At 41.0% G+C, this 72,089-nt stretch overlaps 1 protein-coding gene across 1 annotated transcript; it reads left to right on the top strand.

The window, feature by feature from the left end:
- Positions 1–30,127: 30,127 nt before the first annotated feature.
- Positions 30,128–71,350, top strand: LOC311270320 (inactive pancreatic lipase-related protein 1-like; the record flags this gene model as incomplete). The annotated part of the gene is made up of 12 exons (XM_084375125.1): positions 30,128–30,182; positions 31,055–31,206; positions 31,793–31,912; positions 34,372–34,506; positions 37,296–37,404; positions 37,554–37,673; positions 64,678–64,794; positions 66,667–66,785; positions 68,268–68,397; positions 69,279–69,393; positions 69,595–69,762; positions 71,266–71,350. The coding sequence occupies 12 exons, from the start codon at positions 30,128–30,130 to the stop codon at positions 71,333–71,335; spliced, it is 1,410 nt and encodes a 469-aa protein (XP_084231251.1). The 3' UTR covers positions 71,336–71,350.
- Positions 71,351–72,089: the final 739 nt, after the last annotated feature.

Raw genomic sequence — 72,089 nt, 5'->3', positions numbered from 1 at the left:
AAATAATGACGTTTTTTATTTTTCCTGTAAAGGACAACTCGGCGAACTGAGCCGGCGGCGCGGAGCGAGGGTGTGTCGGTCTGATGGTGTTGGTGTCTGATAACTGTACAGATCCTTCACTCAACAAAATAAAGATAAATGTCCCACAAAGCAACGTTACATTACCATACAACAGTAACGTAGTAACTGGTCGTGTCTTTGGCAACTTATATGAGGAAAATAATACCGCAGTTATTCGTGGAGAAATGTCTGTCAGCCTGTCAGTCCGGCCGACTCTTCATCACATCTCTGCCCGAAAAACGGCGTCTGTCCCCGGCAGAAAACTTTAACTCACCAAGTGTTTGTTGTTGGCTGACGGTCAGCCCTCCCGACTGAGACTTAATGAACTTCGTCAACTCCCCGAGTGAAATGGTCAGACAGTGTCCTGTTTACTGATGGCGATTATGTAATTATGTAAATTATAGAAAAACGTAACTTTGTCACTTTCCAGGATGTTTGGTGGGTCAGGATCTCAATCACAACACATTATAACAGCATCATAAGATTATAAACAGACAGCTGGTACATGTTTAGATTAACAGGAGGACACGGGGAAACACCTTGGAAAAAACACATACGTCATCATCATCACGTGTATCGTCACGCCTCCGCATCACTACAGACAATGGTGCTAACATTGTTGCTGCAAATTATGAATCTTGGCTGGCCACAACCTCCATCTTTATTTACTTTGGATATTTAAAATGTCTTCTTCACGTTCCAATGTTAAATATTCTTTAGAAATTAAGGTTTATTGATCTTTGAAAGGGTGTACTTACATTATTATGCCATTATCATTATATTAGTTGAAAAATGGTCTCAAAGCGACAATATTATCGTTTATCGCAATAATTTCTAGGACAATTTATCGTCCAGCAAAATTTGTTATCGTGACAGGCCTAGTTGCTACTTCCTCCTCCAGCAGCTGAAGTTTTTTTTACATGCGTACCACAAAATACAGTTGGCCTACAAATTTTTGTTGACCTTGTCCTGCACACAAGTGGCATGTGAAAGAAGCTTCTCGACACAGTTCATTAAGAGCCGTCTCAGGAGCAGAATGCAAGAGGAAAATTTGGAAGCCTTCATGTTGATGGCAACAGAGAAGGAGATCCTCATGAGACTGGACTCGGATGATGTGATTGATAGAGTGGCAGAGAAAAGCAAATTATTGCGCAACCTGCTAATGTAACTACATAAAGGTAAAACATTTATTTTTCATGTTCTGGTTAAGCTATACTATTATGTTCTGTGGCAGTGTAATGTTTATGTTTCTGTTGGTTGCAGATGACCTGAGAAGACAAACGTGGCCTCTCTCTGTCAAAATTGCCAGGGCCTCTTTTTGGTGCCAGTCCGCCACTGCTTACAGGCATTTAACAAATATTATTACACAACCAATAATTAACATTTTAAATGCTGCATTCAGTAAACCTTTGTGGCAAAGCCTGATTAAAACTAATTGTTGAAACAAATTGTTTGTGTATCTTTTTTACAGAACATTGGCCATTGCTAATGACATACACAGTAATTAATCTACAATACTTTCATTAAATAAATCAATTCAAGCTAAAATGTAAGAGTCCATAATTAGGCTATACTGAGCCTGATCTATTTATACCAGAGATTTTCTAATGAAGTTAATACCTTTTAAAAAAATGTCACCTGGAGTAAAACTCCCCCTGCTACCCTGATTTGCATGTGTATAGCTCACAGCATTTTCATTTACATGTTAAAGCCTCCCCTAGAATTAGGGGGAGGAGGGTCATGGGGGGACAACTGCCAAGCAAGGCCCACGTCAATTCACACGGCAGTTTTCGGTGTTGCCTGTAAATTGCCATGTGTACCCGTAAACCTGAACTTCCACGTCAATTTACAGTGCTGCATACTGACGAAAATCCCACTTTTCATGCAGTGAGATTAGTTTGAAATATAAAATGGCAAACTACCGCACTAAGGGCCGGATCTACTAAGATCCCAAATTGCTTGTAGTAATCTGCGTGCGCAATCTAGAAATGTGCGTGTGGGGTTGAACCGTGGTTTGTGGGCGATTTACTAAGAGTGATTGCGTTAATGACAACAGGTGAAAACGTGTTGGAGACACGCCTATTTAAATGAGGGTTTAGCGTGTTTCATGGGTTTCAGCATGGCGAGTTTGAGAGAGCGAAAGCGCAAAGTGAAATTGGACCCTTTGGAATTAGAAGTGTTGGTAGAGGAAGCGAATAAACATTTCAATGAGCTGCAGCAAAGGAATCTGACGGTCGCGCAAAGGAACGCCGTGTGGGAGAAAATCGGTGAAAAAGTTAATGCTGTTGGAAAAAACAGGCGAACAGTGGATGAAGTGAAAAGGAGATACCAAGACATCAGAAGAAGAACAAAAGAAAAATTGGCGTATAATAATAGGTCTGCAAATAAAACAGGCTTCCATTGTTTCGGCGTCTCCTTCTTGCAACAGTAACGGCAGCCATGTGTGCGCAATTACGCATACAAACCGTTTGCACCTCCCTTTGAGACGTGTTAAATATAGACACAGTTTCTATTGGCAAAATTGCTTTCAGGTTAGATAAATTACTTTGCTTGTGCTAAATTAATATATTTACATTTTCTCCACCCAGAACACGCACAATTGCGTGTAAACGCCCCATGTTGCATATTCATTGCTGCAAACGTACTAACTGGATGCAGACCACAATTTTGCACCTTTGACAGACGCAGCCCTTTTTGCGCACTGTTAGTAAATCAGTTTGTACATTTTTTTGCGTGTGCAAGGAGTTTGCACACGTTTTAATATACGCAACCTTTAGTAGATCCGGCCCTAAGCTGCAAAATATCGGATGTTGAGAGCTGAATGTCAATTCCTTCAAGTGTAAACGGAGTGATACACGCACATCTCCAAATCAAGTGAAGAAACCTAGAAGAGCAGAGGTGAATTACTGTCCAGACTATCCAACAGGACAAACCAAAGAAAGCTTAGAAGAGGAGAGGCTGGCGCTATTGTCTGTGGTGAAAAAGTGCAACAACCAGCAGGTGGTTGGGGAGAAAATGGAAAGGACATTTGCTGACAGGCGGCATGAGGTGGTCAAAGACAAGCCTTTTGATGCAGTTTTCAAGAGAAGGTGGCCAGCTCTCTTTTCTGAGCGTGAGGTCAGTCATTATACATTGTGTTGATAACTAAATCAGTATTCATGCTATTAGGGGATAACATTTTGAACATATGTTCACCCAAAATTGAAAATTGGAATTATCAACATATTCTCTTGCAAGCTGACATATCTTTCTTCATGTGATCCAGTTTGGGCAAATTTTCCACACTGTTTTTCTGGCAAAGTCTGGCTACTTGAACTTATGGTGGTCTTTGGTACTGGGCCACAGAACCATACCAGGAAATTACCTTGGTTTCAATGAAAATGATAACTTGGGCAAAACAATATTCATAAAGACTATCCTCACCAAGGACATACTGCATGGGTTTATAGTTGAGAATGACCCACACTAGCTGTTTAAGTACCAGTCTAATATAATGTTTACCTACATTTTTTTTAGGAAGTTAAAAATACCATTTCATTGTTTGGATAATTCCATTCTTGTTTTTATTAACCCATATTGTGTTGGTTTGTGAACCATGAAACATATGCCGATTTTTATGCTGTCATTGTTAAATGTTTGTAGGTGAAAGCAGAGCTTGCTCGCATCACCACTGAGATCCAAGTTCACGCAGCAGCTAGATCACCACTCCTCCCAGCTGATGAGAGTTTTCCAAAGGAAAGGAGGAGCCGCTGGCCGAAAAATAAGGAATATCATGGCATACTTGAACAGGGTGTGTATTTATTCATCAAGAATATTTTTGTTAGTTCAATTCATTTTATTTACTGTTAGTGTGCATTTGTATTACTTTTGCATGCAACAAAATATTGAAGACGTCTGGTTGATGACATTTCTATTCAGACAGACATTTAACAGACATTTATTCTTGTACTTTTGTAAGTGCATATTAATTTCTAAATGAAATAGTGAAAAAAAAAAAAATTTGCACTCTCAAGACTAGCTATGTACTGTATACCTTTCTGTGGTATGGCGTTTGGACAAACCGTTTTTGCAATGCAATTGACCTCATGTTACGCCCTGATCAGTGAGTGAATGTTTCTATGATCATTTGCATCATCTTAATAACTGTTTGCTGAATCTGACAGGACTCCCAATTTACTCTTAAGATCAATAGCCAATCCAAGGATACAGTGCACCCAGTAGGTAGCAGGTTTGTTTTTGGATCGCAGTCATTGCCACTCATTGTGCTGAAAACATGTAATGAAAACATGTATATACTGTAAATATGTTGCTTAGATTATCATTATGCTTGGTTTCCACAAACACAAATTAGGAGCCTGATATTTTTTTGTGCAGTGATGCATCTCTGGTGTTGATTGTATAATACAATAATCTTGCAACCTAGCAATCTTGCTTAAACAAAGAGCATCAAAACCTCATAAGGGAGTACTTTGTAAGTATTTTGGCCTCTTCTGTCCATAGAATTGTCCTCCGGAGACTGAAAATGTGAGCGCTGTTTTCACATTTTGAGCTGTTTGTAAACAAATTAATGTGATCAAATTTTGCAATGGACAAACATGTCAACTAGTGCAGCAGTGTCTCATTGGCTTGTTTTTAGGTTTTGGTGGTCTACAGCACAGAAGAATAGCATATCAGGCTTTGGATGCACACGCAATACTTGTTAGAAAATCAGTCCCTTGTTGGTTTGGATGCAAAAATGAGATTGACGATAAGAAAAATATAGTTTTGTCAGACATATCCATTAACACAGCCATGGTGCCCTCAGTGCAGTCAGAAAGATAATGGCCATGCTTGCATAGTAAAATTCCCTTTTCATTTACGTTATCAACAGCCTCCAATTTATGAATGCTCCTGTTTAGTTGATTGAATTAAACTGAGTAAAGCCTTTTTCATGTGCATGTTTGACAACAGATGCCAAGACAGCAGCTATTGTCAAAACTAGAAATGCAACGCCAGATTTAGGCTGGAGGGATGGTAATCTACAGGTTGGATGGATGTCACTTAAAGACAAAATGTTTTCTCATGTGTCTGTTTTGTGATGGAACTGGATGGCAGCCACCTCTCAACAAAGGCTCAGGTGCTAAAAAACAAACTGTTTGAAGGAACGATTTAGACGAAGCATGGCAAGTGGAGTGTGGAGCAGACATTTTTGTGGAACGCTGTGAAGTGGCACAGACGAAAGCTTGGAGCAGGGGTTTTTTAAATCTGCCAACAAACTAGATCTTTTTGGATCTACATGCTGAACTGATGTAATGAGTGGACTGTTCTTAGTTTCAACTGTCTGAATATGTTTTAACAGACTTTAAACTGTTCTCAAAAGGGAGAGAAAATCAAAGTAACAATTAGAAAGGTTGATGGGGAGACCAACACTGGGAATGGAAGGAGTGACAGAGATTGGTGTGAATAAGAGGGCAGGGCGAGAGGGTTGTAGCAGGAAAATGAGGGTGTGGAAAACCACATAAGTGACATACAGTGATAGTGAGAGCACAGAGCAGGAGTCATGGACACCAAATTATCAAAATCTTGGTCCACCACCAAGATGGCGCCGCGTGAGTGGCAGTCTGTCACAGCAGCTCTCGCTCACCTTTGAGCATTTTCTTCTTTTTACTTAACTTTTTGTAGTTTTTAACTTTGTTAATTTACTTCTTTTTGGAGCTCTCTCGCAGTATGGAGACCAGAGTTGTTTTTATCGCTCTGGTCACAATACTGCTTTTTTCGCTGTTTCCCGCCTATTGTTTACAGTAGGGATCAGCTGTTGGCCCTCAGTAGTGCCGTGGTGCCGTCGCTCGAGCGGCCCGATGTCCCCCGCAGAGGTTGCTGTCTTTCTGTTGGACAGGTAATTATTTGTTTTGCTTCGGGGGGATTTGTTATTTTCATGAAATGTTAGCCAACTTAGCTACTTTTGTAGCTTGTATTAGCCCAATGCTAACGGCTCTCCTCTGCCCTGCTGACAGACTGTCTGATGCGCGTTCAAGTTTGTGGGGGCGGGGCTTTGGACGGAGCACTGACGGGAGGGGGAGAAGGGGATGGAGCTTAGACGAGGTGCCACTTTCAAATCTTGCTAGTTCTCCAACATTACCAACTATACCTTTAATCGTGACATAAAGGCGGGGTCAAACTAGCAGTAGCAGCTACAGGTAAACAAGCCGGCTGTCGCGGGTGCGCGCGCAACTCAGAGATGACATCTTCCAGGTCAGAGGTAGTAGGTCAATCTACAGACCCCGGATGTTGACAACAGACGAGCCCGGACTCAGAGGGGAATGGCACTAGTGTATCGTAACAAAATATTGGTGAAATGAACTAGTTTCGTGGCAGATAATGCTCATAGAGGCTGCGCTTCGGTGCCCGGATCACTCGCATTATATAGATATACGCGGCGCTCCACTGAATCTAATTTCGTCCGAAGGACGCCAAATGACACCAAAGTTATCTGGGTGAGTAAATGATAATATATTTTGCTAGAAATAAGGTCCAGGTTGTAAAAAACGGTAGTTATCCTTTAATACAAGAATTTTTTCCCCAATAAATAAATACATTCAACTCATGATGTCCATCCAATGTTTAAATAAAATCTTAAATTAGGCTACATAGAAACAAGTTTAGCAAACAATTATTCAAAGTTGTTGTTCTTTTAAGCATTTCATGAAGTAATTCTTGATAGTTGACAGTAGTTGATAGTTGACTCGACCGTAGCTTATATAAAGAATACTGGCAGATATATTGATGTAAAAATACATTCTCTTCTTTCTAACATTTGCACCAGCATTGGCCGCAAAAATTGATCAGGTTATATTTTAATAGGCTATATTTTTTCAGTTCCAGGGTCGTAAAAGCATCAGCCTTTGAAACTAAATGTCAGACCAGCCATGGCTGTTAGCTCTACAAGTAAATCAAGGACCACTGACTGGACCAAGTGTTGCATATGTCAACTAGATAAAAAGGAAGATCTAAAGTCTCCCCAGACCAATCCTGTCAAAAAAGAAGATGATCGGTATGTCACCACGCAAGGAATATTCCTCGGTTTCAATCACTTCATCAATTACCAATCAATATAGACCCTGCAAGACTTGATGAAGGTGGAGGGATAGAGGAAACCTTGAGACGAAACAAGGCACACTATCATGAGATGTGTAGGCTCCTGTTTAACAACACAAATTTACAAAGAGCTGAAAAAAGATCAACCCCAGCAGCTACCAGGAATGAAGGCAGTAGAAGCAATATCCCAAGAAAGGCCCAAGAGAAAAAAAAATAGTGTTTTCTATGTGAGACTCAAGGAGGTGAGCTAAGAGAAGCAATGACAATGAAAGTGAATATGAGAATTAATGAATGTGCAAGAACACTCAATAATGGGAAACTACTTGCTGAGTGGCGGAGATGTCATAGCACAAGAACTGAAGTATCATTCTGCCTGCTTGGTGGCTCTGTATAACAAAGAACGAGACTACCTAAGGGTCCAAGAGCAAGAGAGAGCACAGGAAAACTGGAAGGAAGCATATCCAATTGCCTTCTCTGAACTGGTCACTCACAACAGTGAAATAAAAGCTGCCAGTGATGGTACAGATCCACCCATTTTCAGGCTTGCTGATCTGACCACACTTTACAAGCAGAGACTGGAGCAGCTGGGTGTTGAATCACCTCAGGTTCATGCTACTAGCAGTCCTGCTGACTGGGAGTGGACTGGGGGTGGACCCAGAGAGGAGAGACATGGCAGATTTGTTGGTCAACATTACCCCCCATTGCAGCTAGCTGTCAGCAACTGACAAAGTGTTCCTGTAAAAAAGGTTGAAACCGGAGATGCAAGTGCTTCAGATCAGGGCTCCCTTGCACAGCACTCTGCAGCTGCATATGTGACCAGTAGCAGCCAGAGGAACTTTTGTGTTTTGTGTTACACAGTTATATTGGTGTTTTGTTATGTTTCCAATAAAGTAATATATTAATCTTTTTTCTCGTTTTCCATTAATAATGTCATCTATATGTCTATATGCTAATACAATACAATGCATCTTAAAGAAAAATTTACACTAATGTCATTCAAATTAGTCAACTACAAACATTTCTATGAAAAAAGGGACCTTCGGGAGGCTAACTTGGCAACCATCTTGAAAAATGGCCGCTATCTAGGATTTTTAAATGTCCAATCGGACAGATTTCATCAATGGGCCCTAGAGAACAACCAAACCAAATTTCATGCTTGTATCATAATTTGCACGATTTTTCTGTTATCTGCTCCACTATTAAAATGATCTCAGGGCTGAGGAAACCAGACTCCCAGGCTGCCGGGGATCAGACGTGGGTGAATGACCTGAACCTATTCTTCAACAGGTTTGACCAGACACCCACCCCTCCCCTGGCCCAGTCATCTCTGCTGCCCCCCACCACCTCTTCCATCCCCCCTGTTTCCTGCCCCATTCTCACCTCTGCCTCTCTCTCTTCTGCATTCAGCTTGCAGACTCCCCCCACTGCCCCCACTGACATTCACCCCCCCCACTCGACACTCAGCCCCCCTGCTCCAATCTGTCCCTCTCCACTATCCAGGTGAGGAACGAACTGAGGAAGATGAAGGTGAAGAAGTCCACAGGTCCAGATGGGATCAGCTCCAGGCTCTGTGCAGGATTGTGGAGTTCCTCTTCAACATGAGCCTGAAGCTGGGAAAAGTGCCACTGCTGTGGAAAACCTCCTGCGTGGTACCAGTATCAAAGATCCCTCACCCCAAGGACTTCAACAGCTACAGACCAGTTGCTCTCACTTCACACCTGATGAAGACCCTGGAGCGGCTGGTCCTTGTCCATCTCCGCCCTCTGGTGGGTCCTTTTATGGACCCACTCCAGTTGGCGTACCAGCCTGGCATTGGAGTGGACGACGCCATCATCTTCCTCCTGGACAGATCACTGTCCCACCTGGAAAAGCCTGTGAGGATCATGTTCTTTGATTTCTCCAGTGCTTTCAACACCATACAGCCTGCACTTTTGGGGGACAAGCTGGAGCTCTCGGGGGTGTCGGACACAGTCGTCTGCAGTACGGGGGCCCCACAGGGAACAGTCCTGGCCCCTTTCCTGTTCACCCTGTACACTGCAGACTTCTCGCACCAAACACCACACAGCCATCTACGAAAGTTCTCTGACGACTCTGCTATCGTCGGCCTCATCAGGGACGGGGACGACAGAGCCTACAGAGAACTTATTCAGGACTTCGTAGACTGGTGCCAGCGGAACCACCTCCAGCTCAACGCTGGGAAGACCAAAGAGCTGGTGGTGGATTTCCACAGGCGCAAACAACCCTGCACACAGGTGAACATCCTGGGAATGGACATTCAGATGGTGATGTCTTACAAATACCTGGGAGTTCACCTGAACAATAAACTGGACTGGTCTCATCACACTGCAGCAACATACAAGAAAGGTCAGAGCAGACTCCATCTGCTGAGGAAGCTCAGGTCCTTTGGAGTGCAGGGGGCACTCCTGACAACTTTCTATGACTCTGTGGTGGCATCAGCCATTTTCTATGGTGTAGTCTGCTGGAGCAGCAGCATCTCGGCAGCAGATAGGAAGTGACTTGATAAACTTATCAAGAAGGCAAGCTCCATCCTGGGATGCCCTCTTGACCCAGTGCAGGTGGTGGGAGAGAGCAGGATGATGGACAAGCTGTCATCGCTGCTGGTGAAAGAGTCCCACCCCCTGCAGGTCACTATTACCGCACTGGTCAGCTCCTTCAGCGACAGGCTAATACACCCCAAGTGTGTGAAAGAGAGGTACCGCAGGTCCTTCCTTCCTGCTGCTTTTTTATTTCTTATCTTATTATATTGTTTATTTTTTACTTTTTATTATTGTTTAGTGTGACACTGTCCTTTGGCTGCTGTGACTTAGGCCTGGACTACATGAATACGGATATTTTTTTAAGCGGATATTTTCGTCCTCGTTTTAAAAAAAAAACTCAGTCCACACCACAGAAATATCTCTGTCCATACGAAGAGGCAAAACGAAAACGATCGCCTCTGAAGCCTGCAATGCCATGCCCGGCCGATAGGTGGCGATTAGCAAAATGTAAAATACCACAGAAGAAGAACGTTATGAGCATGCGCAGTCAAACGGTCCAGAAGAAGCAGTCAAACGGCGGCAGTTAGGGTAAGAAGTTGTGGTGAAGAAAACGAAAATAGAATCTTTTGTGTGGGCCGATGATGAAGTGGAGTTGTTGCAACAACGTTACGTTCATGTGTAGAGCTGAGATGAGACCTAAAAGTGCAAAGCACACATAGATACCCCGGTACATGTCGGCCATTGTTGTTGACAACCGCTTTGCTTCAATGTGCATGTGTGAACGGCTTGTTGCTAGGCGCTTGACGTCATCGCGTCAACACCAGGGGCCTCATGTATCAATGTTGCGTACGCACAAAAACGTGGCGTACGTCATTTTCCACGCCAACGTTCAGATGTATCAAAAGTGAAATGACCATGGAAATGTGCGGTGCCCCACGCCAGCTTCATGGCTGGCATACGCACGTTTCTACAGCTATTGTTCCTTTGGCGACACTTTGAGGTGATGCTGGGAAACTGTTAATTATGTGAAAACAATTTGTCCTCAGAGTAATGTGCACATCAGAGACACGGACAGTTAACACACACGTGTTTGCAATCATATGGATCATAAATCATAAATCATAAAAGCATGCGCAAAGTGATGAAAAATGGCATTAACAATGGCAGCCTTGGCCTTGTTAGAAGATATCGCAAATGGTAATATCAGACGTGAGAGGGTGTTTAGAGAACGGGAAGATCTGTTGGCAAATGACGACAATGGCTCATGAGTCACACATGTTGCTATAAAAGCGCCATCACGGTGAATTTGTTTTCGTCAACAGGAAACATTTTCATTCAATTAATGTTCAAATAATATGTGATGCGCAAATGCAGCTCACCAACATCGTGGCAAGGTGGCCTGGTTCAGCGCATGACTCGTTCATTCTTACCAATGGTTGGTAACAGGCTGGAGGCTGGCACGGTGCGCGATGGGTGGCTTCTCGTTGAGTAAATCCGTTTAATAGCCCCCGAATGTAAACCAGCACAATGCCCATTTGGGCACGTGCATTCAAATATGTGCATTTGTTTTTCCCTGGTGAAAATAGAGCGGCAGAGCTATCTAACAAGCCCTTTATTGTCTTGTTGTGTTCAGTATTTGTGTCATTAAACGCGTGCGTAAAGTTGGAAATGTCACACTGCAGTAGCCACAGCGCACTTCTGCAGTCATTAATATAAATGTGATCAGTCTCGTCAATCCTTGTAATGAAGTTGTTTTGTCCTTCTGTTTATTTCCCACTAACGGTAGCTTATATATATTATTTCTTTTGAAAAAAGTAATAGTGATTCAATCAAGTGGTGCATGAACAAAGGAAATTAAATCTATTTCACATGTTATTGGGCAGAAATTCTCCGCTTCACCTCCAACTTCACGTCCGACCATTTTTTATTTTTTATTTCAGTGAGTGTGTGCTCACACACGCTCCCATTCACGTTTCTTTTTTTCTTTATTTTTGGTGTTTATCCCTGGCGAGAGGCTACCAAATAATACAGATCTTCGCGCCTCAACTTTATTTAATAGCGTTTCGAGCTCAGACTCGGTGAAGTTGCGCTTCTTCCCTTTACTCATGGTGTAAATCTGATGGTGCAGAGAGGGGAATCCCCGGTGCAGGCCCTATTTAAATTAATTTGCATATTTAAATGAGGGCGTGGACAGGGAGGAGTTTAGCACTTCTACATGTGCGCTCAATTCCACGTTGATTGGGATGTACAAAGGAAAAGTGCTTGGATCGATGCGTACGCACACTTTGATACATCTGATTTCTTTTGTGCGTACGACAGTTTCTGGATTCTAGTGTGCGCCATGTTTCAGTAGGAAATCCACGCAAGTCTTAGTACATGAGGCCCCACAGCTCCGTTTAACATCACTACAAGGATCCACTCAATCGGATATTTTTTTATTTCTCCACTTTTTTATCCGTTTAAAAATATCTCCGTTTATGTGGGTGAAATCGCTGTGTTCCTGTGGTTGAGAGGCCCAACTGGACAGAAAAATGTGCGTTTAGGAATATATCGTATTCGTGTAGTCCAGGCATAAGAAATTTCCCCATTTGCGGGACAAATAAAGGAATTCTGATTCTGATTCTGATTAACATGCAAAATTTGAGTTGCTGTTGCTGTTATATTTTTAGCATGATGTTTATTTAAACAAGTAGCCCTGTTTTGAACATGCAGTGCTTCCCTTAATTATTTTGTCATGGCAATGTAACAAAACTTTGTAGGATGTTTTCTTTTTACACTGCTGAAGTGGCAGAGAGGAAAAAGGGATTTTTTTTATTTTGAAGTATTTCCTATGTGGTATAACATTTTTTTACCCTTATGTAGATGGGTCTTCTGCTTATTGTCATTGCAGAATTTTTTTTCCATTTAAAAGTTACAAGATTACATCTTAAAAACTAAAACTATGAGTTATCAAAGGTTTTATTTTACAGTTTTCTGTAAAGTTAATTTATAAAAATATTTAACCCTTTTCATGTTCCTCCCTTATTGAAAAACTTCTCACTGTTGGGTTTGTGTTGGTCCCGTAATCTGGCATTTTTGTAATATCCAGTGGTCAACAGAAATTTGATATATTTTTATGACAAAAAGTGGAATAATTGCTGCCTATTCAATTTGTGTATTCTTAAATTGAATTCGTAACAAGAGCATTTTAATTTCGAATCTGGGATATAATATAGAGATGTTGAGAAATGCTTTCTTAGATAATATTAAAGGGGATAAATTGTGTTAAAAAGTGTTACAGAGTTAAAAGGTAAGGCTGGCAATTGTCCATATTTTTCTCATTGTTATCAAATCCCATGAAAAGACCAAATGCAACAATGAATGTAGTAACAGGTATTGCCTATGTCTTACCCCTTTGTGCTATTAGAGTCTTATCTTTGTTGGTTTGGTCTTTTTATAGCGTTTGTTGACAATCAGAAAAATGTAAAAAATCAGCAGCTATACTCTGAAGGCTAGAGGTAGCCAGCTGAGGTGGCTCACTGTGTAAGGGTGAATTGGGCCCCATTTTCTGTTTATTTACTGTTTTTTTGTTCATAGTAAAATATTGTGAAGAACAATGTAAGATGATGAGGTGATACAGACCTGTTTTTCTCCATCATTTTAAACTCAGGCAGTTGACCAGGTTGGTGACAGTGTTATATTGTGTAGAAACTTAAATAAAACTTATTCACAGAACCAAAGTAATGTGATTTGAATTTACGCAAAAACATTGTGTGGAAATTGTTGACATAATCTGGATTTAGTTACACTTATTTAAGTCAGTTAAGTAGTAACTACTTAGGATGGTTTAGTTGGTCTTACTAAATACAGTTGAATAATGGTGGTCCAACAGTTCAGTTACATTGGTGAGTTAAGTCAGTATAATGAAATATCTTTATGTTTGCATTAATCACCTCAGTTAAGTAAAGCAAAAGCAACAGCATTTTGTTGAATTTATGTCCGTGAATTTTATGACTTGTTAGCAATCAATTAAAAGATTTCCTTGATGAAACTAGCACCTTATCAATATACGAATCTGGCTTTAGGAAAAAATATAGCACTGTTTCTGCAGCCCTTAAGGTTCTAAATGACATCATTGAAGCGCTGGATGTAAAGAAAGTATGTGTAGCCTTATTTATTGACTTATCCAAGGCGTTTGACACCGTCGATCATAATATCCTGATTGATATACTGCACAAAGTGGGCTTATCTGAGCATGCAGTTTCTTGGTTCAGAAATTATTTATCGGGCAGATCACAGTGTATCCAGATGGCAGGGTCCTCGTCAACATTTTTGAGTGTTTTGAAGGGGGTACCACAAGGGTCGGTGTTAGGACCCATTTTGTTTTCGATCTATATAAATGATCTTTGCAAAAATTTGTCAGATGCCCTCTATCATTTTTATGCAGACGACACAATAATTTATTGTTTTGCATCGTCTGTTGTGCAAGCTTTCACAATTTTACAGTCGGCCTTTGATGTTGTTCAGGCCCGTCTGCAAAGGCTGATGCTGGTTTTGAACACTGAGAAGACGAAGGTTATGATGTTTTCCAGGGCTACTGTGCAGTCGAAAAATCTTCCCGTTTTAACCTGTCAAGGTACAGCCATTGATGAAGCCATCCATGTTGATGAACGTCTAACTTTCAAGTACCATATTTCAAGCGTAGTTTCTAAACTTAAGGTAAAATTGGGCTTTTACATAGATCTTGCTTCTCTTTTGGAGCCAGGAAACGCCTTGTGTCAGCAACCTTTCTTCCACTGCTTGATTATAGTGATGTACTGTACATGCATGCTCCAGTCACATGTCTACGTTCTCTGGATACTGTGTATCATTGTGCCCTGAGGTTTGTCACTGGATGCAAAAATTTGACCCATCATTGCACCTTGTACAAAAAAGCTGAATGGTCATCCCTGTCTGTCAGGAGATCCACTCACTGGTTGACTTTTATTTATAAAGCTCTATTTGGGATGGTCCCTTCCTATCTCGGTATTCACCTTGTTAGGAATCATGGACATTACAGGCTACGCTCCACTGGCATTTTTACTCTAACTGTCCCCCGTGTTTTCTCAGAACTGGGGAAAAAGGCATTTCGTTTTGCTGCCCCCTCTGCATGGAACTCTCTGCAAGATGAATTAAAATTGTCGAACCTGATCCCTCTTGATAACCTTGTTAAGATTCTTAAAACAAAGGATCTCGAAAGCATTGGGCTCTGTCACTGTTTTTAAATCAGATGTTGCACCTCCTTTAATCTATCCCTGATAATTTCATTTTTATTTATTGGACTATTGTTATTTATCTGTATTACTGCTTGTAATTGTGATTTTGCTGCCTCTTGGCCAGGTCGCTTTTGAAAAAGAGATTCTACATCTCAATAAGCTTTACCTGGTTAAATAAAAAAATAATACAGGCATGTTGGTTGCACATAAGCCAGTTATTGCAATCTTAATAATATAATTTTATTATATCTCACACAACTCGGTTCGGTGGAAATTGTTGACATAACTGGATTAAGTAAATTTAACGAATAATTTTTTTGATGTAGCAGAACTGATAGGTTTCACTCTAGTCTATGTGTTAACTTCCACCGGGTCCGCTGCTCCGTCCCAGCTCTGGCAGTCCCTCTGGAGCAGATACGCAGGACTTCTATATCTGGCAGATGCCGGAGCACGGCGCAGCAATTCAGCCGAATACAGCACAGAGCAGACAGGAAGTCAGACATGAAACGACAACAGAAGAGCCAGTTAAATTTCAAAATAAAACACTCCGTCTTGACGCCAGCACAAAAACATCAAAAAAGAGACAAATACAAGTGCTTCTTCTAATCCTTTGGTTAGGAACACTTCGTGTTGTTGTGTTTATAACACATACCTATAACTGCGGTTGTGCGTGATTATGGAATTATGGCGGGAACGACGGAGCAAAACCGCACTGGAGCCGGAACGCAGCGCACATGCATCCAGTGGAGTCTCTGGGTTAGAGAAGATGGTTAGCTGCATGCAAATTCCATGAGTCTGTGTGAAGCATAACATCAACTTAGCTGTGTAGCAAAGCAAACTACCAATAACCTGACCTGGGATCACAATAACAACCCAACAGTGAACAAACAAAGATTGAGCATTGAGATTGCGCATTAAATCAGCCAGAGTCCTGTGCTTAGCAGTGGTATGCTATGCTGTGTGCTATCTAGGCCCAGTTCAATGTTACCAGTCTTTGAAGAAAAGGTGCTGGTGGTTCCTTGGCTGATGAGTCAAGCAGGAGAAGGTTGTAATCCTAATGTTGAACAGTGCTGTTCTTGTTGTGCAATGTCTGATGAAAGACAGCGGATGGAGGAAAATGGTCGCTCCATTCCTTTGCAGGGATAGCAGCTTGGTGCTAGCTGCTTCATGTTCCTCGGATTGTGGAGTTAGCTGGCAAGCTTTGTGTGACAGCTGCTGGTGCTAACTGAGCTGGGGTACTAGCAGGACCTTGCATTGCTGCTGTGAGGAAAAGTTCTTTGGGCCTGCTAGAAATGCAGCTGGCAGCTCTCAGCAGCTGTTGGCCCAGAAGAATCCAGGAGAAGAGAACTTGGGGGCAGGCAGCTCCGTAGGGAACGAGGTGGAGAAGAGAGAGAACAAAGGAAGGAGCTGGAGTTTTGACTATCTGGTCAGTGGCCGGTCCGTCACCCTGACCAAGAGTAGCTCAAAGCTTGGTCTCTTGGCAGTCTTTGCACCTAGGTGTGGAGACTGGGGAATTCTGGGGAACCTGAGTTCAGTTCAGAGTCCATTTTGAAATCCACAATGAACGACTTCTTCTGTGGGTCCCAACAGATACAACATTAGGAAAAAGAGCTGACAACCCTACTGTTGTGCCCAGTTAGTTAATAAATAAATAAATAAATAAATAAATAAATAAAGAGAGATAATAGAAACAAGGGCAGAGAGACAATGATTTTCGGAACTGTTAAAGCTGGGGTTGGTAAGATGGAGAAACTGTCAAGTGGTTTTATAAGTATCCAGACAGAAAATCCTGCCCCCTGCACTCAGGTCACTCCCCCCAGACAAAGAACGCGCACTGTCTGACAACTGCCGAATACAACTGATGGAGTCGGGGCAAAAAAAGTTACTGATTTTCTCAAAGACAACACAGGAATGATGTTATGTAAAAAAAAAAGTAAAAAATAGATGGGGTTAGGTGGGTGATGGGAAGCTTATGTGATGGGTGGAAACAATTATTTGAAGAGGTGCATTGTGTGCAGCAATTATGGTCAGTGTTTCCCAAATTGTACTGTGGTCAGCTGACAGTCAAATCATGAATTGAAATGCAAAGTCTATTTTCTTAAAAAACGTCCTACTAATATGTAATAGTCTGAAGCAGTAGGCTCACATGTGACTGCTAGGACTAGTACTTGAAGTATTTTCCTGGTGTAGTTAATGAAATGATGCCATTCCTTTTTGTATTGTATCCCTGCTAAGGAGCACATTCATACACATAAAGCAAACCAACTTGACATGAAAGAAGGACACATGTATATATGAAATATGAAATCCATCTAAGATACATATTACATGAATAACAGTGGTATGATCCATGTTGCTATCAGCATCAAGTTACACTGACCTGTCTGAGAGAGACTAAGCAGAAATAGTGGAAACAACAGAAATAGGCTACATCAGCACATTTGTAAAACGTCCAGTTCAAAGTCTATATGAATGAACGTCACACAAATACCATCTAACGACATCTGCTTACAACTACAATACAAACTATATTCACAGATACAGTTAGGTCCGGAAATATTTGAACAGTGACACAATTTTCATAATTTTGGCCCTGTACACTACCACAATGGATTTGAAATAAAATAATGAAAGTGAAATTGAAGTGCAGACTTTCAGCTTTAATTTGAGGGTATTTACATCAACATTGGAGGAAGGGTTTAGGAATTGCAAAAATGTTCATACGTAGTCCCCTTATTTCATGGGACCTAAAGTAATTGGACAATTGAGTCAAAATTTGTTTCATGAGCAGGTGTGGGCTATTCTCTCGTTATTTCATCATCAATTAAGCAGGTAAAAGGTCTGGAGTTGAGTTCAGGGATGGCATTTTCATTTGGAAGCTTAATTTGGAATGCGGTCTAAGGAGCTCTCAATGCAAGTGAAACAGGCCATCCTTAGGCTGCAAAAAAAGAAAAAATCCATCGGAGAGATAGCAAAAACATTAGGAGTGGCCAAATCGACAGTTTGGTACATTCTGAGAAAAAAGGAACGCACTGGTGAGCTCAACAATACAAAAAGGCCCGGATGCCAGCTGTTGATGATCCTAGGATCCTTTCCATGGTAAAGAAGAACCCATTCACAACATCTAGTGAAGTGAAGAAGATTCTCCAGGAAGTAGGTGTATCATTATCCAAGTCTGCCATAAAGAGAAGACTTCACGAGAGCAAATACAGAGGGTTCACCACAAGGTGCAAACGATTCATAAGCCTCAAGAATAGAAAGGCCAGATTAGAGTTAGAACAGAACACATCTATAAAAGCCAGCCCAGTTCTGGAACAGCATTTTTTGGACAGATGAAACTAAGATCACCTGTACCAGAATGATGGGAAGAGAAAAGTATGGAGAAGGCTTGGAACAGCTCATGATCCGAGGCACACCGCATCATCTGTAAAACATGGTGGAGGCAGTGTAATGGCATGGGCATGCATGGCTTCCAATGGCACTGGGTCACTAGTGTTTATTGATGATATGAAAGAAGATGGAAGCAGCCGCATGAATTCTGAAGTCTATAGGAACATTCTGTCTGCTTACATTCAGCCAAATTCAGCAAAGTTGATTGGACGGCGCTTCAGAGTACAGATGGACAATGACCCAAAACATACTGCGAAAGCAACCCAGGAGTTTTATTTTATTCTACAATGGCCGAGTCAGTCACCTGATCTCAATCCGATTGAGCATGCATTCCACTTGCTTAAGACAAAACTTAAGGCAGAAAGACCTGCAAACAAACAACAACTGAAGACAGCTGCAGTCAAGGCCTGGCAAAGCATCACTTCAGGCAGTCATCGCCTGCAAAGGATTCTCAACAAAGTATTAAAAATGAACATTTTATTAATGATTATATTCATTTGTCCAATTACTTAATTTAATCATAAATATTACAATACACAGTATATTCCATATTCATGCCAGGAAGATGCTTGTAGTAAAATGCCAGACACCCCTAAAGCGGACTATACCATTTCATTGTCTGTCTGCCTGTCACTGGTTCACTACCAAGTCGGCGCGTGCGCGAAAAAAAAACAAACTCTGCGCCGTTTCAGCGATTGCTGTAGATGAATGTAAGTAGGTATCTAACTAGTTTATTAGGCCCCGAGGGACCTATTTTATCTGTAAGGATTATTATTATTCTCCTTCATCCTTCCAGTCGACTGCATATTTGGCGGCCTGAACATACCCCAAAACTCACCAAACTCGGAACATACGTCACATCTGCGCGCCAACATCTGAATTCAACATGATTGGGGGTGGGTGTGGCCAGGGGGCTCCATAGCGCCACCTAATGTTGATTGTCCCTGCGGAAACATTCTCGGATCATCTTGAAATTTACAGGAGTCATGGGTCTCAAGGATTTAGGCTGAAGTATTTTTGTCAGAATTTTTGCCGCAACAGGAAGTCGGCCATCTTGAATGGCGTGCAGCAAATTTCATTTTTCTGACGCATTTTTTGGGACTTTAGGATGTTCGCAGACTCACCAAATTTGGCCTGTAGCTCCTTAGCCATGAGTACGTTAATTCGATATCACAACTGCCCTCATGCACAGCACAACAGCTCAGTAGCGGCCCCTAACGCCCCCCTTCTGGGTTTTCCCATTCATTTTTTTTCATGTTTTGGCCTCATACTTTATGTAACTTGTCCTACAGATTTAACGCCACAGTCTTCACAGTCACTAAGTATCATCCTCAGACCTTGATGATGACACCTTGTCAAAAGATTTTGCCTGTGATATACCTGGTGGGCGTGGCAGTGCGATGACCCCTTATGGCTGTTCCCATTCTGTAGGAACCCATTCCTAAGCCTTGTACATTGTTTAACTTGGCCTACAGATTTTATGCCACAGACTTCCCAGTCACTAAGTATCATCCTCATGTCTTGATGATGAAAAGTTGTGAAAAGCTTTTGCCTATGTTATTGCTGGTGGGTGTGGCAGTGTGGTCAATTTCGCTGACCCCCTTATGGCTTTTCCCATTCTATACGGACCCAAGTTCTATGGCTTGTAGTTTAACTATATTTTCCTATAGATTTACACTACAGAGTTCACATTCACTCAGTAGCATCCTCATACCTTCAACAGCCTGCGTTGTACCTGGTGGGCGTGGCCGTGCAGTCTATTTTGATCCTTCGCCATCAAGCAGGAAGTCCTTATAACTTCAACATACAATTAGTTAGTATGTATCTGCATCAATACTGTGTCATATCTATAGCGCCACCCACTGGACACAGGAAGTCACTGAATATGTCACTGTTGTGTTTTCAGTGACACGGATTGCAGTTAGATAGGAACCTTTCCACAGACAAAGGGCGAGCACACATCTGGCCGCGTGTCCTCCGACGGCACCACAGCCCGACATATGTGGGGCGAGGGCCCGTTCATCACTGCTTGCAGCTTTAATTACACTTAAGTTTCTCACTTTCAGAGTTTCAGAATTATATTGTGTCAGGTGTCTACAGACAAATGCTAACGTGCGTCTATGGCTTTCCATTTCAATGTTAAATGTCATTATGTGAATGTTAGCTTACATGTAAAATGTTAGCTTTGTGCCCTGTGCATGTCACTCTGGTTAGTGGAGCTGTATTAACCTGCAGGCTGCACTGCGGTCAAGTTGTAAACAATGCCTAAAGCATGCTGCATTGCCAGGTTTGACAGTTGCCCCCTTTTGGAAACAACATTAATTTGAATTGACAGGAGAAATATAATACGGATGTTTGCGTGTTTGTAGTGTTATTTGTGTATTTATTTGTGTATTAGCGTAGCATATTATATTAAACTATTATATGATATTGTTTCATTTTAATAGTCTTTTGAGTGGTGTTTTAGATAGGCTTTTGCCTTTTTGATATAAGCTTTTAAAATAGGCAACCCCTTGCAGGAGTTTTCACTCAGGTATGCAGGAGTTTAATCTATTTGGGTTGCTGAACAATTAAAATCCATGTGTACTGAAAGCTGATTAATTGTAGTAGTTGTATTAGTTCAAATGTATGACTACTTTATCGAACTCAGATTAGATTTTATTTACAGAGCCAACATTAGCAAAAGGAAAGGAGGAGATATCAGGCACTATTTTGATGCCAAAAAAAGAGTAAGTTGAAACTTAGGACTTAATAATGCAGTCTGTATTTTCTGTGGTTGTTATTTAGGATTAATACTGAGCATTATAGCATGAATAATGGTGAATTTTACATGTATGTGCTGTTGTATTAAGTAGACAGAGGGAGATATTGTGAGTGAGCAGGCAGAGGGAGGACAGGATGAGAGTGAGCAGGCAGGACCAAGTAGTAACAAGGTGAGTTGGAAAGGAGACTACAACGATGTATTGCCATCATATCAGATATTCAGGCAAATGCTAATTTTAGAAACTGATAAAATGCACGACTACCACACCCTATTGTTCTCAACTAATAAGCTAGGACTTATGTTGAAGTGTTGGCCACTGGCAGTTGCTGGCAGTTTGGATCTACAGTACTTTGTTGGTGACTGCTGACTGCAAAAGTTGTTTGTGTACATTATGTGCCCCATGAACTGTAAAATGGTGTAAAATTTGGTTTATCATCATCTACAGACTGCAGACATTTAGTTGAACAAGCAAGATACTGTAAGGATTGTAAGACTTCTGTTAACTGAAGCACGCGCCTGCGCTGCACTGGGTTCCCTTTACACCCTGGAGAAAATGTTGACCCCCCCCAATTGTCATTGTCATCCTGTCCTCCCTCTGCCTGCTGACTCACAATATCTCCCTCTGTCTCCTTAATACAACAGCACATACAGTACAGACTAAAAGTTTGGACACACCTTCTCATTCAATGAGTTTCCTTTCTTTTCATGACTATTGACATTGTAGATTCACACTGAAGGCATCAAAACTATGAATTAACACATGTGGAAATATGTACTTAACAAAAAAGTGTAAAACAACTGAAAATACGCCTTATATTCTAGTTTCTTCAAAGTAGCCACCTTTTGCTCTGATTACTGCTTTGCACACACTCTGCATTCTCTTGATGAGCTTCAAGAGGTAGTCACCTCTAATGGTTTTCACTTCACAGGTGTGCCCTGTCAGGTTTAATAAGTGGGATTTCTTGCCTTATAAATGGGGTTGGGACCATCAGTTGTGTTGTGCAGAAGTCAGGTGGATACACAGCTGATAGTCCTACTGAATAGACTGTTAGAATTTGTATTATGGCAAGAAAAAAGCAGCTAAGAAAAGAAAAACGAGTGGCCATCATTACTTTAAGAAATGAAGGTCAGTCAGTCCGAAAAATTGGGAAAACTTTGAAAGTGTCCCCAAGTGCAGTCACAAAAACCATCAAGCGCTACAAAGAAACTGGCTCACATGAGGACCGCCCCAGGAAAGGAAGACCAAGAGTCACCTCTGCTGCGGAGGATAAGTTCATCCGAGTCACCAGCCTCAGAAATCGCAGGTTAACAGCAGCTCAGATTAGAGACCAGGTCAATGCCACACAGAGTTCTAGCAGCAGACACATCTCTAGAACAACTGTTAAGAGGAGACTGTGTGAATCAGGCCTTCATGGTAGAATAGCTGCTAGGAAACCACTGCTAAGGACAGGCAACAAGCAGAAGAGACTTGTTTGGGCTAAAGAACACAAGGAATGGACATTAGACCAGTGGAAATCTGTGCTTTGGTCTGATGAGTCCAAATTTGAGATCTTTGGTTGCAACCACCGTGTCTTTGTGCGACGCAGAAAAGGTGAACGGATGGACTCTACATGCCTGGTTCCCACCGTGAAGCATGGAGGAGGAGGTGTGATGGTGTGGGGGTGCTTTGCTGGTGACACTGTTGGGGATTTATTCAAAATTGAAGGCATACTGAACCAGCATGGCTACCACAGCATCTTGCAGCGGCATGCTATTCCATCCGGTTTGCGTTTAGTTGGACCATCATTTATTTTTCAACAGGACAATGACCCCAAACACACCTCCAGGCTGTGTAAGGGCTATTTGACCAAGAAGGAGAGTGATGGGGTGCTGCGCCAGATGACCTGGCCTCCACAGTCACCGGACCTGAACCCAATCGAGATGGTTTGGGGTGAGCTTGACCGCAGAGTGAAGGCAAAAGGGCCAACAAGTGCTAAGCATCTCTGGGAACTCCTTCAAGACTGTTGGAAGACCATTTCAGGTGACTACCTCTTGAAGCTCATCAAGAGAATGCCAAGAGTGTGCGAAGCAGTAATCAAAGCAAAAGGTGGCTACTTTGAAGAACCTAGAGTATAAGACATATTTTCAGTTGTTTCACACTTTTTTGTTAAGTATATAATTCCACATGTGTTAATTCATAGTTTTGATGCCTTCAGTGTGAATCTACAATTTTCATAGTCATGAAAATAAAGAAAACTCTTTGAATGAGAAGGTGTGTCCAAACTTTTGGTCTGTACTGTACATGTAAAATTCACCATTATTCATGCTATAATGCTCAGTATTAATCCTACATAACAACCACAGAAAATACAGACTGCATTATTAATGCTTTTTTTGGCACCAAAATAGTGCCTGATATCTCCTCCTTTCCTTTTGCTAATGTTGGCCCTGTAAATGAAATCTAATCTGAGTTCAATAAAGTAGTCATACTGTACATTTGAACTAAAACAACTACTACAATTAATCAGCTTTCAGTACACATGGATTTTAATTGTTCAACAACCCAAATATATTAAACTCCTGCATACCTGAGTGAAAACTACTGCAAGGGGTTGCCTATTTTAAAAGCTAATATCAAAAAGGCAAAAGCCTATCTAAAACACCACTCAAAAAATAATAATAAATACACAAATAACACTACAAACATGCACACATCCGTATTATATTTCTCCTGTCAATTCAAATTAATGTTGTTTCCAAAAGGGGGCAACTGTCAAACTTGGCAATGCAGCATGCTTTAGGCCAGGGGTACTCAATTGGCGGACTCCGGTCCGGATCTGGACCCAAACGCAATAAAATTTGGACCGAGACAAAAATCAATATTCCATTTTTTTTCATAGTGATCCAAGCGAGATTTCATTGGCGTGTGATTTCTGGATGTGTTTCCAATCACGTATCTACCCCGTGCCCAATCCAAATGTCCTATCAGCTGTTGTTTAACATCACTATGACAACTCATTGTGGCCGTGAGTGCTTTTTTTTCTTCCGTCACTGCGGTACTCCTCCGCAGTACTGCAGTGAAGTTAGTTTTAAGTTGGATATTTGACAGACATTCGCTCTTCTTCGCTCCGGGTAAACCTATCGAATATCCAACTTAAAACTAACTTCACAACGGTCACACAGGTCATCATTAGCTACAACAACTCAGTCAGATTTGTGAACGGTGCCTGTTTCTTTAGTAAAGCAAAAATCATGGCGTGCTCCAAACTTGACAAAAAGCGAAAGGTGGATTCCGAAAATCGTGAATTTAAGACTGACAAATATGCATTTGTGCTGCCTGCGGGGAGCACGAAACCAATGTGTTTAATCTGTAATGAGACAGTTGCCCTTGTCAAAAGTGGAAACGTAAAACGTCATTATGAAACAAAACATGGCCACTTCGAGCAGAATTACTATGGAGTTAAAATCATGCCAAAACCTCACAAACACACAAAACATGTTTTACTCACGCCCAATGATTTACAGACAAACTCAGTGTGGTTTGCAAATACAAAACATCATTCACAAACTAATGCATTTTGTTTTGCAAATAAGAAACTTACCTATCAAACAAATACATCATGCTTCAGAAACAAATACAGCATTTTTACACATACAAAGAAACATATTTATTCAATTACAAAAAAATATCCTTCAAGTACAAACTAAAATCTTTTAAGTACAAAAAAAATCCTTCAAGTACAAAAACAGAACAACCTTCAAGTACAAAAAAATCCTTCAAGTACAAAAAACAATTATACAAGTACAAAAAACTGTCACATGACTTTTGGCACTAATTTTCCACCTTGCAGATCCACACACAAATGCCTTCAGATCCACACACAAATGCCAGGAAACGTTCTAACAAATGTCCTGTAAATTCACACTCCACAACAGCAGGTGGCGCTGTTGAGTCAATTGAAGGCCGCCAGGACGATTTGTTTCCCCCGTAATCTTTATTCAAGGCCGCCAGCAGGAGCTATCATGTGTAGATTCGACTTGCAGCCTCTGACTCGGAATCGCACAGACAGATACCTGCTCGGAATGAGAAACGCTAGTTTTGGGGATTAAATTTAACACAATGAGCGGCCAACAGGCGAGTTTGTGGTCGTTGCTGGTGAAAAATCAAATGTTAACTAAACTCCAGAAATGTCTTGTGGGTACGATGATAAATATGTAGCTTGGTACCGCAGGAGCTAACCTAGCTTACACCGATGAGGCTAGCTTAACTTTTAATTGTTTTTGTTTTTTTCATATCCCACCACCCTAGTGGGGACCTTTTTTTTTTCTTTCTCATTAATACATTTTTTTTTTATTCTTCCTTTTTTCTTTTCATTCTTTTTTTTCCATTTTAAGAAAAAATGACACACGTAATCAGGTGGCAGTAACAAACAACCCATCAACATCACAAACATACGGGAGGACAGAAAAACAGAAAACAAACCAAAAGGACTAAAAAGCAAAACAAGTTGTAACAGGACAATATAAAGCAACAGGAAAGTATCCAATTAAACAATACAACAACAACAACAACAACAAACAACAACAACAAAAAAAACCTTTTCATTCTGTTTCTAACTTAACTAAATTAAACTATGGCCACATATAAAGTTACACTTGATACGTCTTGGTCTTAAGACTGAATTTTGAAGTGACGACCTCAGTCCACACACATTTGTTTTAGCACCACCGAGGGGTCGTGTTAAGTTACTGCAGATAAAACACACGCCCTGCTTTCGCTGCTTCACATTGAAAGGTTTGAAATAACAAAGTAACGGGAGGCTTTTATTGTGAAGAGTTTATAGGAAGTGAAATGCGGTCATTAGCGCAAACTTTTTTAGCGGCGCTGCTCTCGCTAATTCACATGAAATCAGGTATGTGGTTTGAGTTTAAGATGTATGGCCGAATACTGAAAACATCCACAAGAATACACAAATGATGCATTAAACTGTGAGGAGAGCTGATGAACTTATTTTTCAACAGGGCACATACACATTGTCACATATTTATCATCGTACCCACAAAAGACATTTCTGGAGTTTAGTTAACATTTGATTTTTCACCGGCAACGACCACAAACTCGCCTGTTGGCCGCTCATTGTGTTAAATTTAATCCCCAAAACTAGCGTTTCTCATTCCGAGCAGGTATCTGTCTGTGCGATTCCAAATCAGAGGCTGCAAGTCGAATCTACACGATAGCTCCTGTTGGCGGCCTTGAATAAAGATTTTTGGGGAAAAAAATCGTCCTGGCGGCCTTCAATTGACTCAACAGCGCCACCTGCTGTTGTGGAGTGCGAATTACAGGACATTTGTTAGAACGTTTCCTGGCATTTGTGTGTGGATCTGCAAGGCGGAAAATTAGTGCCAAAAGTCATGTAACAGTTTTTCGTACTTGTATAATTGTTTTTTGTACTTGAAGGATTTTTTTGTACTTGAAGGTTGTTCTGTTTTTGTACTTGAAGGATTTTTTTTGTACTTGAAAGATTTTAGTTTGTACTTGAAGGATATTTTTTTGTAATTGAATAAATATGTTTCTTTGTATGTGTAAAACATGCTGTATTTGTTTCTGAAGCATGACGTATTTGTTTGATAGGTAAGTTTCTTATACAAAATGCATTAGTTTGTGAATGATGTTTTGTATTTGCAAACCACACTGAGTTTGTCTGTAAATCATTGGGCATGAGTAAACCATGTTTTGTGTGTTTGTGAGGTTTTGGCATGATTTTAACTCCATAAATTACCCACAAAACTCTGAGGTAAGGACCAGAAAAATAAGCCAAATGCAAGCATCATACGTGCACTATGATAGTCAGGTCAGCCACACCACAGGAGCATGGAACTGAAGACCCTGCATGGGTCTTGGGCAAGCACAAAAAACCATTCACTGATGCGGAAATCGTGAAGGAGTGCATGCATGAAGTAGCAAACGCTCTGTTTGAGGGAACTCAAAAAGATGACATCATACAAAAAATAAATCCAATACCCCTCTCTGATTCCACTGCAGTAAGACGAACTGAAATCCTCGCTGATGATTTATTGGACCAAATGACATCTGCTGTTAAAAAGGCTAAATGCATTTCATTGGCTTTGGATGAATCCACAGACGACACAGATAATGCCCAACTTCTGGTGTTTGTCAGATTTTTTGATGAAGAGAAGGGGGAATTCTTCGAAGATGTGTCAGGCCTCACAAACCTTCATGGGCATACAAGAGGGGATGACATTTATGAAGCAGTGATGGAGATGTTGAGAGACCGAGAGATAGACCTGAAGCATGTTGTTTCCATTGCTACTGATGGAGCTCCAAGTATGACTGGGAGAGGAGGGGATTAGTGTCCCGCTTAAAGGTTCATCACCCTGACCTTATAGCATGCCACTGTGTCATTCATCAGATGGTTTTGTGTGCCAGCCTTGGAAAGGAGTACTCAGAAATCATGACAACAGTAATGAGACTTGTCAATTTTTTGAGGGCATCATCTGCTCTGCAGCCTCGCTTGCTGCGCACATTCCTCACAGAGGTTAATGCAGAATTTGATGATTTGCTTCTACACAACAATGTCAAGTGGCTCAGTAAAGGCAAAGTACTGGAGCGATTTTGGACACTACGGAAAGACCTAGAAACGTTTCTGTTGAATCAGAAGAGTCCAAAAGCAAAACCATTTCTGGAATTCCTGCGAAACAAGGAAATAATGGAAATTGCTGCATTTCTATCAGACATTACTTGCCACCTCAATGATCTGAATTTGAAACTTCAGGGCAAAAATAAGTGTGTAACCTCATGTCAGCTGTCCGTGCCTTTCAAAGGAAACTGGAAATATTCAAAAGTGACATACAGGAGGAGGGCCTGCTTCACTTCCCAAAACTGAAAAGTCAAGCTTCAGGAACACAGCATCACAGTTATGTGGAATTCCTGGACAAATTGATTGAAAATGTTGAAACCCGGTTTGGAGATTTCCCTCTGGGAAAACAGTTCTTACTGTGCATTGAAAATCCATTCCTGGTGAAAAATATCACAGAATTCTCGACTGAAGGTCTGCCCATGGGCTAGTGCTGATTCTCTTCAATCAGAGCTGATTGAGCTTCAGGAAAACTTTGCACTGCAGGAATCTCTTTGTGACCCTGCAACCTTTTGGACGAAGATGGTCCCTGCAGCAGGTGTCCAAGTCTTGCAGAAAATGGCCCTGAACATTCTCACCATCTTCCCTTCAACATACTCTTGTGAGTCAGCCTTTTCAACGATGACTACGGTGAAGAACAAATACAGGAGTACACTCACTAATGAACACTTACACCAGTGTCTACGCCTGGCCCTCACACCTTTTGTGCCCAAGTTTAAAGAACTGGTGGCACAAAAAAAGTGTCACTTTTCACACTGATGTGGACAGAAAAACATCATCCTTTGTGCATAGTTCAAATGTTCTTTGTGGATTTACTGCCTTTTTTTGTTCGGAAATCTGGTGAGTGGACCTTTTGAGTTTCTAATTGAGTACCCCTGCTTTAGGCATTGTTTACAACTTGACCGCAGTGCAGCCTGCAGGTTACTATAGCTCAGAGTGAGCCAGAGTGACATGCACAGGGCACAAAGCTAACATTTTACATGTAAGCTAACATTCACATAATGACATTTAACATTTAAATGGAAAGCCATAGACGCACGTTAGCATTTGTCTGTAGACACCTGACACAATATAATTCTGAAACTCTGAAAGTGAGAAACTTAAGTGTAATAAACTAGTTAGATACCTACTTACATTCTACAGCAATCGCTGAAACGGCACAGAGTTTGTTTTTTTTCGCGCACGCGCCGACTTGGATGTGAGCCAGTGACAGGCAGACAGACAATGAAATAATGGTATAGTCTACAAGCATCTTCCTGGCATGAATATGGAATATACTGTGTATTGTAATATTTATGATTACGGATTAGAAAGATAAATGTTTCAACCCCCCCAATCTGTTATTTGTACCTCTTTTAGGGGGGATGAGTCGTAACTGGGGGGGGGGGGGGGGGGGGGGGGGCATTTCTTTTTGTATTATATCCCAGCACCAGGAAAATGCTTCAAGCACTGGTCCTAACAGTCACATGTTAGCTTACCGCATAAGACTATTTCATATTAGTAAGACATGTTTTAAGAAAATGGACTTTCCATTTCAATTCATGATCTGACTGTCAGCTGACCACAGTAGAATTGTGTTGTTCACTGGTTGATCAATTAGTAATTAGAGGTTGAATTAGCTGTATATAGTCACAGATTTTTTTATTCTGTCGTGAAAGACTGTGTTGCTACCACCAGATATCTTTCCCTTTATTTAATTCTTGATAACTTTCAAACTTCATAAGTTCATATTTTTTTCTCTCTGGGTTGTGCTTTGTAATGGTTTTTGTGGTTTAGTGGTAGGTGATGCATGGGTTGGGGAAACAGAGAAATCTTTCTCTGCTTGTGTTGTTTTTTTCTGTCAATACTGTAAAAAATAATTTAAAAACTGCTTTTTGAATTCTTGGGAATTTTTAATACAGGTGGATCAATAGCTGTATTTCAAATTGAATTTTAGACTTTGTAACATTACTGCAGCTACAGTCTGAAAAGAACGAAGCTCCGAGAGTATTTTTCCTTATTTAACTTGTTTCTACAGTTGGTATTGTATTATTACCATTCTGATAAGTCAGTGAGTAGTTGTAAATCAGCTACAGGTTGACCCTGAGGCTAACCCTGTACTGTGTATACTTACGCTGTGTTGTACACTAGTGCAGATTATTAGCAGCTGCTCATACAGAAAACATGTATGATTATCAAATTGTGCTGACTGAAGATATCTACAGTACATGGGAAAAGTGTGTTTCTCCACATCTCCAGATCAACACGCCTGACCTGTTTTTGTCCTCACACTCTTACACGTCAGTCTGTCACCTGTGTGTTTCCCACTCCAGTGTGGGCAGAAATGCAGCTGACTAGAGTATTTAAAGCAGAACAGAGTTACTTCACTGGCTTCTTGTCTGGCTTCAAGGTGAGTAAACAATATGATCCTGGTCATATCGTTGTTCTACTTCTCTTCAGCCAAAACTTCTCATGGGACTGTATATCCAACAGATGTCACAGATGTGGAGATTGTGTCTGCTCTGCTCACTCATTGGTGCCTCATATGGTAAGTTCATTTGAAATTTTTGATTTTTACTCATTGTTATTACTATTGTTACTAGCAATGGAGTTATGGTGATATCTTGCTGATTTGATTTCAAGCTACTGTTGATTTTCTGCATGTGAAAACTCTTTTTAAGAACTCTTTTCTTAAAACTCTTAAAGAAAACTTCTTTACTGTTTGTCCTTAAAGAGCTGAAACCTCATTAAAATCAGACTATTTCACCCACTCTGGCAGTATGATATACTGTATATATTTGCTTGTTTCTTCTCTCTATGAAAGCCATATTTTCACTGAATATTCAGACCGCCTCTGTAAAAAAGTACACTGTAGTACACTTAAGTACTTAATCAGCACATGATTCATGTAATATTTTCTATGTACTATCATTGTGCCTAGTATGCTAATGATATATGATTAGTGGCAATAAAGACGTACTGAAATACATTTACTTGACTATACTATGTTGAGACACCTCAAAATTGTCTGTTAACAAACTGAAATGGTTTAGAAAATTTATTAAACAGGGTTAGGGTTATAGTAATGTAAACATCAGGACAAATAATAAATGGTTGATAAAACATGTAACAGTGAAAAAACTTTGTTATTGATGTTGATTATTAAGTGTTACTGACCTCTTGGGACTCTTTTGGACTTCATTGTGAACAAACTCTTAATTGAAGGTGATCTGTCATTTCTTCCTGAAAGCTCTCCGAAGGAACCTTTCATGCTATAAAGATTTAAATATTCAGGAATTGAAAAGACAATACGTTTTATGTGAGTTGCAAGAATATAGCATCAAAAGTTCATGAGTATCATTGTGAAATGAACTCAGTATGTGATGGTTTGTGTCAGTGGTGTGTTCTCCATGTCCACAGCGGCTGAGGTCTGTTTTAATGAGCTGGGCTGCTTTGATGACCTGCCTCCCTGGGGGGGCACTGCTCAGAGGCCAGCCTCTGTCCTGCCCTGGCACCTTGAGGAGATTGGCACCCGCTTCCTCCTCTTCACCCAGAAGAACCGCTACTACCAGGCAAGAGATGGTTTTACTGCTCGACAACAGTTAGCAAGGAGCGTTTATGTCTCACCTCTGATGTGTATACAAAGACCATGTGTTACTATTGTGGGGATACAAATAAATAAGTCAAAGGATAGGGCCACATTTTTCCAAGTCCATCTTTAAACAATACTCACATGCACATATGTATATAGAAAGCGTTTGTTGCTGTAATTTCACCGTAAGCAGTGGGGGGGACAAAAATCAACAGTAAAGTCAGTGTGAGGCTTCAGCAGTCAAGTCAAATGGATTCCAGCCACAGTTGCATTGTCAGTATGAACTTCTCTCTTGTGTCCTTAATAAGCTATGGCAGTAGGACAGTAATACAGAGAGGGAATTTGATTAAATAAGACGGCAACTTTGGAAAATACACACCTCACTGTCTAACTCAGAATGCAGTCGTTTCAATTACCGTCAGCTGAACTTTAAAATTATTTTTCGGTCAATACAGGCTGTGGATTTTGTGCCCCATCACTTGATCTCTTTGCAACAATTACAGCAACCAGTAATGCTTTCAATGTACATTTGGAGCTCTAAATGTCTTTTCTACTGAGACGATTAGGAGATCAAGACTGATCAAAACATCCAGGCATCAAACTACAGCGGGATGAGAAAGACTCGATTCATCATTCCTGGTTATTTGGAAAAAGGAGACGAGGACTGGGCACAGGACATGTGTAAGGTAAGAAGGCACACGCTAAAAAACTCCTTCAGGGAGATTCTTCGAAAAAATACGAGATTTGAAGAAAAGATAATGAATGTTTGATCAAGAAGCTTCATAAAAAATGTAGCTGTGGGTATGTTACTGAAAATGTTTTATTGTGAATTCAGCTTTGGCCTTCAGGGCCATGATAACTCAAGGAGGCCTCAGGGCAAAACTGAATGCCTCTATTGTCTCTTCATCTGTGGCAATCTGTTGTTGCACAATTTGTTCAAGCACTGTATGAGCAAACCAGCTACATAAATAGGGGCCTTTAAATGAGGAATTCGGGGTGTCCCTACAAGAAGGATCTTCAGGACGAGACAACAAAGCAGGTTATTGTGTTAATGTTGCAGATGGCAGTGGTTACATTTGAAGTAGTGTGTGGGAACTGTGTCAGTCAGAAATGTAAAAAGAAAACAGAAATAAACAAGTTTGGGGGAAAAATAGGGTGAATGTGCAAAGTTAAACTAATACAAACTGAACTAATAAACTAAATATAATAAAAATATGGAAATGAATACATTTAAAGATACATTAATTCATACATGAAATGGAAAATTAAATGAGCATTTATTTATTGATTGATTTGTTTTTTGTTTTGGTCCACCATACTGCTGTTATTTTTGGTACATTAAATGGCAGAATAATCAATGTATTGAGTCATTCCGCCATACTGCCGTTAAGGTTAACCAAGGCTCCAGTCAGTAATTGAGTATTTACGGTATATAGCTTACACTCTGCTCAGAACTTTGCTTGGCTTCTAACAGCAGTTTGTTATAATTTGGTTTGGTTTACATGAAAGCCTTTTAGATTTCCTCTAAGATTTCCACTCACTAGGTGAACACATTGGAACACTTAACATTTAACACTTGCATCACTAGAGAATTTAATTTAAAGCAACACTAGGTAGTTTTTCGACCTTAAAATAATGTTTCTAAACTCAGTTAAGTGACAGCAACCGCACTGTGTAACTTCCCAGAGCGGGTAGGAACCTATCTGACATAAAGACGTCTAGTGCAACCTGCTTTACGGCATACGTCACATGTTTATTCGTTGTTGGATTTAGCCAGCAGCTACTTGGATTTTTCGTAAACCAACGCCATGGCCGAGCCACCTAAAAAGGCCAAGAAGGTATTGTCTGAGGAGGTGAAGAAAAGAAAAAGAGAAAGTGATAAGACGAGCGGGACACGGATAAACATTGGACCAGCTTACAGTGGCGCGAGCTGAGAGAAGAAATGGGTTTCAAGACTGATGGTGACCTAGCCTTGATGCTAGATGCTGTTATGTGGTGTTCATTGGGGCACTATTTGTCCACAGTTTATAACCGTAATAAAGCTGGGAGATAATCTAATGCTGTCCGTTTCGATAGCTTGCTCGTTTTCATGTAATGACTGTAAAGGATGACTAACTTACTAAAACACTATGAACATCTTGTCTTGAAAAGTTGCGGATTCCTTAGTTCATGCAGATAATCAACATAATTGACAGTGTGGTCGGGAGGTAACGTTAGGCTATTGTTGTTATCGGTAACGTTAGCATGCTACTTACTGTTGTCGTACCGAGTTGGTTGTAGTTATTACACAAACACAACATCAACTTGCGATTGTATTTAGTAACTCCCGAAAACATAGTTATATTTTCAGACATTACTGAACACATTCACGCCCAAGCGTCGTGTTTTGGAAGTAACTTAGTCGATGCAATCACTATAACCAACTCGGTATGAGAATAATTCTAGCATGCCAATGTGCTGTGCAGCCTATATGCTAACAAACTACCAACTGCTATCTCTGAATCTAGCTTGTTGTTGGCACTCAATTGAGGTTTCATGTTTTTGATGTTTCCAAACGAGGCTTCGTGATTCGCCGGCTCTGTCAACAAATTCACGTGTATTCATTTTCCCCAGGGATGCTCATACAGCGACAGTATTTACAACACTAGATAATTGCGCTTCTCAACCAGCTGGGGGTAGTAATGAGTCCAAACTACCTAGTGTTGCTTTAACACACATGAGAACACAAATACAACAAAATATTGCTGCAGTTTTCATGCATTCTGTCATTTGGTACATACTGCCCCCAAACTCCATCTTTACATCTCATCATTGTTTGTGGTTTCACTATAATTTTCTTGTTGCTGTCGTGTCATTTGTCAGGAGAGCAGTTGGTACATTTTCACATATACAGTCAGTGCGCTGGTTTTCTGTACTTTTACATTCAGTCCCATAACACATGCCACTTCTGTTCATGCTTAAGGTTAACCCTCCTTGATTGATCACCTGCTATTATTTTAACATGTAGGTAAAAAAAAGTTACATAATGCTGCTTTTACTGATGCTTTTTATTCGTGGTTAATATTCTTTTGAAAATATCTTTCTGTAAATTGTATGAAGTGATTTTTAAGCCCTCAGTTGAATAAATACTAGTTGCTGTGTCTAGGTCATGCTGAAGTGGGAGAATGTGAACTGTATTGCTGTGGAGTGGAAGAAAGGTGTGAAGACTCAGTATGCCCAGGCTGCCAATAACGCCAGGGTTGTGGCTGCCCAGGTGGCATCCATGATCACATTCCTCATGGTAAATGTAACCCCTCCTTGCCACTGGAAGTAAAATATCGGGCTGCAATTTCAATGTTTGTATGAACAGGACCCTGAGTACTCAGCTTTTGATGTTGAACTGGCTAACCCTCCCTGTACCAGTAGTTGTTATTATTACAGGCTAGAATATGACAAATAAAAATATGTGTCTACAAACAATTATCAAACTAATAGCGCGGTGCCTCCATTGTGAGATTACATCACTCACACAATGTGAGTAATATCCGTATTCCCCCAGAAACAATGGTACGTATTATCGTAAGTAAACCTTAGGCAAATTAAATGTTCAGGACAACCATGTAAAAATGTATAACAAACAATAGATTTATTATCTCAGTCTAGTTCCTCTTTTGCATCTTCTGTATTCAAAACATTCACTTTCACTGGTATTCTCCCAAAGTATTGTACTATATTCAAACAGACCTATTTTCTGTTGCTTCACAATATTGAATAAACACAAATTCAATACCAGTGCAAAATAAAAATATGCATGAAATCTCAGGTAGGTACCCTTTAAACTTAAATTGACCTTATGGCAAACATAATTAATAAACCAAAAGCATTTAAGTTAAACACTTCAAACTTAACACTTTTTGTTTTCCCTACAGGAAAATATGCAATAAACCAAAACAATCTATGTGAATGTGTATTAGTGTCTATGTGTATCTGAGTATGTGTATTAGTGTCTGTGTGTGTGAGTATGTGCATTAGTGTCTATGTGTGTGTGAGTGGGTTAGAGTGAAAAACTCCAGTTCTCACTAGCACTAGCAACAAATGCTAGTTAGCACAGCAATCCAGCGAAGTCCTCATTTCCTCCAGTCCTCAGAAAAAATGCAACGGGCATTTACAGCTGACTGTCTACGCTGATGCAAGCTTAAATGTCCACGTTTTAGAGTCCAATATACACTTTTTACAAAGTTAATAATACAATAAATGCAGTTAACCTGGCTACTTAAAAAGAATTAAGTCTACAAATATTAATTACTTCACCAACAATCTTAGCTTTTAGCGCTCTGCTCACTACACTACTTTTCTCACATACATGCAATGCTGTTTTTTTGTCACCCCTCCTTTTTTTTTTAAAATTCTCCTCTCTCTCTTGGCTAATAGTGCACTTGTTCCAGAAATCTGATTGGCTTAGATTAGATCATTCAAACGAACTTCTAGCAGGTTAGTTTAGTGTCTTGGATAGTGCAAATCACAACAACAAACAAAGGATCATAGGACATGTAGTATATGAAAATGAAACACATGAAATAAAACACTCTTGTTTAGCCGTATTTTGTTGGTCCCTACGTAAATATAGCATGTCATTAACTGTCAGACACTGTCATACTATGGGCATTATAGCTCACAAATACACAAACAGTAATATATGAGGATGGTAGTGTGGTTGAGAAAAATTAAAAAGCAGATATCTTCAACTTTACATTTCTTTATGTTGCAATGCTTTGCTTTATGTTTATTCACAGAAACCACTTAGTTTGGATGAGGAAAAGGTTTTGGTTGCCACAAGCATGGCTAGAGGTGTAAAGACCTCTCATCAAAAATATAATTTTTTTGTCAGCAAAAATACAGCTGAGGTCCCGATGTCTCCAAAAAATATCCACTGGTTTCACTGTAACAATTGTTGAAACAAAGTCTTCAACTGTGGTCACAGACTTGGCATCCCCTCCACCTGCAGACATGGAATTCAGTCTATAAACATCCTTTAAAGGAGTGTCACAGCAATTATTTTACATCCATATAGCTGGGGTAATGTCAGGAGCACAGGATGTATGCTCACATCTCATTTTCAAAATGCATGCTTCATTGTATGTGAAACTTGCCATATTACTGCTTCCAAAACAGAAAAGTCTTGGTGTCATCACTGTCATAAACTGGCTCAATGTGTGTGACAAAGAGGGGAGACAAGTCAGGATTTAAGTACCAATGAAAATGTTTTATTGTGACTTAAAACAACATAACTATGTACAAAAAGCATGAGTTGTGGAGAGTAGCGGCATCAGTAGTGAATGTAGTGTGTGGATGAGTGAGGCGTGTGTGTGCTGCTGTTGAATGCAAAAGAAAACACCAAAACGAACCCAGAACCTGTAGCGGTGTGGAGCAGCATTGCCAGATCTCGCAAGAGAAAACAAGCAACCAGCTCTATGGAAACAAGCCCAAACAAAGCAACTTAGCTCCTCAAATAAATAAAATAAAGCCCAACAGGTGACCTAACCTACCACATTGTCTAAGAGAGAGGCCACTTGATAACAGTATCTATATATACATTTATTTTTGTTTGCATAGGCAACAGTAAATTGACAGCAACAACACTTAAAAAACAAGCCCAAAAACCTGCAACCCGCGACTGACGATATTTGCAAGCAACTTTACAGAAAAACAAGCCCAAAGTCGCTTATAACAAGCGGACTTGGCAACACTGGTGTGCCTAGGAGAGAGAGAGAGACAATGAGACCAGGCTGGAATTTATAACTTTGGTAGAGGCCTAGCCAGTTGTCAGCACCTTGCCCTAACGACCCTCTGTGACTGCCAGCTCCTGCAGGAAGTGATCAACTGCATCATGGCGAGCATAAAGGGAGGGGTTGTGACATCACAGAAGCCAGCACTAAAATAAAACTAAATAAACTTGAAATTACACAACACACAGGGCAGTAACAAAAGGAAGCAAAGAGGATATTCTCACATGCATACAGCAGTTGAAGAAAATGTTGTATGCATGATAAAGTGGTAGATTTGAATTTCACATAATGTTGCACAATGTAGGGCAACTACAAGCAGAAGGCTGATAAGTTCCATATTATCGGACACAGCCTGGGAGCTCACGCTGCAGGAGACACTGGTAGCAGGATCCCTGGCCTTGCACGCATCACAGGTAACCCTGCTGCACTACTTTAATGCAGATAGATGACTCATGTTTGCATGATAATGTTTTTAGAAATTAGCTGCAGTAATAAGATTATGCAGGCTTCAGATCCTTCGATGGATCCATCTGTGTTGTCCCACCTCTCGTTCTCTGCTCAGGATTGGACCCAGTTGAACCTTACTTCCAGGACACTGATGCATCTGTACGTCTAGATACCAGCGACGCCACCTTTGTGGATGTCATTCACACTGATGGGCTTCCTTTCGACTCCAAACTTGGTATGCTGAATGGAGTATTTGCTCACTTCTCTCAGTGTTTTCATTCTGTTCTTCTTCATTCATTTCTAAACTCTAGGCATTAGTAATAAACTGTTCCTGTAATAGTTTTAGAAAGTGACTAACTTTGAAGAACTTTAAATACAGTAGTCAGTGCCCTTTAAAACATTTCCAGAGGATTTATTTTAACCCGCTGTATGCTACTTATCACCGTTGCCTAATAGAGTGCCGCAGGAGTTGTAAAACCCAGAGGGCCAGATCTACTAAAGGTTTGCATGTATTAAAACGTGTGCAAACTCCTTGCACATGCAAAAAAATGTACAAACTGATTTACTAACAGTGCGCAAAAAGGGTTGCGTCTGTCAAACGTGCAAAATAGTGCATCTGCATTCAGTTAGTACGTTTGCAGCAATGAATGGGGCGTTTACACGCAATTGTGCGTGTTGTGGGTGGAGAATATGTAAATATATTAATTTAGCACACGCAAAGTGATTTATCAAACCTGAAAGCAATTTTGCCAATAGAAACTGCGTCTATATTTAACATGTCTCAAAGGGAGGTGCAAACGGTTTGTATGCGTAATTGCGCACACATGGCTGCGGTTATTTTTGTAAGAAGGAGACGCAGAGAACGCATTTTTCACCCACGTGTGAACATTTTTGGGATGAATGAGGAAACTCTCATTAGAACATATCGCCTATCCAGCCTTGCCATTTTGGAGCTGTTGGAGGAACTCAGAGTGGATTTGGAGCTAGCTACGAGAAGGAGTCACGCAATACCTGCAATAACAAAACTCCTTGCAAGTTTACTATTATTATTATTATATTTATATTATTATACGCCAATTTTTCTTTTGTTCTTCTTCTGATGTCTTGGTATCTCCTTTTCACTTCATCCACTGTTGGCCTGTTTTTTCCAACAGCATCAATGTTTTCACTGATTTTCTCCCACACGGCGTTCCTTTGCGTGACCGTCAGATTCCTTTGCTGCAGCTCATTGAAATGTTTATTCGCTTCCTCTACCAACACTTCTAATTCCAAAGGGTCCAATTTCACTTTGCGCTTTCGCTCTCTCAAACTCGCCATGCTGAAACCCATGAAACACGCTAAACCCTCATTTAAATAGGCGTGTCTCCAACACGTTTGCACCTGTTGTCATTAACGCAATCACTCTTAGTAAATCGCCCGCAAACCGCGGTTCAACCCCACACGCAAATGTCTAGATTGCGCTCGCAGATTAGTACAAGCAATTTGGGATCTTAGTAGATCCGGCCCAGAATGTGTTATTTATTATTTGTTATTTTTGCACTTCCTGTTCCCTCGTCTCAAAGCCAGTGAGATGCCTATATAAACTATATTAAACATATGTATCCTCACTGTGCTGCAGTATTATATTAAACATATGTATCCTCAATGTGCTGCAGTATTATATTAAACATATACCCTCACTGTGCTGCAGTATAATAAACTATATTAAACATATGTATCCTCACTGTGCTGCAGTATAATAAACTATATTAAACATATGTATCCTCAATGTGCTGCAGTATTATATTAAACATATGTATCCTCACTGTGCTGCAGTATTATATTAAACAAATGTATCCTCAATGTGCTGCAGTATTATATTAAACAAATGTATCCTCAATGTGCTGCAGTATTTTATTAAACATATGTATCCTCACTGTGCTGCAGTATTATAAACTATATTAAACATCTGTATTCAGAATTCAGGTATATTGGGACAATTTTCGTAAATTCATTTTCTGAGCCATTGTCTGGATTCCTCGAGGTGTCTACATTCTTTATGTGAAACAATTATGTACTAAAAAATTTTTTGTGAGAGCATAGCACTCTATTTTAAAGGTTTTGACACAAAACTATTTTTTCGCACCTTCTTTGGTAAATTGGGACAGTAGGTTTGGTAATTTGGGACACAGGCCTGCGGATATAGGATATTGCATGGAGCTGCAATTACATAAAAACAACATTAATAGATTGCTTAATTATGTATATTAGGCCTATATCCTATTATGTTTATGTTATGTATTATTTATAATCTCGTGATTTGGTTACAATATACTAATTATTTCAACAAACAGCAGATTTAATAGCCTAAAACATATTGTGAGCAGACTATTGACCTCATGAGAAGCGAGCATGTTTTTTAAAATACATTTTATTAATATTTTGTTGAATGAAAAACAAAATCATGTGTTCATAAATTCAACAGGCCAAGAAACAATAGCCTGAGTCATTGCACATTGTAAATTGTACAATAGCCTAACTGATCATCAATATTCTTTCTAGAAAAAAAAACTTACATTAATCTGTCTTCATCATGAGGCAAGGTCTAATAAAAACATTTCCAAACATTAATGCATTTACCAACTCATAAACATCAACTGAGATTCAACTCATTTCCTGAAATGGCAGCCTTTTCGCTTTAAACCTGACCATTAGGCTGGGCCCACTTAAAAACATAAAAACATCACAACAGTTAGCCTAAAATATCCATGTAGTGTCATCAACTTCATTACACACAATATGCTACATAAGTGCAATCAATATTCAATATTTCCATGAACATCTTAAGCATCGGCCACTTTACTTTTTTTGGCTGACAATTATCCTACAATCTGCACATTCAAAGGCAGTCCCTGCAAATGTATGATTCGTCATCATCAAGAATTCCATTTTCCTCCCCACAAGACATATGGTACCATTTTTTGCAGGACTTGCAGGACATCCACTCTTCATCTTTCTTTGGATCTTTTATGCCCCCATATTCCTCTCCACAAACGCTGCACAGGGTCTTTGTTTCCTCAGTTTTCTTCCTCTTTTCAGGTTGTTTCCCCTTCCCTTTCCCCTTCAAATCAAATCAAATCAAATTTTATTTGTATAGCCCAAATTCACAAATCACAGTTTGCCTCAGAGGGCTTTACAATCTGTACAGAGACGACACCCTCTGTCCTTCGACCCTCGATTCGAGTGAGGAAAAACTTGCCCCAAAAAAAAAGGCCCTTTTAACAGGGAAAAAAAAATGCGGAAGAAACCTCAGGGAGAGCCACAGAGGAGGGATCCCTCTCCCAGGACGGACAGACGTGCAATAGATGTCGCATGTACAGAGCAGATCAACGAGATCACAATGTATTCAATTATAAGCGATGGTTGACAGGAGTGAAAGTACATAAAGATGTATTACAGCAATAATAATAAAATGCACATGGAAATGTGATTACTAGTGATAACAGTAGTAGTGATTAATGGTAAGGATAGTATGTAGTAATGCATTACAATAATAGTAGTGGAACGTATGTAACAGATGTGACTAATATTAGCACCAGTAGTGGTGGGTGTCAGGCAGGGTCATGGCAGTAGGCGCATCCACGATCCGGCAGGGTCATAGCAGTAGGCGCATCCACGATCAGGCAGGGCCATAGCAGTGGGCGCATCCACGATCAGGCAGGGCCATAGCAGTGGGCGCATCCACGATCCACGACCCGGGCGCGGCCAGGATCCATGGGAGCCTGTAGGACTAGAAAGCACAAGGACTCCGGGGAAGAAGTAAGTCAGTGACATGCAGAGATGGGGCATGTATACAGGCATAATGTATACAGATGGAGAGGAGAGGAGAGGGGAGGAGAGAGAAGCTCAGTGTGTCATTGTCCCCCGGACTAGGCCTATAGCAGCATAACTAAGAGCTGGTCCAGGACAGGCCTGGGCCTGTCCTGGCCCAGCCCTAACTATAAGCTCTATCGAAGAGGAAGGTCTTAAGTCTACTCTTAAAGGTAGAGAGGGTGTCCGCCTCCCGGACCAAAACAGGAAGATGGTTCCACAGAAGAGGAGCTTGATAGCTGAAGGCTCTGGCTCCCATTCTACTTTTGGAGACTTTAGGAACTACAAGTAATCCTGCGTTCTGGGAGCGTAATGCTCTAGTTGGGTGATAGGGTAGTATGAGCTCCTGGAGATATGATGGTGCCTGACCATTAACAGCTTTGTAAGTGAGGAGAAGGATTTTAAACTCTATTCTTGATTTTACAGGGAGCCAGTGCAGAGAGGCCAATACAGGAGTAATATGATCTCTTTTCTTAGTTCCTGTCAGTACACGTGCTGCAGCATTCTGGACCAGCTGGAGACTCTTTAGAGACTTGTTAGGGCAGCCTGATAATAGAGAATTACAATAGTCCAGCCTGGAAGTAACAAATGCATGGACTAGCTTTTCTGCGTCTTTTTGAGACAGGATGGGCCTGATTTTTGCAATGTTACGTAGATGAAAAAATGCAGACCTTGAAATTTGTTTTATGTGGGAGTTGAAGGACATATCTTGATCAAAGATAACTCCCAGATTCCTGACGGTGGTGCTGGAGGCCAAGTTAATGCCATCCAAACTCGCTATATCATTAGATAATGCATCTCTAAGGTGTTTAGGACCAAGTACTATAACTTCGGTTTTATCTGAGTTTAACAGCAGAAAATTGCAGGTCATCCAGGTCTTAATGTCCTTGAGACATGCATGGAGTTTAGTAAGCTGATTAGTTTCATTTGGCTTTATTGATAGGTATAACTGTGTATCATCTGCATAACAATGAAAGTTTATGGAGTGTTTCCGAATTATATTTCCTAGAGGGAGCATATATAAGGTGAATAGTATGGGTCCAAGCACGGAGCCTTGAGGAACACCATGACTAACCTTGGTATACAGGGATGACTCATCATTAACATGTACAAACTGAAATCGATCCGATAAATAGGACTTAAACCAGTTTAATGCGGGTCCTTTAATGCCAATTAAGTGTTCCAGTCTCTGTAGTAGAATGTGATGATCAATGGTATCAAATGCAGCACTAAGATCTAGTAAGACCAGGACAGAGACAAGTCCTTTGTCAGAAGCGATTAGGAGGTCATTTGTAAATTTCACCAGTGCCGTCTCTGTGCTATGATGTGCTCTAAAACCTGATTGAAAAACCTCATATAAACTATTTTTTTGAAGAAAGTCACATAGCTGGTTGGCGACTGCTTTCTCAAGGATCTTGGAGAGGAAAGGGAGGTTGGATATAGGTCTATAGTTGGCTAAAGCTTCTGGATCAAGATTAGGCTTTTTAAGAAGCGGTCTAATTACAGCTAGTTTAAAGGATTGTGGTACGTATCCTGTTAATAGAGACAGGTTGATCATTCCTAGTAGAGATGTGCTAATTAAAGGTAAAGTTTCTTTCAGCAACCTAGTTGGGATGGGGTCTAGGAGACAAGTTGTTGGTCTAGATGAAGAAACCATCGAAGTTAGTTGGTGGAGTTCGATGGGAGAGAAGCAGTCTAAATATAAGTCAGAATTTACAACTGTTTCTGAGGTTCCTGTGTTTAAAGATACAATAGTGCCAGTTGAGGGCAAGCGATGATGGATTTTGTCTCTAATAGTTAAAATGTTATCATTAAAGAAGCTCGTGAAGTCATTACTACTGAGCGTTGTAGGAATACATGGTTCAGTAGAGCTGTGACTTTCTGTCAGCCTGGCTACAGTGCTGAAAAGAAACCTGGTGTTGTTTTTGTTTTCCTCTATTAATGACGAGTAATAGCTTGCTCTGGCATTGCGGAGGGCCTTCCTATATATTTTAAGGCTATCTTTCCAGGCTAAGCGGGATTCTTCCAAGTTGGTGGAACGCCATTTCCTTTCAAATTTCCGTGATGTTTGCTTCAATTTGCGGGTATCCGAGTTATACCAGGGTGCTAACCTCCTGTGTTTTATAGGTTTCCTTTTCAGGGGGGCAATAGAGTCCAGTGTTGTTCGCAATGAGCCTGCAGTGCTATCAACAAGATGATCGATTTGTGAGGAACTGAGGTTAGCGGAGGAGTCCTCTATTATATTAAGACATGGCATTGAATTTAGTGCCAGCGGTATAATTTCCTTAAATTTAGCTACAGCACTATCAGATAGACATCTAGTGAAGGAGTTTTTGCCTAATGGTGTGTAGTCCAGTAATAGAACTTCAAAAGTTATTAAGTGATGGTCTGATAAAAGAGGATTCTGTGGAGAAACTGTTAGATTTTCAATCTCGATACCATAAGCTAGAACAAGATCAAGGGTGTGGTCAAAACATTGAGTTGGTTTATGTACACACTGAGAGAAGCCAATAGAGTCTAATAATGAGATGAATGCAGTACTAAGGCTATCATTAATGACATCCACATGAATATTAAAATCACCTACAATAATTACTTTATCTGATTTGAGGACTAGACTTGATAAAAACTAAGAGAATTCAGATAAAAATTCTGAGTAAGGACCAGGTGCTCGATACACTACAACAAATAGAACTGGCTGTAAAGTTTTCCACGTTGGATGTGAAAGACTCAGAACAAGGCTTTCAAATGAGTTATAATTTAATTTAGGTTTAGGAATGATTGACAGACTTAAGTCATAAATAGCTGCAACACCACCTCCTCGGCCGGAGCCTCGAGGAATGTGAGTATTAATGTGACTTGGCTCTGCTTCGCACATAGTCAAAGTGGGCTTCAATTGTCAGGTAGCTACTAGGAGGCTTTGATCCTTTGACCTTGCTGGTAGAGGGCCGTGCACGGGAAGGCAATGTGATCAGCTCATTAAAACTTGTCATTACCTCAACTATGTTGCTGGCATCTGGAGGAATCATTTCAGCTGTCTGCATAGGCCCTGATGTTGAAGGAACAGCTGTGTCCAGGGTGGCAAACACATCTGGGTCAAGTGTTGCTGACACATCCAGATCCAGAGCAAGGGAGGTGTCAGTCTGAGGGGTGAGTATTTCTGCTATGACCTGTCCAGTGTCTCCAGTGTCAGCGTCAACAATTTCAGGAGCTTCTTCCCTTTCAGTCGTAAGACACGGAGCGAACAGAGACTTGTCAATGCGTTTTGGTTCCAGGGGATAGATCCCGCTGCCCCTGAATCCAGCTTGAGCATTTTCTGGTGTTGCTGCACTCCTCCATGCCTTGGGGAGTATGCCAAGAAACAGAGACTTATTAAGTCTCTGCCCACCACTCTCCCTGGTAAAGACACGGCCCTCTAGATTCCAGTGGTGCTTCAGGCTGCGGAAAAAGGCTCTGTCAGATGGCTGTAAAACATGCGTTGTATGTGGAGGAAAGCAAATGACATGCAAGTTGTTTTTCTTCATCAGTTCCAGTAAGTCTAAGTTGAAGACATGGGAGCTGTGCCCATCCAAGAGCAAAACATGTGGTCGGGGGTCATCTTTTGGGAGGAAAGCAATAAACTGCTTGCCCCAGTCCAGAAATACATCAGCATTGATCCATCCAGTTTCAGATGACCAGGGTGTTCCCAGGTCCCCCATGACACCATTCAGAATGCAAGCGCTTCGCCTTAAAAATGACCATTAGTGGACCATATTCTCCTGCTGCATTGAGACTTGCTAGTAATGTTGTGGTCTCACCTCGCTCGTTCGCAGTGACCTCAAAGCAGGGTGATCCTACTGGTGACACCACTTTTGAAGACACAAAATGGGCCTGGAGACCAGTCTCATCACAATTCCACAAATGTGATGGTGTATCTTGTAGGCCAAGGTCACGGATGATGTTCTGGTAGGTCTGAAACCACTGTCCCACTACAGTAGGGTTAAAGCAAGCTGCCCGAGCTGCAGAGAGGGCCTCTGGCTTCCTAAGGCCAAGACTGGGATGCCTCTTCATAAATGATTCAAACCAATAATGACCTGCTTGCCCTTTGGCCTCAGAAAAGCCTTTCAGTCCATTAGCCTCAGCAAACTGAAATGCAAATTTTTGGATTTCAGGTTTCCTCATTGGAAAACCACGGCCTGCCAGATCTTTTATAATTTTGGCTAACTTGGCCTCATCCCCCTCAGCAATGATGGGCTTCCTTCCTGCTTGATGCCTGTGTCCTTGGATGACCCCTTTAACCCTCCTCTGGAGGGTGGATTTGGGGACATTCCATGCCCTGGCAATGTAACGGAGCTGTGGTATTTTACCTGCCCTCTCCTCCTCTCTGTACTCGTCTATAGCTCCCTTCATTCTTTCTTTCTTCCACTTGTTATATTTCCCTTTCCGCTCTTGTGTCTTAACTCTCCCTTGCTGTCTCTCCCTGGATCTCTTTCTCTTTTTCCTGGATTCCATTCTATTCTGCAAATAAATCAGTTTGACAGATGAGGACAAACCCAATGATTAGGTATCGTGCATACAATGCTACACCTGCATTGGTTTTCCTAATTCATAGCCTCCTGTCACTTCATCAACAGGCCTTAATATGTTTCTGGTTTACTGTACTAAAATCTCTTTCATTGTTTGTATATGAAATCAGATAACTCATAACATAATAAGAGATAACACAATCTGACCGATTTTTGAAGCTCACTCAGCGCCGCCCCTCCCTAAACGCAGAACACGCGCTGTGCGTAGGGCCCCACGATCCGTGGGGGGCCCCATTTTGCGCAAGGGGACGCATTCTCTCGCAAAGGATGCGCATCGCTGCCGTGAGGCGCGCGTAGAGCACCAAGTCAGCCCGAGGCAGGAGAGAATAAAAAGAGACGAGTAATCTGACACCGCACGCGTTGCCGCAATGATTGACAGCACGCAGCATCTGACCAATCAGCGGTCAGATGCGCCGACAGGCAGTTGGATGCAGGTGGAGAGATGGCGTCCAAACGCCAATATGAATCGGGAGCAAGCAAAAGAAAGGCAAAGTCAAAACAAGAGGAGGCTTATGCTTCACTTGAAGGTGGGTATATTGTGGCATAAACAGCCCAGCTGCTAGCCTGCTAATCATGAGACAGAAGAGAGGATAATTCTGTCTAGATGTGGACTGGAGATTAAATTTTCCAGCGGCCCTGATTATCATTTATTGAATGTCTTGTTAACTGCATATACATTCAGCTCTGTTGAAAAAGGAGCGGTTAATTGACCACTTGGTGGTCATATGTTGGCTTAGGATTATAGCCTATCAATCTATGCTATCAGTAGAAGTTTTGGGCTATTTTTATGGAGGTAAAATGTCGCCATCTCTTGGTGAATTTAATTCATAACAGTCATATAAGATTAGATAAGAAAAATTAAGATAATCCTTTATTTGACCCACAATGGAGAAATTTCAAGTGTTGCAGCAGCAAACAGCAGTGTAGGAATATAGAACCTAAGTACTAAATATATAAATAAGTATATAAAAATATTTAAATATAGAAATATCATCAAATCAAATCATAATGAATATTATTATTAGTTGTAGTCGTATTTGCATTAATTGCATTTTAATCTTTGTGAGGAGGCTAGCACCATTGCAGTAACTCTCCCTGTTACAGTTGCCTTTGCTGAGCAAAAACTGAAGCTCATCAATGGCGCAAGAATGCTTGAGTGGCCTGGCTATCATAAGCATCAACTCAGAAGTGGCACAGCAGCTGTCATATGATGACCTCATTGATGACTTTGCATCCAGAAAATGCAGATATGTGCATCTGTAAAAGGCTTCTTCCATTGTTGAAAGAATCAGTTTGTAATTGGGGGGGGCCTCAAAATAAAATTCTGCTTAGGGCCCCAATTTGGCCAGGGGCGGCCCTGAGCTCACTTCACATATTTTGACTGTTAGCAACATTAACCGCTAACTTGATATGCTGAAATGTACAAAGGTACTTGTTTTTGACTTTAATTTATCACTTTCAGCATGTAATATATGACTACACTATTGAAATATTTCAATATAAACCCAGAAACATTGTCCCAAATAACCTGAACATGCTGTCCCAAATTACCATACCACTATTGGTAATTTGGGACAGCAAGAAAATGTCCAAATTAAGAAAATGTAAACATCATCGCAAAACAATGTTTGTTTATTTTAGTGCACCATTGCATCACACATCTTAATATAACTTACATACCTACAGTAAATTAGTCATACAAATTTAATAGCCTTATATTAAATTCCAACAAAAGCACATGCCGTTTTCCTTACCTCCTGATTTTTGGGGTCAGCTTCCTGTTTGATGCTGACCACACCCCCCTGTGTGATGTCACCCAAAATATGTCACGTGACTTTTAATGTAGACATCCAAAGGAATGTATCAGCACCTTTTACTTTGCCATAGCCCATTTAAGGCAAGTGGAAGCAGTGTTTTTCCTTATCTGTCCCAAATTACCTGATGTCCCAATATACCTGAATTCACCCGTATCCTCACTGCGCTGCAGTATTATAAACTATATTAAACATATGCATCCTCACTGCGCTGCAGTATTATAAACTATATCAAACATCTGTATCCTCACTGCGCTGCAGTATTATAAACTATATTAAACATCTGTATCCTCACTGCGCTGCAGTATTATAAACTATATTAAACATACATATTGTTAGGAGTAGAGGGATTGTAGTTCCTCCTTTTCTTTCTTTTCTCTCTCCCTCCGTTTTCACAAATTAATCGACAAATTTGATGAGAGATGTAAGAGGTGTGGTTAAGCGGTGCCGTGGTTGGGATGACCTCACTTGGAGAGGCGTGTGCTGGGGGGGGGGGGGGGGGGGGCTGGGGCTGTGAAGTAGCCTGAGTGAGCGCCACGCTGGAGATGCCGACTGAAGACGAGACGCACCTTACCCTCCTGAGAACCAGCCTGGGGTACGAAGACCCATCCACCATGATTCTTTTAAAAACTTTGAACTGAAAACCAAAGACGGAGCTCGCCGCTCCAGAGAGAGCACAGGTCTGAGCTGGCGGCGGTGTCGTCCTGGAAGACCAGCTATCTCCGGTAGGCCGACCCACCTCCACACTTTTCTCTAGGTGAAAACCAGTCCATCTCTGCCCTGCTTCTTTCTCACGTTCTTTCTCCTTCTCACGCACTCCAGGTTAGGATAAGCACACGTTACGTTTACTTGAAGCTTCCTAGACCCGCTAGGTTCCAGCTGTTTGAGGCTCATGCCGAAGTTTAATCGGGATGATGTGAACTCCTTCTTTGACTCTTTTGAGAAAATTCCCCAAGAGCTAGAATGGCCCGAGGACAAGTGGACGCTGCTTATCCAGAGCGTGCTTGAAGGCAAAGCTCAGGAAGCTTATGCAGTTTTAGATGCTTCTGACAGCAGAGACTATGACATTGTGAGGAGAGTGATTTTGGCAGCCTATGAGGTGGTGCCAGAAGCCTACAGACAGAAATTTAGATCGCTGCATCGCAAGTCAAGTGAGACTTTCCTCGATTTGGCTAGGCAACAGGAGGCTGTGTTTGATAGGTGGTTAGCAAGCACTAAAACTCACAGTTTCCAAGAGTTGCGGCAACTCATGCTGGTGGAGCAGTTTAAAATCAGTGTACCCCGGCACATGGAGATACATCTAAATGAGTTGGGCTTTACTGATCTAAGAAAAGCTGCTATGGCAACAGATTCTTATGAGTTGATCCACAGAGAATCACCTTGGAATGGAAAGTTTAGCAGACAGGATAGGAAGCAAGTTGCATTTGACAGGCCAACAGAGGCTGTTATGCTAAAATCAGCTCCTACCTCTGCCCAGTCTCTAGTGCCCGGGAAAAGGTATGATAAAATCATACTTTCCCAAAAGTGATGTTATCTGTCACTACTGCAGGAAGCCAGGCCATATTAAGTCCAGTTGTCCCCATCTCAACAGGAAAAGTGGAAAAGGGAAAAGTGTGGGCTTGATTAGTGCTCAGACTCAGATCAGTCCCTGTGAAGTGGACAGCCAGAACCTGCCATCTTGCCAGGTAGCAAAAGGGTTTGAAGGCTTTGTGTCAAAAGGCGTGGTTTCTGGTGCACCTCATGGTGAAATGGTCCCTATATCCATCTTGAGGGACACAGGAGCTACGCAGTCCTTAATGGTTCAGGGTGTCATAGACCTACCGGCTGCTACCTTTTTAAAAGCTTCGACACCTGTGAAGGGAGTTGGTGGTGGTTTTGTGAGCGTTCCTCTGCACAAAATATTTCTGACATCTAACAATGTGAATGGGCCGGTAGTGGTTGGTGTCGTCCCCTCCTTGCCGATTGAAGGTGTGTCCTTTGTATTAGGCAATGATTTAGCTGGTACTCAAGTTTGTGTGACACCTGTTGTGAGTGAGGAACCTTGTGAGGCCCCTGAGACCGTAGCTTTGGAGAGGGAGCATCCTGAGGTGTTTACAGCGTGTGTGGTGACTCGTTCTCAGGCTCATACCGCTGCACAGGGGAATTCCAGTGAGCAGGATGAAGTATCTGGTGGTTTGGCTGATACATTTTTTGCTAGGCTGGCAGAGGTATCTCCTTGCTCCCAGTTTTCTCGTGAAGCCCTTATATCAGAACAGGAAAAGGATCCCTCTGTAGCTCCTTTAAGACAGACAGCTGCTAGTGCTGAGGATATGAAGGATGTAGCTGAAGGTTACTTTCTCCAAGATGGCGTTTTGTTGAGAAAATGGCGGCCTCGTGATCGTCCTGCTGATGAGCTGTGGACTGTCATGACTCAAATTGTGTTACCTGAGAGTTTCAGAAAGGAAGTCCTCCGTTTGGCTCACGAGGTATCCATGGCTGGTCATTTGGGCATCCGTAAAACTCAAGAGAAAGTCAGTAGACATTTTTACTGGCCTAAGATGCATAAAGATGTTGTGTCGTACTGTCGTAGCTGTCATGCTTGCCAGGTTGTGGGCAAGCCCAACCAGACAATTCCAGTTGCTCCTCTCTGCCCTCTGCCTGTCATGGAGGAGCCTTTCTCTCGGGTGTTGATTGATTGTGTCGGCCCTTTGCCGAAAACTAAGAAAGGGAATGAGTATCTTCTTACCATTATGGATGTGTCAATCAGATTTCCAGAGGCTGTGCCGTTGAGATCAATTAAGACCAAGGTAGTAGTGGAAGCTCTGCTGCATTTCTTTTGTAGGAGATACACTGTATTAAAGGCAAGGTATTAATCACTGAAGATTAATAAAACACTCGTTAATGGGGCACCACCTCCGATGTTTTGTCTATTTGAATAATCCGGAGGTAATTAATCAAATCCGACTTAACAAGGTTAACTTGTATCAATTTAAATCAATTTAGTTAGTCTCATAGCTGAATTAGTGACTTCTTTATACAGTTTCCTCGATTCTCCACATCAAAGCAAGTAAGCACAGACAACGACGTACGGTTAAATATGTTTATTTACTAAATAAATCAAGGTGAATAAATGAAATGATGATTCAGACAACAATAAAACAAACAGAAATGTGAAGACTATATGGTTAAAGTGACAGGATTATTTAAGGTGGATGAGCGATGGCAAAGTCGTGAGTCTGGGCAGCATTCAAATGTTACGAGAGTAATTTTGATACTAACGAGACCCTAACCGGACTTGTCTTGTGAAAAGATTATTATGAATTAGGAATTAAAAGAACACCAACTCATGAACGTTTAGTGAAACGTGTGCAAGATGCTTAGCCTACTTTGTCTGAAGAGTGGAGAAGCCTTTCGCTTCGATCTTTCTGCCGGATTTCGTCTGAGGGATTGCTGGCTCGCGGTAGCTGCGGGTCCCGAAGAATGAGGGACGATGCGGTCGATCCGACCTCACAGCAGGCGGCTCTCTCTCGTCCAGGTGTCGGAGAGAGATCAGCTGATCCAGCGCTCAGCAGAGGATGGTCCGGTTCGACCTCACAGCAGGCGGCTCTCTCTCGTCCAGGTGTCGGAGAGAGATCAGCTGGTCCAGCGCTCAGCAGAGGATGGTCCGGTTCGCTGCCCAGCGGGATGGTACCGCTCGTGAGCGTAGAGGGCAGAGTAACTTCAGCTTGGCACAAAGTCCTTGAAACAGGCAGTGACACTGCGCGTTTTGCTTGGCGTTTTAGTCTTAAAAAAGACTGTTGTTTATCTTCACACTCTGAGTGGCGACTTTTAACTCTAATTCAGCTGATATTTAACTTTCCTGACGAGGATAACGAAAGGATGACGCTGGCCTGGCGTTTCCTCAGTTGTTTCTCAATACAAGAATAATTAAACTGAATTCTGTTCCACTGAATAAAATAGTGATACTTAACAAAAATAATAAGGACGGAACTTACTTCTATTAACGTCTAACAAAAATAAAAGCTCTTAAAGATTATCGCACGTGGTTGATTGTACGGAGATTTTTATACCTAGGAGCTTGTTACAAAAAGAAGCAAAGTAAAGTGTTGAAAAATTTAGCAAAGAAGAGAAAGAGAGAAGGAGAGGAGAGAGCGAGGGAGTTCTGTCCCTTGGCTTTAATAATCCTGGCTTGCAGGCGGAGCCAAGGGGCGTACTAACCACACTCCTAGTGTGGATGTTTTAATTCCACACCTTTAAACTTGATTAATTCCAACTATCAAGTTAACGCTTCGAAATCGCGCTTAGCCTTTCTCAGAACTTTACCATGGCAAAAGTAGATGGACTTTTGTGAAACAATAAGACAATATGATCTGATTAAAATCATTGAACACTTAAATGAAATCAACACTGGATCAGAACATAAGAATACACTTGAAAACAACGTAGGACTGATGAAACTGGTCGCTTATACATGTTCCTTCTAGTGTTAGCTTAAGGCTTGTGAAGAAAAACATTTTACAGACTTTTAAATTGTAGTTTATAAACACGTTAGAAAACTAAAAAGATCTCCGACAGTCTAATCCAGTTAACCATAACTTACCACTAGATGGCACTGTGACTCCACCAAACACCAGACACCAGTGAGCATTAAGCAGGATCTCAGTCCATGTTCATCACAGAAACTTAGGAATTGGTTCAGTTTGATGAGCTTATTTTACTGGATTTCAAATTGTAAGAATTAAACAGGTGAGACTCTGATTTAATGGTTAATTAGAAATGCTTCTGAAGTCTAGAGGAAACTCTGACCATTTGTTTGGAATGTACCAAAGATAAGACTGAGCCAGATGTGTCGTTAATCTCTTCAAAGAGAGGAGGTAGAGAAAGGGGGGTTTTCCACCGTCCTTTTCTCTAGTGTGTGTATTGGAAAGTAGGGAGAAGAAGAACACGTTTGAGGGACAGATAGCACGATCGGTCCATCAGACGTGTTACCTAATTACAATTAGAAAGACATTATATCACAAACAATTTTATCACAAACAATCCCGGTTCCTTTGGTTGAGGTTTTAAAGGAGAAGTAGCTTCATATGTTTCCTTCGTTTGACCTGTGTGAAAGGAATGTCCCTGTTTGTTAGGTCAAAAATAGTTCGTACAGGGGGTTACCATCGTAAATTAATTCAAACTGATTCCCTCTGGTGGTTTTATGACGAGAGAGTGTTGTTCTCCCTCCTAAGAGATGACACGGGGAGACATCCCGGCGTCTCCATCCTGATAACGTCCTCACACAGATGGAAAGTGTTAATAATAAAAAAACAACAGGGCCTCAGCAGGTCAAAGGTCCACATGAGAGCATTAGGCATGTTTCCCTACATATCCCCCACTTCGATCAAATGACCGTAGTAGCGGGAATCTTGATCGATGAAGTCATGCCGTCCATCGCTGAGGAACACAAGTGTTACACTTCACGATCAGAGTTGGTGTCTTGTTATTAGCATATGCTGAGGTCTAATATAAAAAGTTATGATATATAGTATATAAAAGAAAAGAAAAGGAACGATAATAATACTGACAATCCTAATTCCTAAGGGTTAGTAGGAGGTGCTAATCGTGTAGGATTGTCGGGACCTATACTAGAGTTAGTAACTGTCATCAACTAACTGTAACAGATTCGGTGTCACTACTACCACTTCGTCAATGCTCTCATTGAGTTCATCTGGTACTTCGAGTCCGGTACCAGGGTAGTTTGGTGACCTTCCACGCCTAACCATCCGAGCTAATCCACCCGTGCATTTGTCGAGCTTACACTGTAAGGCCTGAGTGCGCTTCAGGTAGAAGAAGGCTATGCCGAAAGTTATCAGATATCCTAATGCTACAGGGCATGCTAGGACCGTGTCAGGGGTTGACCAGGCGTAGGTGATGGGTTGAATGGGGGCGTTGCCTTTTGAGGCTATTTCTTTGAGTACATCATCGACGGGGTTATGTCGATGGTCTGGGTACCCTCGTACTGTAGCTGGGTGATCGTGTTTGGATCTAATTCAAGGGTGTGTTTGCTGAAAAAGTCAGACACCTCGATTTCACTCTCATATTGATTTGGGTCTAAATGATAGAGAGCGAGATCGTCAATGTGCAGGATAGCGTTCTCTGGTACGCTAACCCATAGGTGGGATCTTCTTCTGATCCTTTGGAGGAGGGTCACGTTTGGAGGAGGATTTGGCCGGCTGGAGCGGTTTGGCACTTGAAGCTCCTTCCAACTCCAGCGGCGGTGTTTCAGTAGAAACGCTCAAGATATTTGTCTCTGTGGACTTGCCTACGGTTTGTCTTTGTTTAGAAAAACCTTTTGTGGCTAGTTCGCGTAGTTGCTGGCTAGTGAGGGTTTCTGGACATGCCATGACACCAAGGTGGTGACTAGTCGTGGGATGGAGGTTTTGTACAAACAGCGACTTGAAATATAACTCTTCCTCCATCTCTGTCTCGTTCCTGGGCCCGAAGTAGGCTTCATGGAGCCTCTCGTAGTACTCCTGAGGGGATTCTTGCCTCCCCTGTTTGACAGCTAACGCAGCAGTTAGGCCTGTTTTTGGTGTGTAGCTTTTAAACTCATCCGTTAATGCCTTACTGAGGGCCTCATAGCTCTCTTTGATTCGGCGAGGTTGTCGCTCGATGAATTTGCTGACTCTCTGATTAGAGGTTACTCTAATTAGATAGATTTTGTCATCGACAGAGACGTCTGGGAATTTCCTCAGATAAAACTCTATGTCTTTCAAGTAAGCACTGGTGTCGTGAGTGCCACCAGGCTTGGGATCGAAACGGGTTATGTTTCGAGCCATTTTATCTAGGTCCCTGTCGGAGGGGGCCTTTGAATGGTGCGCGCTTGAACGAGGGGCAGGTTGAGGAGAGGAAGACCTTTTAATTCGGTCATACAGGCCCCTTTCAGTCCGAATGCGGACAGCAGGATCTGTGGGCGATATAGCTCGCGACGAGGATATGCCTAATTGAGTGTCTTTTTGGGATCTACTCTCTTTCCTTTCCTCAAGGGAGCTTGCATCTGCAGGCGCTTTTGGGAATGAACTATACTCAAAAGAATGCTCTAATTCCCTCTTAACGTCGTCAAGTTCTGTCTCTTTCTCCCTCCGTTCGAAGTCGGATTTACTGGCTTGGTCCCTGGCTTTTATTAGTGCCTGTTGCATGTCTTGGAGATGCTCCCTGTCTTTTTCTCTGGCCTTGTCCCAGACTTTAAGCTTAAGGTTTAGATCCTTATTTTCCTTGAGTGCTTCTTCAAGGTCTCTGTTAGCATTTTTAAGCTGTTTAGTCACTTCTTCAAGTTCATATTCTGTTTTATCTAGCTCTAGCTCTTGGCTTTTTAGGGTCTGTTTTAGCTCTGAGTTGTCTTCCTGCAGTTTAGTTTGTTCATCCTCTTGTGTTTTAACTTCAGACTCCAGTCGTCTGCTGTAGTCTGTTGCACTAGTTAGGGCTTCCTCTACTTTGGCTAAGGACTCCTTTGTTTCCCCAAGTTGCTTTTTAAGAGTTTTGTTTTCGTTTTTTCTGGCCTTCATTTCAGTTAAAGCGTTATTTAGCAATTGGTTACTACGCTTTTGTTGGGCAGACATCACGATAACTATCATCCCTAGCATTTTCTCCTTGGCTTTTCCTTTCATTTCTTCGGTCATGGACTGGGCTACTAATGCGGACATCACGTCATGTAACTCACTAGGGTCGGTCTTCTGGATTTCATCTGCATATTTTGGTAGCGACTCTCTGGTGAGATCAGATATTGCTAGATCTAGATCGTCTAAGGGATTCCCTAGATTTATGTCGTCCAAATTTTCGGACTCTGCCATTGTTTTAGTTTGTTTTGAAAAATTTAAATCTTAAATTTATTTGCTTTGTTTATTTTATTTTATTTGGGCTTTAAATTCTAATTGTCTTCAACTAGAGGTAGGTTTCGCTCTGATTGACTTAAACCTGTGAAATTCAAAACAAGCAAGCGTTTGGATTTTAAAGAATCTGAAAGCTGATGTGTTAACAACAAAGGTTAAAGTATTTGACCTCACTGTAAGGCTACTCGGACGTGTAGTTAATGGCTTACTTCCTTGACTAACATGCGTTGTAGCATATCAAAATCGAATTCAAAAGTAACCTTAAAAAAAAATTCAATTGAATTTGGATTAATTTCAAATCTGGTTAAAGTTATCAAATGCAGTTTACAAATTAATTAATTTGATTTAACCTGAATGATGAGACACTTTAATCCACTATAGTAGTTATTGTAGTATCACAAGTTTACAATCGTACCTTTTAGCAAGTACCTATATGTAGTGATAGTCTATTAAAGCTGAGGGACCAAATTCAGTAAACCAAGTTAGCCAGCAGAGGGTGCTATTTAGACGTATTTGTTGTTAACAGAATCAGCAAACAGGTGTATTGTTACAAACTTAATCTTTACCTGAATGATCATTGGAGGAAGCTATCATAAAAATAAAAGTCTTTAGTAGAGTCGAGCACTAGAGGGCGCTATTACAAATTTAGAGGTTTTAATAGAGTCGAGCACTAGAGGGCGCTGTTACAAATTTAGAGGTTTTAATAGAGTCGAGCACTAGAGGGCGCTGTTACAAATTTAGACTTTTAACAGGCTAGAGGAAGAGGGATCAGAGGGGGGACTTTTAACTCCGCCCACTGATATACCCCCCTTGTCTTAACAAAATTAGGCTCAGTGGGGTTTGGGCTCTGAAGAGCTCACTTCTCTTCAACTGTGAATTTGCAGCAGTTCAGTTCACTTTTCACACAACAGCGGAGACTGGGCGCATTGATTTCTTATTACAGACAGTTTTCAGCACATCAGGAAACACTCAACCAGCAACCAGCATTGCATTCAATGTTAGCTACAATTTTAGCTGATAGAGGTTATCTTCCCTCTTTTACACAGCCAAATATACTGTCTCTGATCGGATTGTTGCCACAGCAACCAATCTTGATACCACAGGAGTAGTACCATAAACAACCTCTCACTGTTTACACAGTTGTTTCCTGTTCAGGTAGCTAATCTAAATCAGAAAACACGAGGGTCTGATCAAGTTACAAATATTTCTGGAACATCGCAGCAAATACGAACTTTCTCAGGATGAAACTATGCTCTGGCGCAGCGCAGCAGCGAAGTATTCATCAAACCGGTTAACTTTAGAAGTGTACGCGACACTTATGCATGTAAATAACTCACAGCCCTGATTCAACACAGGATTTGTTCTTGAAACATTAACGCACGGCGGCGCTGACAACTTTTAACTCACAGATCTGGTATTACAGCGCAGAATCTGTCTCCATTCATTCCAACATGCAGCGATGTTGAAACTTATCACTCACGGATCTGGTGCTCACGCAGCATCCGTACACATTAATCTCATATTAAGCAGCACACAGCTCCGCGGAGTTTTATGCTCACACACAATTCAAGGTATTATGCAGTCAAGAATATAATGTTAAGTATCGCATTAATCATTCAGTGGACAGCTAAACAACGTTAAACAGCTTGGGATTTGATCTACAAAACCGATGTTTGTCTGTACACTTAATTTAATGCAGAGAACCGTGGTTATAAGTAGCCTCACACGGGGCACCATATTAATGTAGGAGATACACTGTATTAAAGGCAAGGTATTAATCACTGAAGATTAATAAAACACTCGTTAATGGGGCACCACCTCCGATGTTTTGTCTATTTGAATAATCCGGAGGTAATTAATCAAATCCGACTTAACAAGGTTAACTTGTATCAATTTAAATCAATTTAGTTAGTCTCATAGCTGAATTAGTGACTTCTTTATACAGTTTCCTCGATTCTCCACATCAAAGCAAGTAAGCACAGACAACGACGTACGGTTAAATATGTTTATTTACTAAATAAATCAAGGTGAATAAATGAAATGATGATTCAGACAACAATAAAACAAACAGAAATGTGAAGACTATATGGTTAAAGTGACAGGATTATTTAAGGTGGATGAGCGATGGCAAAGTCGTGAGTCTGGGCAGCATTCAAATGTTACGAGAGTAATTTTGATACTAACGAGACCCTAACCGGACTTGTCTTGTGAAAAGATTATTATGAATTAGGAATTAAAAGAACACCAACTCATGAACGTTTAGTGAAACGTGTGCAAGATGCTTAGCCTACTTTGTCTGAAGAGTGGAGAAGCCTTTCGCTTCGATCTTTCTGCCGGATTTCGTCTGAGGGATTGCTGGCTCGCGGTAGCTGCGGGTCCCGAAGAATGAGGGACGATGCGGTCGATCCGACCTCACAGCAGGCGGCTCTCTCTCGTCCAGGTGTCGGAGAGAGATCAGCTGATCCAGCGCTCAGCAGAGGATGGTCCGGTTCGACCTCACAGCAGGCGGCTCTCTCTCGTCCAGGTGTCGGAGAGAGATCAGCTGGTCCAGCGCTCAGCAGAGGATGGTCCGGTTCGCTGCCCAGCGGGATGGTACCGCTCGTGAGCGTAGAGGGCAGAGTAACTTCAGCTTGGCACAAAGTCCTTGAAACAGGCAGTGACACTGCGCGTTTTGCTTGGCGTTTTAGTCTTAAAAAAGACTGTTGTTTATCTTCACACTCTGAGTGGCGACTTTTAACTCTAATTCAGCTGATATTTAACTTTCCTGACGAGGATAACGAAAGGATGACGCTGGCCTGGCGTTTCCTCAGTTGTTTCTCAATACAAGAATAATTAAACTGAATTCTGTTCCACTGAATAAAATAGTGATACTTAACAAAAATAATAAGGACGGAACTTACTTCTATTAACGTCTAACAAAAATAAAAGCTCTTAAAGATTATCGCACGTGGTTGATTGTACGGAGATTTTTATACCTAGGAGCTTGTTACAAAAAGAAGCAAAGTAAAGTGTTGAAAAATTTAGCAAAGAAGAGAAAGAGAGAAGGAGAGGAGAGAGCGAGGGAGTTCTGTCCCTTGGCTTTAATAATCCTGGCTTGCAGGCGGAGCCAAGGGGCGTACTAACCACACTCCTAGTGTGGATGTTTTAATTCCACACCTTTAAACTTGATTAATTCCAACTATCAAGTTAACGCTTCGAAATCGCGCTTAGCCTTTCTCAGAACTTTACCATGGCAAAAGTAGATGGACTTTTGTGAAACAATAAGACAATATGATCTGATTAAAATCATTGAACACTTAAATGAAATCAACACTGGATCAGAACATAAGAATACACTTGAAAACAACGTAGGACTGATGAAACTGGTCGCTTATACATGTTCCTTCTAGTGTTAGCTTAAGGCTTGTGAAGAAAAACATTTTACAGACTTTTAAATTGTAGTTTATAAACACGTTAGAAAACTAAAAAGATCTCCGACAGTCTAATCCAGTTAACCATAACTTACCACTAGATGGCACTGTGACTCCACCAAACACCAGACACCAGTGAGCATTAAGCAGGATCTCAGTCCATGTTCATCACAGAAACTTAGGAATTGGTTCAGTTTGATGAGCTTATTTTACTGGATTTCAAATTGTAAGAATTAAACAGGTGAGACTCTGATTTAATGGTTAATTAGAAATGCTTCTGAAGTCTAGAGGAAACTCTGACCATTTGTTTGGAATGTACCAAAGATAAGACTGAGCCAGATGTGTCGTTAATCTCTTCAAAGAGAGGAGGTAGAGAAAGGGGGGTTTTCCACCGTCCTTTTCTCTAGTGTGTGTATTGGAAAGTAGGGAGAAGAAGAACACGTTTGAGGGACAGATAGCACGATCGGTCCATCAGACGTGTTACCTAATTACAATTAGAAAGACATTATATCACAAACAATTTTATCACAAACAATCCCGGTTCCTTTGGTTGAGGTTTTAAAGGAGAAGTAGCTTCATATGTTTCCTTCGTTTGACCTGTGTGAAAGGAATGTCCCTGTTTGTTAGGTCAAAAATAGTTCGTACAGGGGGTTACCATCGTAAATTAATTCAAACTGATTCCCTCTGGTGGTTTTATGACGAGAGAGTGTTGTTCTCCCTCCTAAGAGATGACACGGGGAGACATCCCGGCGTCTCCATCCTGATAACGTCCTCACACAGATGGAAAGTGTTAATAATAAAAAAACAACAGGGCCTCAGCAGGTCAAAGGTCCACATGAGAGCATTAGGCATGTTTCCCTACACTTTTCTAGGGTAGGTTTACCATTAGAGGTCCAACATGATCGTGGGTCCAACTTCACTTTTGGTGTATTCCAGGAAGTGATGCATGAGCTTGGAGTCAAACAAATCATGTCATCTGCTTATCATCCCCAGTCCCAGGGTGCAATCGAGAGGTACCATTAGACTTTAAAGTCTATGATTAAGACCTACTGTGTTAGTTATGCAACTGACTGGGATGTAGCAATACCATTTTTATTGTTTGCCATAAGAGAGTCTGTGAATGAGGCTACTGGTTTTAGCCCTTTCGAGCTCGTTTATGGCCATCAAGTAAGGGGACCACTGAGGATGGTGAAAGAGCAGCTGTTGCAGTCAGCTTCTGAGACAGATGCTCGGTGTGGTTTCCTGCAGTATGTAGCGTCCTTCAAGGACCGGCTGCATACAGCTTGTGACCTGGCCAGGAGTAATTTGGAAGCAGCTAAGGGAAAGATGAAAACCCAGTATGACAGAAAAGCAGTGAAGCGGACTTTTAACATAGGAGACCAGGTTTTGGTGTTGTTGCCCATGGGTGGAGACAAGCTGGGGGTGAAATTCTATGGTCCGTATAAGGTTGTCAGGAAGGTCAGTGATTGTAATTATGTTATTGAAACACCTGACCGGAGACAAAAATCACGGCTATGTCACATCAACCTCCTGAAACCTTATTATACTCGTGACTCGTCCGTAGTCTGTATAACATTTCAGGTTGCTGCGGAGGATGGGGAGAGTGAGGATGATGGGGTTGGGTCAGGTGAGCCAGTTATTGCTAGGCTTAAGAACTCCAGCGCCCTGGCCAGTCTCAGAGAGTCACTCAGCCATCTCACCACAGAGCAGAGAGAGGATGTTGTACATCTAGTGGAGCAGTTTAGTCCTCTGTTCAGTGATACACCTGGTTTAACAAAGTTAATAACTCATGATGTTGACATTGGTGAGGCAACACCCATTAAGCAGCATCCTTATAGGATTAATCAACAGAAATGGGCTCAGGTGAAACCGGAGTTGCTGTACATGAAGGAAATTGGGGTGGTTGAGCAGGGCTCGAGTGAGTGGAGTTCTCCTTTAGTACTTGTTCCCAAGCCTGATTTAACTGTGCGCCTTTGTATTGATTACCGAAAGTTAAACAACGTAACTAAAACTGATGCATATCCTGTACCCAGACTGGAGGATTGCATATATAGGATTGGCAATGCACAATATGTGTCTAAATTTGACTTATTAAAGGGCTACTGGCAAGTGCCCTTGACAGAAAGGGCCAAAGATGTATCTGCATTTGTTACTCCTGAATGTTTTTATCGCTGTAATGTCCTCCCATTTGGCATGAAAAATGCCCCAGCAACCTTTCAGAGGTTAATGAATTTGGTCACCTCTGGATTACAGAACACGGTGACATATTTGGATGATGTGGTTTGTTACAGTGCTTCATGGTCTGACCATATGGAACATATTGAACAGCTGTTTGACCATCTTAAACAAGCAGGGCTGGTAGTCAACTTGCCTAAATGTGAGATTGGAAAAGGGCAGGTCACATATTTGGGGCACCAGGTGGGTCAAGGCTCCGTTAGACCTTGGACTGCCAAAGTGCAGGCCATTTTAGATCTGCCTGTTCCAAAAACGAAGCGGCAGCTAATGCGTCTTTTAGGAATGTGTGGCTTCTATAGACGTTTTGTTCCAAATTTTGCAGCTGTGACGTCACTACTAACAAACCTGCTGAAAAAGGGAGTCAAGTTTAGCTGGTCAGCAGATTGTCAGAAAGCTCTTGAGATGGTTAAAGCTATTTTAGCTACTGAACCAGTACTGGTTGCTCCAGACTTCTCTTCCCCGTTCAAGCTGGCAGTAGATGCTTATGATGTTGGAGTAGGGCAGGACTACTGCAGACTGATGTGTCAGGTATAGACAGGCCCGTGGCATACTTCTCTAAGAAACTGAATCGCCATCAGAAGCGATATTCCACCATTGAGAAGGAGGCCCTGGCACTTGTTCTAGCAGTTCAACACTTCGAGGTTTATGTCTCTAGTGCTGGAGTTGATCTGGTGGTCCTCACTGACCATCACCCACTAACATTCCTGTCAAAGTTCAAAACATCTAGTCAGAGAGTGTTTCGTTGGAGCTTGATTTTGCAACCATATAACTTGACCGTGGTGCATTTGCCAGGCAAAGAGAATGTCATTGCAGATGCCTTGTCAAGGGGGTGAGCGTATTAGTAGTAGTATATGTGAAAAGTTTTGGAGTGCAATAGTGCATCATTGCTAGCACTTAAGGTATTGGGGTTAAAAGACTTATTAAACGTTTACATCATCTTTCAAATTGATAGGCACATTCCCTGTGTGTTCTATTAATGTGATGTCTATATTCAAGTTTTAAGAAAACGAGGAAAATTATTACAAAAAGGATAAACAGAATAATAATAATAGGGAAAAAAAACAAATAAGGTGGCTCTGGGTTGTTATTTTTTTGTTGCAGGGGGGGAGGAATGTTAGGAGTAGAGGGATTGTAGTTCCTCCTTTTCTTTCTTTTCTCTTTCCCTCTGTTTTCACAAATTAATGGACTGGTTTTGATGAGAGATGTAAGAGGTGTGGTTAAGCGGTGCTGAGGTTGGGATGACCTCACTTGGAGAGGCGTGTGCCTCCTAGCCTGAGTGAGCGCCACGCTGGAGACGCGGACTGAGGAGGAGACGCACCTTACCCTCCTGAGAACCAGCCTGGGGTACGAAGACCCATCCACCATCATTCTTTTAAAAACTTTGAACTGAAAACCAAAGACGGAGCTCGCCGGCGGCGGTGTCGTCCTGGAAGACCAGCTATCTCCGGTAGGCCGACCCACCTCCACACTTTTCTCTAGGTGAAAACCAGTCCATCTCCGCCCTGCTTCTTTCTCACGTTCTTTCTCCTTCTCACGCACTACAGGTTAGGATTAGCACGCGTTACGTTTGAACGTTTGAAGCTTCCTAGACCTGCTAGTCCGTAACAATATGTATCCTCAATGTGCTGCAGTATTATAAACTATATTAAACATATGTATCCTCACTGTGCTGCAGTATTATAAACTATATTAAACATCTGTATCCTCACTGTGCTGCAGTATTATAAACTATATTAAACATCTGTATCCTCACTGTGCTGCAGTATTATAAGCTATATTAAACATCTGTATCCTCACTGTGCTGCAGTATTACAAACTATATTAAACATATGTATCCTCACTGTGCTGCAGTATTATATTAAACATATGTATCCTCACTGTGCTGCAGTATTATAAACTATATTAAACATCTGTATCCTCAATGTGCTGCAGTATTATATTAAACATATGTATCCTCACTGTGCTGCAGTATTACATTAAACATATGTATCCTCACTGTGCTGCAGTATTATATTAAACATATGTATCCTCAATGTGCTGCAGTATCATATTAAACATATGTATCCTCACTGCACTGCAGTATTATAAACAATATTAAACATATGTATCCCAGCTGTGCTGCAGTATTATAAACTATATTAAAGATATGTATCCTCACTGCGCTGCAGTATGATAAACTTTTGTAATTCCCTCGAAGCAGGCAAACACAAGTGGCTTTCTTTCAATGGGTTTATTTGTCTTCTTCTCTCCAAAACCACCAAACATCAAATCCACAGTGAAAACTACAGACAAATACATACAAAGTATAAACACAAAGTTAGCAACAATAAAAGCATTAACAGTAGGCTATGTGGAAAACTGCTTATCAAAGGAAAACACAGACAAAAGAAACATAAGTTACCTCATTGGCTGCGTGCTGTAAATAAGGGAATTATCGTGGAGGGTCCTTTTTAACATTTTACAACCACTTAATATTGTTACTTAAAGCTTGTTACTTAACAGGACAGATGCTCATCCTTCTCCGCTAGCTTCTCACTTCTCCTCTTCACTGAACAGCGCAACTCGATTTCAAAATAAAAGCAGTTTCACAATAAAAGCTCTTTCTTAAAACAATATTACAAACAACCGTTACAACTATATTTAACATATGTATCCTCACTGCGCTGCAGTATAATAAACTATATTAAACATATGTATCAATGTGCTGCAGTATTATAAGCTATATTAAACATCTGTATCCTCTCTGTGCTGCAGTATTATAAGCTATATTAAACATCTGTATCCTCACTGTGCTGCAGTATTATAAGCTATATTAAACATCTGTATCCTCACTGTGCTGCAGTATTCTAAACTATATTAAACATATGTATCCTCTCTGTGCTGCAGTATTATAAACTATATTAAACATCTGTATCCTCACTGTGCTGCAGTATTATAAACTATATTAAACATCTGTATCCTCAATGTGCTGCAGTATTATAAACTATATTAAACATCTGTATCCTCACTGTGCTGCAGAATTATAAACTATATTTAACATATGTATCCTCACTGCGCTGCAGTATAATAAACTATATTAAACATATGTATCAATGTGCTGCAGTATTATATTAAACATATGTATCCTCAATGTGCTGCAGTATTATATTAAACATATGTGTCCTCAATGTGCTGCAGTATTATATTAAACATATGTATCCTCACTGTGGGTTTTTATAAACCATATACTATTATTACTTTAAATATAATAATTGACTGTTAGTTAATGGTTATGACTACATTAAAACATGTTAAATAATGTATCTGTAATATTGTTGTAACTGTTTTAATTTAATTTTTACAAACTTGACTTAATAAATAATGTATGAATTAATACCTTAATTACTAACACCATTAGTTAATGGGTACTTGGCATATTAGTTGACTAGAGGAATTAATGTTATTTAATGTACCTTTTTATTGTAATGTGTTACCAGAATCTAAATCAAAAAGTGAATTATGTTTGCTTCTCCTCAGGTCTGGGGATATCACATTCTGTGGGCCATATTGACTTCTACCCCAATGGAGGAGAGCTGATGCCTGGCTGCTCCACTAACAGAGGCCAGCCCACTGACCTGGATGCCATCTGGGAGGGTAAGAACAGAGACATACAAACACATTCAACGGACGAAGTGGAAATGCAATGTTCTCAAGGATGATTTGGTATTATTTCTGCTGTCCAATCAAAGACTGCAGTCTTTCGCACTCAGTCAAGTCAGCTATTCCGTTTGCTTTCGGTTGCTGTGTCAAGTTGTTAATGCTGGTTCAAAGGCTACCTCCAGAATTCTGACAATTATTTTACCATGTCCATGGCCCATGTGATTTACTTCTGAACTGAAAAACTGGGCAAAAAAAGGCAACTTTCTGTCCTTCATATTCGTGTTGGGCTATGTGTCTCTAAAGTTTTAATGCAATATTTTTATGCTGTATCACAATACACCATATTTATTTTTTTGATATTTTTTAATTTCCTGAAAAATACTTCATAAATGCTAGGACTAGACAACAAAATCAAATATTGCAATATTTTGGGGTGATCTCCCATTTGGGGGGAGATATACCAATGGGTATACGTTATAGTTGTCTTTGGTCACCTTTTGTACTGCTGTGTTGTACCTTTTTGGTACACTATGTTTTATTTAGCACTCATTCTCCTTTATATGAACTATTTTTACCCACTGATGACACTGATAATGATAATAATGACGTTTGATAATAATCTGACGCATATGACTGTCTTCCTCCACTTCTTTTATAACTTGTAATTAAATTACTTACTTGTGTAACTGATATTAGTGTCTCTAATATTAACTCATCCTTAATACCAAGCTATTACATGGTTATAACTTTGATAATTACATGGTATTACTTCATTACCTCTTTATAATCAAACTATTGCCCTCCTTTACCATGTTATTACCAAGCTGTCATGTGAAATGCTACAGTTCTTTGATTGGTTTGAATCCACTAAATCCTACGATAATCAGCTCCACGGTTTCTCTGTCTGTGTTGCTGTCTCCCTTCATGAGCTACAAAGTAAAATGTGTCTGTACATCTACAAGCACATATTGTGACCTTTCATATACTACTGTGATATGCTCTTCACATTACACTTCCATTGTTCTCAGGTCTATAGGCTCAATCACAGGCATGCTTTCTAAAAACAACACAATGACTCATTTATCCTATTTTCTCAACCTTGCAACTTACAATGCGCAGCCTCTGTGGAATATTGGAGTTGTCCCAATGGAAAAATTGTAAAGAAATTCCAGGCAGAGTTATTCCTGCTGGACCTGAGCAAATATTTTCTAATATGGATGACGACGGCCTTCTTTTGAAATGTGCTGCTGAGTAGCAAGGCTCAAGTGGCAGCATTGGTGCCATGCCTGGGTCTGGAGGGGGGCGGGGGAGGGGCAGGGGGATTAGGAGTTGGCACAGCTGAATGTACCACTTTTGATCATATAGATAAGAGAGGGAGAGTGGGATCCAGGGCTGCATAGCTGGAGGTTTTGGAGCGCCTGATGTTTGCCCTGTACTAGAAGAGAAAACAAGCGAAGCCATGACCTCTTTCTATGTTTGTCTCTGGCTGACACGTCTCTCTGTCTCACATTCTTAATCTGATTCTAAGATTCTCCTTAATATTGTTTACCTGATGCTGACTTTCAAAACTGTAATTTCCTCCTAAATCTGATTTTCAAAGTTATAGCAGGAAATGTAATTATATTTTAGAATTATTTAGAATTAATTCTCTCTCAGTTGACAAGTTCTCAGTTTTCTAGACTACCAAATCTCTCTCGTGCTCAGCGATACATAATGACCCCGGTCAGAAGGTCATGAGTTCATAATCTGAAATTCAAGACTCAGATCTGCATTTGCGCACCCCTCCCTTACCATATCCTCATTTAACACACTCCCTCTCCCTTCTTCTTCTCTTCCTTGTCATCATCTGTTCTGATCTTTTGCCAGGTACCAAGAAGTTTGATGCCTGCAACCATGTTCGAGCATACCAGTACTACAGTGAAAGCATGGTTAAACCCCAAGGCTTTGTAGGCTTCCCCTGTTCTGACAAAGGCAGTTTTGCTGCTGTAAGTCTTTTATTCAACTAAGAGTGATAAACTAGTGCCTTACCAAGTGGTTATTTCTCATGTAATATCCTTTTTGATTGGAACATGTTCAGAATCTTTTTAAACAACTGTGTGACTTGATCTGAAAGTGTTTTGTTTTGGCCATGTGATCAGGTAGAATTCTTAAATGCTAAATCACCTTACTGTAATTAAATATACAAATAGCATCCTCAATAAAAAGAAAGGAGACACCGTCATGATTTTATTTTACATTTTGCCTTGTCTTTCCCCATGGAGGAAGAAGTATAAAAATCTTTTACTTAAATGGGAACTTTGCTGATTTTCAACCAGCTTTTTATTACTACAATTTTGGTAGAATATGCAAATGAACAATGTTAGACTTAATGCATTTTGCCTGCACCCAGAGCCCCCCACATTTTACTGGCAAAAATCTGCCACGACCTGTCATCTGGCAGATGTTGGGCTGTTGTATCAACTACAGATTGTTGTTCTGCATTTTGTAAGTGTGTCTGCGGACACAAACAGTGTAGTCAAACTGTCTAAACTAGGCAGTGCTGATCTTATCTAACTATAAACCAGGATTATATTACTACACTGACTGCTTTCACAAACTGGTTACCTGCAATCGAGAGAGTGTGAACGGGAAGTGGCCTCCATATTGTTTCTGTGCTGTGAAAACAGAGGCTGAAAAACTCTGATCAAACTGTAAAACAAGGTGGTGCTGATCAAACATGATTACCGTCACTGCCTGTTTCTCTCTTTGGAGGAGCTTTAAGCAGTGTAAGAGATGTGCATTATTTGTGCCATCGTCATCTGTCTCTTGAGCGACTGAAAAGTATGCCACATTAAATTCCATTAGAGCTTTTGGAAGACATCTTACGTCCTCAATTTAAAACATGGGCTCAGACAAGAAAAGGGCTGGAGAAGGAGAAGGGGCCCATATTACTACTGTCCCAGCATGTGTGTGGGACTGCCACCTGTTCCTGTATGACACTGATATGGCTGTGAACCATTTTTTTAGTTTTAGAAGTAGATTTGGCAAGATTGGATTTTTGTTGTGGAGGGGGGGTGATGCAAATGGGCTTATGTCTTCCATGGAAAGGGCTTGTATCTGCAGCTGTTGGTGTTAATGACACAGTTTATCCCTGCTCTGGACACATGTCCCCGATCAAAGGAGGCCCGGGAGTGCCGAGCATGACCTCATATGACTATGTCCCTGTTGAGAGATGACAACACCTCCTTGTCGTTCACCTCGTAAACACCCCCTGGTGTTATTCCTGCAGCCATAGCTGACAGTTGCAAAGTCAGCCTGTTCCCACACAGTAACTTATTGCAAAACTGGCGCCATTCGCCACCTTCATATCTATAAGGTGGCAATCTGCAACATCTTAAAGGACTGTAGGGGGAAAAGCTTTTCCGACTATTTATTGAAAGAAGACTCTTGTACTCCATCACAAAACATGTCTGTCCTTGTCTTCACAGGGAAAGTGTTTCCCATGTGCACACGACAACTGTCCTCTGATGGGCCACGATGCTGACAGGTTCACTATGACTGATGATGTTTTGAAGATGAAGTACTTCCTCAACACAGGCAGATCAGAGCCCTTTGGCCGTAAATACCCTGCTTCTCTTATCCTAACAAAAATAAAAGTGTGACTTACACATAGGTTAGAAGAACTCACTTTTAAGATCTCAATATGAAGAAAAACTAAAACTTTTTCATATCATTACTATCCAGAGAAGATTTGCATTTCCAGTCGTGTTTTTTTGTCTTCTCAATCTTCTCAGCTCTCTCCAATCGCTCTATCGCTCGCTCCAAGCATCAAACAAACAGCCACATCAGTCAGCAGTGCAGTGACAGTTTATTCAAAGCTTAGTTCCTGAGAGTTTGCACTCACCATATTTTCTAACTGACAATCGATCTGTTATGGCCCCATTTCAGGCTAAGTGATATGGCATAAGTTCAATACAAAACATGTAGAAAAGAAAAATATTTGGTAGTAAAACAATTCATTGATTTTTTACTGCTGTATTTAGATATTCCTATTATAATATATTCATTTAGGAGCTTTGCCAAGTAAATATTGATATAAATGATTATTTGCAATTTAAAAAAGAATATACCGTCTATATTTCTGCCCCCTATCTTGCCACCCCATGAATATTTCTCTATATCCACCCCTGTTTACGTAGCTGTTTAGTAACATATAAATGCAGCATAGGCAGGAGAAGGCAAGAGCTTTGTCGTTGTCAGAGTACAAGGCTTCGACTGTTTCCTTGAAGCAGTATATACCTGTGCAGACATGGTACATATCAAACTTGAAAAGGAGTATGTACAAAAGACTTGTTCAATCACTTTTTGGCAGCACCATGTTGTACATTTTTCAAGGCTTTCCCTCCAGCAGCAGGCAGATAGACTGGCAGATATTTTGTGCCTGTGTTCATTGATGGTGATGGATGTATCAAATGATTTACTATTTCTTCACATTTTAGGTTACAGTTACAGAGTAACAGTTACCCTCGATGGTCCCAGCTGGCCCAATCCAGGCTTCCTGTATGTGGCACTCATTGGAGACAATGACAACACTGGAGAGTACCAGCTTCATGTGTAAGAACATTGTTTTGTGGAAAACCAGGAGGAGTTGGGGTAAAGTTGCTGAGAACCTCATTTCTTACCTGATCATGTGACTCCTAGCTGCTTAATGACAGGTCTGGTCAGTCGCAGATACTAACTGACAGCTCAGCCACTGGAAACTCATGAAGTGTGTTTTGACACTGATCTGTTGTGACTGTTGTGATTTTTTTTCAGGGGTACACTGATGCCCGGAAGGACCTACGAGCTGCTGATTGATGCTGAGGTGAATGTGGGTAATGTGACAGAGGTGAAGTTTCGGTGGAACAACCATATCCTCAACCCCTTGAATCCCAAGTATGGTGCCTCCAAGGTGGAGCTGCAGAGAGGAAAAGACAAGATGATGTAAGATTCTGTCTCTGTAAACACGAGTGTCACGTGGCACTCAACACACCTTCATGTGAGATGATAGCACGATTGGAAATCAAGCACCTACACACTAATATCTTATTAATCATCAGCCACTTCAGTACAATTGGTAGTAGAGGCGGTGTATAATATATTTGTGGTGTTTAATGATAATGGTGCTTTGCCATAAATGGTAAATGCCAAAAACTATTCGCTTTTTGAGCTTTGATATCTTGTTTAAAAAGAGTTGTACTTAACACGATTCAGCCAATTTCTCCTGCTCTGATGAAGTATGTACAGGTCCAAAACAACAGTTTCAGGTGGCTTCCTTTCAGGAAACTAAGTGGCTGAATAATTTCTCTTGGCATGTGGCCTTCTTATGGAGATGGGTTTGTAATAGTTTTTAATCGTTCTCTTGGTAGCAAGGGTAGTAAACAAGGGTAGTTTTGGGGGGGGGGGTTTCGCCATAGAACACAAGTTGACTGATTATAAACTGCTCATTATTCCATTTTATATTTGTTAAAACCATTTTACCTATTTATTTATTTTTTTAACATTTGTTAATTATTGCTATGAAAATACAATGTCTTTTAGGTAAATTCAGGATGATAATATAAATAATAATAATCACTAGAATTCATCCCCAGATAAGTGTGGAGTTGTTGATCCACTACACACATAAGAAAGTTGTGTATAATGGTAGTAGTCCTGCAAAGATTGCACTACATAATGTGGCTTTTTGATATTTTTAGATGACCATCTACAGTTCATAGGTCAGAAATCTCACCAAATCTCAGAAAAAAGATTTTAATGATTGGCCAGATGATGGATCTTCTTAAAATGACGACTTATTTAGGCTGTAAGAAGGGCACTGTTGCATAACAACTACTGTCAACACCAATCACAGCTAAAGAGCAGATAACATCCATTGTATATAAGCAAGCTTTACTGCTGAGACCCCAAACAGAAGAAACACATCTGTTTTTTAAACATGTCATCAGTATCAAATCATGTATAGAAGTCATGAAGTGATGAAACATGATGATGTGTGTTTTTGAGGGGTGTTAACAGCTTTGTTTCTGATGTCAAACTAGCAGTTCTCTGCACTGTTGTGCCGCAGCACATGACAGGGGCTAGTTTTGGCCACTAGAAGGCAGTATGGGACTGCCCCGGGGCCCTCTACGCTGCTGGAGGGGTGGGGCTGGGGTGAGATGGTAAGGGAGGCACTCTACCATGAAGATTTCTTTTAGTGGTGTATACTGATGACTTGTCACCCTTTTCTCTCATATCATTGCAATACATCTATCAGTACTAAATATAGTGATGTTGGAAAATTTTGCTTGTGCTGGAAGAAAACTATCAAACACTCATGCATACTGAGATTTATTCTACAGTGCACGAAAGGAGACTCTGTGGTTTAGACACCTTTTGGATATCCTTCAACATTCTCTTCTACAATGTCTCATTCAGTTCCTTTTATCTCCTTTTCTGCATTCACAGCATCTTCTTCTGTGGAACACAGAAGGTGGAGGAGAATGAGATCCAGTCTGTACTACCATGCCAAGTTTAACCAGCCACAATCCCCATGTCACTCAGGTCTTTCAATAAAGAGTTTGCATTCCAGCCTCTTCGTCTCTCTCTTTTTTGATCCTTTGTGCTGTTGTGCAGAATTTAGTAGCAGTATATGATCAGACCATGAAGGGAGCCTGTTGAAAGGGCAGATCAACTGTGGAGTAACTTGAAGACACACATTAGACAGGAAAAGAATGAGCTAGCTTGCCTACAACATGTTTGTATTGACCCGGGAAGATTTGGAATTATGAATCCAGTGAGCACCACCTGGGACCTCAACATTGATTTCTAGTTGAAAACTGGATGATATTTGGCCTGAACATCGAAGATGACTTTTAGACGTTATAACATCAACATGTCACAAATCACAAAGTTGTGTTTTAATTAGTGTTTTAAAAGTTTTAATGATTTGTTCAGTTGTAGGTTGAAAGAGAGACAATATGTGTTAGTGAAAAGGTCTTTCTTGCACTGGTTGGCTAAATTTGAGATGCACTAATTGTGAGATAAGATGTACTTTCAATGCATTTAATGTTACACATATAATGTTATAAATATGGAACAATATAGACCACGAGCTGGAGACGAGAAGCTTCAAGGACACATAATTGCTGCAGTTTTAAACATTAATGTGAAATAAGACTAGTTGAAGCTCAACAGTGCTGTCCTTTATCCAGAAGGTTGGTGGTTCAGTCTCTGTCCCCCTCTGTTGTTTGTGATATTGCAGTATTTGCTTTGAAGATTTATCCTCTAAA

Source organism: Pagrus pagrus (assembly GCF_965226575.1).
Source record: "Pagrus pagrus genome assembly, chromosome: 15".
Classification (NCBI taxonomy): Eukaryota; Metazoa; Chordata; class Actinopteri; order Spariformes; family Sparidae; genus Pagrus; species Pagrus pagrus.
This window is presented reverse-complemented; position numbering and strand designations above follow the sequence as displayed.